The sequence below is a fragment of the Oncorhynchus nerka genome, linkage group LG11 (genome assembly GCF_034236695.1).
Source record: "Oncorhynchus nerka isolate Pitt River linkage group LG11, Oner_Uvic_2.0, whole genome shotgun sequence".
NCBI classification, from domain to species: Eukaryota; Metazoa; Chordata; class Actinopteri; order Salmoniformes; family Salmonidae; genus Oncorhynchus; species Oncorhynchus nerka.
In genome coordinates this window covers 18174897-18246985 of record NC_088406.1, presented here as the reverse complement: position 1 = coordinate 18246985, position 72089 = coordinate 18174897, and the positions used below count along the sequence as shown (strand labels likewise).

The 72089-nt window shown below is 44.1% G+C and overlaps 1 protein-coding gene across 4 annotated transcripts; it reads left to right on the top strand.

Annotated features, from left to right (window-relative positions):
• Positions 1 to 21629: 21629 nt before the first annotated feature.
• On the top strand, positions 21630 to 43275 carry LOC115123178 (ICOS ligand-like). Of its 4 annotated transcripts, XM_029652504.2 has the most exons (8): positions 21630 to 21753; positions 23893 to 23924; positions 24385 to 24428; positions 25251 to 25562; positions 26000 to 26278; positions 37841 to 37978; positions 41110 to 41137; positions 41306 to 42348. In XM_029652504.2, exons 1-8 carry the CDS (start codon positions 21745 to 21747, stop codon positions 41340 to 41342), a joined length of 879 nt encoding a protein of 292 aa, XP_029508364.1. In that variant the 5' UTR covers positions 21630 to 21744; the 3' UTR covers positions 41343 to 42348. The 4 variants fall into 4 exon arrangements, with proteins under 4 accessions (XP_029508364.1, XP_064880344.1, XP_029508365.1 ...); XM_065024272.1 differs by lacking the exons at positions 37841 to 37978; positions 41110 to 41137; positions 41306 to 42348 and adding exons at positions 22395 to 22473; positions 43041 to 43275; XM_029652505.2 differs by lacking the exon at positions 37841 to 37978.
• The last annotated feature ends 28814 nt before the right edge of the window (positions 43276 to 72089 follow it).

The following is a 72089-nucleotide window of genomic DNA, read 5'->3' as shown; positions in this document are numbered from 1 at the left end:
TGTCCTCTTTATTTTTATGTCAGATGGTGTCAGCACTATCCTCAGATGAAATGACAGTTTCTCAAAGGAGCCTTGGCGGGAAATGATGCTGGAGTTAGTATTTTTATTGTAGACCAAAAAAAGAAACATCCTCTCCCTGTCAACTGCGTTTATTTTCAGCAAACTTAACATGTGAAAATATGTGTATGAACATGACAAGATTCAACAACTGAGACATAAACTGAACAAGTTCCTAGGAGCATGTGACTAACAGAAATGGAATAATGTGTCCCTGAACAAAGGGGGGGGGGTTAATATCAAAAGTAACAGTCAGTATCTGGTGTGGCCACCAGCTGCATTAAGTACTGCACTGCATCTCCTCCTCATGGACTGCACCAGATTTGCCAGTTCTTGTTGCGAGATATTACCCCACTCTTCCACCAAGGCACCTGCAATTTCCCGGACATTTCTGGGGGGAATGGCCCTAGCCCTAATCCTCAGATCCAACAGTGCTCAATAGGATTGAGATCCGGGCTCTTCGCTGGCCATGGCAGAACACTGACATTCCTGTCTTGCAGGAAATCAAGCACAGAATGAGCAGAATGGCTTTTGGCATTGTCATGCTGGAAGGTCATGTCAGGATGAGCCTGCAGGAAGGGTACCACATGAGGGAGGAGGATGTCTTCCCTGTAACGCACAGCGTTGAGATTGCTTGCAATGACAACAAGCTCAGTCCGATGATGCTGTGACACACTGCTCCAGACCATGACGGACCCTCCACCTCCAATTGATATCGCTCGGTGTAACGCTCATTCCTTCGACGATGAACGTGAATCCGACCATCACCCCTGGTGAGACAAAACCGCGACTCGTCAGTGAAGAGCACGTTTTGCCAGTCCTGTCTGGTCCAGTGACTGGGTTTGTGCCCATAGGAGACGTTGTTGCCGGTGATGTCTGGTGAGAACCTGCATTACAACAGGTCTACAAGCCCTCAATCCAGCATCTCTCAGCCTATTCCGGAAAGTGTGAGCACTGATGGAGTTTTATCATAAACGAAAAGTACAGCTTGTAAACAAAGTATAGTGTTCAAAAACCACATTGATAGATTCATATTAACAAAAATACTGTTGTTGAGGTCAGTTCCTTATTTTGGGACGTCAGAGGTCAGCATGTGGGAGAAGTGGGAGCTCAGGATGATAGAGCAGTTTCCCACTAGTAATTACCAGTTGGAGCAGCCAGTTCAAGTGGATTTTTCCCAGTCGTATGTGGTAAATTCCCACTTCTCACTTCCTTACAAATTCAGCACATTGTCACATTCATGTCATGTCGGAAACTCAGGACCTCCGAGTTAAATTGAACATAAGTTATTTGCGTATAGTTTTCAATTGGTTGATTCTGATACTTCCCAAGTGGGAAACCCGGGTATCAAGTCGGAGTAAGCAAGTCGGAAATTTGGGGGTTTCTGACACGACACTTATGACACTTATCCAATTTTTCTGTGAGTAGTTTTCTATTATGTTTGGAAGAATGTTGTTTGTACTTTGAATTTTTTGTTGTTGTATCAGTTTGGCCTGTCTCGGTAGGGGGAGGCGGAGCTAAGGCTACAAAAGGCTGTGTAGACCAGACCATGAGAGGAAACCCTGTGGTGTGTGTGTCTGTGTGTGTGTGTGTGTGTGTGTGTGTGTGTGTGTGTGTGTGTGTGTGTGTGTGTGTGTGTGTGTGTGTGTGTGTGTGTGTGTGTGTGTGTGTGTGTGTGTGTGTGTGTGTGTGTGTGTGAGAGAGAGAGAGAGACACGTCAACGATTTTGGAATATACTGACAGTAGTATGCTACTGTATGGAAGCTTAATGGGCCTAAACACAGGTAAAGACAAAGTTCATGCCTAATGTGTCTGTAATTTTTCATTTTGTTTTGTCCTGCCGTAATACCTGGAACTCCACATTTTGGGGGGTGAAATAAACCAATGGTGACTTCGTACCACTGCTTCCATGCTGTTAAGTCTCCTATCTACTGGGTCAACCTGACAGGCAACAATAAAATGATCAAACTTTACATTTGAAATATTACAGCTATTTTTCCTATCAAGTATGCATGCCATTATATATCATGCTTAAGTAGGAGTTGAAATGGTTATTCCATCAAACTTTACTAGATTAGTACATTAGAACAGAACATTCAGGTTAAGGGTCAGTGGCCCAAGCCCACAAACAGGAATGTTCCAAGTTCAGACAGAAGGGGAAATCAGACTGCTATGATTCCTAGGAACTTTACTTTTGGTTTATATTTTCATTTGTTGTGCTACTCGTACTGCCCATTGGTGTTAAGTAGGCAGCTACAGTAGCTGGAAGTTATTAACATATTCTTTCGTTGAATGTATTTTATTTGATCTGGGTGCCTACATCACCATGCTCCCGTACTCAGAGAATGAACAACTTGTCAGATGGTGCATTGATTGCATTGCATTGATGTGTTCCTGACCTGACTTTTCAAAATGCCATTGTAGAAAAAGCCCAAAAAGACAGCAGTGGTGTCGCTCTTCATTTCTTGGTTATTCTGTGGTCCATATCAAGTCCGCTAGAGATTGGTGCCGTGACCCGGATCAACATTATCAGCTGCAGCGGATCACCAGGGGACCCTTACACAGAACTGGATTGACATCACACGTTTAGAATATTTCAAGGCAAGGTGATCTTTGTACAATACATATAAAGCCCGCTACAGATCTCACCCTCATCTTGATCATGAAAGTTCAACCCCCCCCACTTCAGACCATTCTGGACTTTGACCCTCATCCACCACTCCATATCATCAGAACTGAAACCCATATTGTTTGCTTCCAATACAGCTCTTTCTTCTCCAACCTTTTCTCCATTTCCTCCATTTCGTCCACACTACTCGCCGCCATTTCGACTGTCAGCAGACCCTCCACGTGCTTCTTTTCGCTGCACTTTCCAAGCTCTCCATACCGTCAAATCGATATGAAATAGCTAAGTAACTGTAACTTCTTTGAGACAAGTTTAGCAACACACGAACATAGCATGAACAAAATATTCCAACAATACAAGTTTCACATCAAACAAACTTTGGCACCATCTTGTTCGACCTGTACGGAGCCAATGTAGCCCAACTTCTCAAAATCAGTCCAACAATGTGTTTGCTGCAAGCTTGTCTACTTCTCTCATTGATTGGGACAGGTGAGTGTCATCATGACATGTTTTTATTAATTGTTTTATTTTTATTTCACCTTTATTTAACCAGGGAGGCTAGTTGAGAACAAGTTCTCATTTGCAACTGTGACCTGGCCAAGATAAAGCATAGCAGTGTGAACAGACAACACAGAGTTACACATGGAGTAAACAATTAACAAGTCAATAACACAGTAGAAAAAAAATGGGCAGTCTATATACAATGTGTGCAAAAGGCATGAGGAGGTAGGCGAATAATACAATTTTGCAGATTAACACTGGGGTGATAAATGATCAGATGGTCATGTACAGGTAGAGATATTGGTGTGCAAAAGAGCAGAAAAGTAAATAAATAAATAAATAAAACAGTATAAAAACAGTATGGGAATGAGGTAGGTGAAAATGGGTGGGCTATTTACCAATAGACTATGTACAGCTGCAGCGATCGGTTAGCTGCTCGGATAGCTGATGTTTGAAGTTGGTGAGGGAGATAAAAGTCTCCAACTTCAGCGATTTTTGCAGTTCGTTCCAGTCACAGGCAGCAGAGTACTGGAACGAAAGGCGGCCAAATGAGGTGTTGGCTTTAGGGATGATCAGTGAGATACACCTGCTGGAGCGTGTGCTACGGATGGGTGTTGCCATCGTGACCAGTGAACTGAGATAAGGCGGAGCTTTACCTAGCATGGACTTGTAGATGACCTGGAGCCAGTGGGTCTGGCGACGAATATGTAGCGGGGGCCAGCCGACTAGAGCATACAAGTCGCAGTGGTGGGTGGTATAAGGTGCTTTGGTGACAAAACGGATGGCACTATGATAGACTGCATCCAGTTTGCTGAGTAGAGTGTTGGAAGCCATTTTGTAGATGACATCGCCGAAATCGAGGATCGGTAGGATAGTCAGTTTTACTAGGGTAAGCTTGGCGGCGTGAGTGAAGGAGGCTTTGTTGCGGAATAGAAAGCCGACTCTTGATTTGATTTTCGATTGGAGATGTTTGATGTGAGTCTGGAAGGAGAGTTTGCAGTCTAGCCAGACACCTAGGTACTTATAGATGTCCACATATTCAAGGTCGGAACCATCTAGGGTGGTGATGCTAGTCGGGCATGCGGGTGCAGGCAGCGATCGGTTGAAAAGCATGCATTTGGTTTTACTCGCGTTTAAGAGCAGTTGGAGGCCACGGAAGGAGTGCTGTATGGCATTGAAGCTCGTTTGGAGGTTAGATAGCACAGTGTCCAATGACGGGCCGAAAGTATATAGAATGGTGTCGTCTGCGTAGAGGTGGATCAGGGAATCGCCCGCAGCAAGAGCAACATCATTGATATATACAGAGAAAAGAGTCGGCCCGAGAATTGAACCCTGTGGCACCCCATAGAGACTGCCAGAGGACCGGACAGCATGCCCTCCGATTTGACACACTGAACTCTGTCTGCAAAGTAATTGGTGAACCAGGCAAGGCAGTCATCCGAGAAACCGAGGCTATTGAGTCTGCCGATAAGAATATGGTGATTGACAGAGTCGAAAGCCTTGGCGAGGTCGATGAAGACGGCTGCACAGTACTGTCTTTTATCGATGGCGGTTATGATATCGTTTAGTACCTTGAGCGTGGCTGAGGTGCACCCGTGACCGGCTCGGAAACCAGATTGCACAGCGGAGAAGGTACGGTGGGATTCGAGATGGTCAGTGACCTGTTTGTTGACTTGGCTTTCGAAGACCTTAGATAGGCAGGGCAGGATGGATATAGGTCTATAGCAGTTTGGGTCCAGGGTGTCTCCCCCTTTGAAGAGGGGGATGACTGCGGCAGCTTTCCAATCCTTGGGGATCTCAGACGATATGAAAGAGAGGTTGAACAGGCTGGTAATAGGGGTTGCGACAATGGCGGCAGATAGTTTCAGAAATAGAGGGTCCAGATTGTCAAGCCCAGCTGATTTGTACGGGTCTAGGTTTTGCAGCTCTTTCAGAACATCTGCTATCTGGATTTGGGTAAAGGAGAACCTGGAGAGGCTTGGGCGAGGAGCTGCGGGGGGGGCGGAGCGGAGCTGTTGGCCGAGGTTGGAGTAGCCAGGCGGAAGGCATGGCCAGCCGTTGAGAAGTGCTTATTGAAGCTTCCGATAATCGTGGATTTATCGGTGGAGACCGTGTTACCTAGCCTCAGTGCAGTGGGCAGCTGGGAGGAGGTGCTCTTGTTCTCCATGGACTTCACAGTGTCCCAGAACTTTTTGGAGTTGGAGCTACAGGATGCAAACTTCTGCCTGAAGAAGCTGGCCTTAGCTTTCCTGACTGACTGCGTGTATTGGTTCCTGACTTCCCTGAACAATTGCATATCACGGGGGCTATTCGATGCTATTGCAGTCCGCCACAGGATGTTTTTGTGCTGGTCGAGGGCAGTCAGGTCTGGAGTGAACCAAGGGCTGTATCTGTTCTTGGTTCTGCATTTTTTGAACGGAGCATGCTTATCTAAAATGGTGAGGAAGTTACTTTTAAAGAATGACCAGGCATCCTCAACTGACGGGATGAGGTCAATGTCCTTCCAGGATACCCGGGCCAGGTCGATTAGAAAGGCCTGCTCACAGAAGTGTTTTAGGGAGCGTTTGACAGTGATGAGGGGTGGTCGTTTGACTGCGGCTCCGTGGCGGATACAGGCAATGAGGCAGTGATCGCTGAGATCTTGGTTGAAGACAGCGGAGGTGTATTTGGAGGGCCAGTTGGTCAGGATGACGTCTATGAGGGTGCCCCTTGTTTACAGAGTTAGGGTTGTACCTGGTGGGTTCCTTGATGATTTGAGTGAGATTGAGGGCATCTAGCTTACATTGTAGGACTGCCGGGGTGTTAAGCATATCCCAGTTTAGGTCACCTAACAGAACAAACTCTGAAGCTAGATGGGGGCGATCAATTCACAAATGGTGTCCAGGGCACAGCTGGGAGCTGAGGGTGGCCGGTAGCAGGCGGCAACAGTGAGAGACTTATTTCTGGAGAGGGTAATTTTCAAAATTAGTAGTTCGAACTGTTTGGGTATGGACCTGGAAAGTATGACATTACTTTGCAGGCTATCTCTGCAGTAAACTGCAACTCCGCCCCCTTTGGTAGTTCTATCTTGACGGAAGATGTTATAGTTGGGTATGGAAATCTCTGAATTTTTGGTGGCCTTCCTGAGCCAGGATTCAGACACGGCAAGGACATCAGGGTTAGCAGAGTGTGCTAAAGCAGTGAGTAAAACAAACTTAGGGAGGAGGCTTCTGATGTTGACATGCATAAAACCAAGGCTTTTTCGATCACAGAAGTCAACAAATGAGGGTACCTGGGGACATGCAGGGCCTGGGTTTACCTCCACATCACCCGCGGAACAGAGAAGGAGTAGTATGAGGGTGCGGCTAAAGGCTATCAAAACTGGTCACCTAGAGCGTTGGGGGCAGAGGATAAGAGGAGCGGGTTTCTGGGCATGGTAGAATATATTCAGGGCATAATGCGCAGACAGGGGTATGGTGGGGTGCGGGTACAGCAGAGGTAAGCCCAGGCACTGGGTGATGATGAGACAGGTTGTATCTCTGGACATGCTGGTTGTAATGGGTGAGGTCACCGCATGTGTGGGAGGTGGGACAAAGGAGGTAACAGGGGTATGCAGAGTGGGTCTAGGGGCTCCATTGTGAACTAAAACAATTATAACTAACCTGAACAACAGTATACAAGGCATATTGACATCTGAGAGAGACATACAGCGAGGCATACAGTAATCACAGGTGTTGAATTTGGAAAGCTAGCTAAAAACAGTAGGCGAGGCTAATCCGCTAGCACAACAAACAGCAGGTAAAATGGCGTTGACTAGGCAACGGGGCCGACAGGTAAGACAAACAAGCAGAAAGGAGTACCGTGATTAATGGACAGTCCAGCGTGCGTCAGCTATGTAGCCAAGAGATCAGTGTCCAGGGGGCAGTGGTGGATGGGCAGGGGGGCTGGGCTGGCGAGTGTTATCCAGGTTTTTTTTTTTAAACTAACAATGACTAACTAGCTTGTAGCTAGTTAGCTGGTTAGCGTCTGGAGGTTCTTGAGTGTGTCATAAAAATAAAAATAAGAGTAAAAGTAATAGCGATTCCGTATCACATTGGGTGAGGCAGGTTTCCGGAAGGTATAAACAAATTAAAAATCAGAAAGTAAATGGGGTCAGAGAGTGATTGGGACGCGGTGGTTCAGACGGTTAGCAGGCCTGTGCTAACAAGCTAACAGTTCGTAGGCCCGAGCTAGACAAGGTAGCAGTTAGCGGACCGGAGCTTGACAAGCTAGCCGTTAGCAGGCCGAATTAGCAAGCAGGGAGATAGCGAGGGCTAGAGAGTTAACCTTTGGGGGACGTCGCGATGGGGTGAGTCTGTTTATTCCTCTTCATGCGGTGAGCTGGAGATACAGCGATTCAGAAAGCTTGCTGTCGCAGCGGAAAAGCCTGTTGAAACCCCCTCGGACGATTATGTCGGCGGACCAGTCGTGATGGATCGGCGGGGCTCCGTGTCGGCAGTAGAGGGTCAGTAGAGGGTCCATGCCAATTGGCAAATTAGGTATTTTTGGACCTCTTCGGCTAGTCGGGAGATGGGCTTAGCTCGAGGCTAGCTCCAGGCTAACTGGTGCTTGCTCTGGGACAGAGACGTTAGCCAGGAGTAGCCACTCGGATTGCAGCTAGCTATTTACGATGATCCGGTATAAAGGTTCAGAGCTTGCGGTAGGAATCCGGAGATGTGGTAGAGAAAAAGCAGTCTGATATGCTTTGGGTAGATGTCGCGCTGGTGTCCTAGTTAGCGTTGAAGACCGCTAGCAGTGGCTAGCTAGTAGCTAGTTAGCGGCTAGCTTCTGATGAGGGTTCCGATTCTAAAGTATAGAAAAAGCAGATCCGTACCACATTGGGTGATGCGGGTTGCAGGAGAGTATATTCAGCCTGTAGTTGGAAAGTGAGATTAAAATATGTACGAAATATATACCGAAAAAAAAAACGAGGAAAAACTATATTTACACTATACAGGACGGGACAAGACAAAACACACGTCCGACTGCTACGCCATCTTGGATGGATAATACACCTTGGCGAGGAGCCACCTGTCTCAATCAATGAGAGAAGATTTGAAATAGACATGAGCATACATATTGTTGGATTACTTCACAGATCAAAACATGTATTTATTTTAAATAACGCAAACGCACCACCTGCAACAGGACCCAAATCAAGAACAAACACATTATCGCCAAGTTAAGGTTGGTCAAAAAATACTCTGTGCTACACCAAACAGTACCTAACCTGGAACTCCCAGGAAGGGATAAGGTTGGTTGATTTAACCAAAAATCTTTGGTTAAATCACATTATCTGGTGTAACAATCTGTAGATAGCAAATATTATGATTATTATTACCATGAGTATTTATCCTGCTACTAGTAACTTCTACCCATTCTATTACCTATTTAGATTTTTACATTAGGATTATTATTACCATGAGTATTTATCCTGCTACTAGTAACTTCTACCCCTGTTTACATGTACAGTGTCTTCGGAAAGTCTTCAAACCCCTAGACTTTTTACACATTTTGTTACGTAAATGTTTATTTTTTTTCACTAATCAATCTGCACACAATACCCCATAATGACAAAGCAAAAACAATTTTTTTGAAAATTAGTAGTATTTTGTTGAAGCAACTTTGACAGTGACTACAGCCTTGAGTCTTCTTGGATATCGTCCTTTTATTTTCCATTCATAGTGTGTTCTTGTCCTTAAACGCCATTTTAAAATGTGTCTGATATTGCAACAAATTTCCCCCAAGAGGACAATAAAGGCAGTAAAGTAAAGAATGTTCCAGCCCAGATTGACCTCATCAGCCATCTGTTCACTCACCGGACCCCAGACTCATCCCAATCAATCATGTCATTGTCATCAGGAAAGGGTGTGTGTGTGTGTGTATTGACTGTATCATCCGCCTGTGTATATCAAGACTACAGTGGTCTGACTGGTGTGTCTGGCTAACGCTGTGGAGCTGGTGGGGGTGAGCAGAGACAGCTGGGATGACGTATGATCCCTTTCCTGAGACACACATGCTCAGACTCATGGATGTCATTGGTATAACACACACACACACACACACACACACACACACACACACACACACAACCCTGCACTCTATGTCCAGTTAGTTTATTATGGTGGTGTCATTGCATTCTTTCAGATGGCCTCCTATATGTTTCTGACTACGTAATTATGTGTGTCAGGCGGTGCTCTGGGCAGGTACGGTGCGCTGGGCAGGTACGGTGCGCTGGGCAGGTACGGTGCGCAAGAAGCTGATGGGTTTTAAACTTTTTATGGACCCCGTTCCTGTCTGTGAGTGAGAGCCTGAGAGTTGTCGGCGTAGTCATCTGTGAGCAGTGGGTATCTGCCTGTGAGTACCTGAGTGTACCGGTGTGGAGGATATACACCCCTTAACCATGGAATGGAGAAAAGCAGAACCCCCAGGCTATGCACAGCCTGGCTCAGAGAGTGGACAAGATACACCAGCTGTCAGTCATTCTGTGTCATTAACACCATTGTCACAAGTAAATGACTCCCTCTTGCTGAACTCCCTCTTTATGGATCCTTTTGGCTAAGTCACTACACCCCACTTCCTTTTTTCTCATGTGAGAATGTTCTTGATATTCTATCCTGTGGTTACTGATGACGATTTACCATGAGTTAATGACGTGTGTACACTGTCTGTTCTATTCTGTGGTTACTGATGACGCTTTACCATATGAGTTAATGACGTGTGTACACTGTCTGTTCTATCCTGTGGTTACTGATGACCCTTTACCATATGAGTTAATGACCTGTGTACACTGTCTGTTCTATCCTGTGGTTACTGATGACGCTTTACCATATGAGTTAATGAAATCAAATCAACTGTTATTAGTCACATGAGCCTAATACAACATGTGTCGACCTTAAATCCCTATGCTCCTTTGAGACCCCTCTTTCAATGTCACTGATATCTCTTCCAGCCATGGTAGCCAAAATAATGGTGATTTTTATACACTTTACTTAGAAATTAGTTAATATCACTTTCACATAAAATTATTTGCCAAATTGTTTCAACATTCACCTGTTCTCCACAAATGTTGCTATGCAAGAGACACAATCCTGCTAATCTTCACTTCATCATAATTTCAACTTCATTGACCCATAACACCTATTCCACCGGGAAATGTATACTGAACAAATATATAATCGCAACTTGCAACAATTTCGTAGATTTTACTGAGTACAGTTCATATTAGGAAATCATTCAATTGAAATACATTAATGAGACCCTAATCAATGGGTTCCACCTGACTGGGAATACAGATATGCATCTGTTGGTCACAGATACGTTTTTAATTTTTAAGTATGTCCGTATATCAGAAAACCAGTCAGTATCTGGTGTGATCACAATTTGCCTCATGCAGCGTGACGCATCCCTTTTGCATAGAGTTGATCAGGCTGTTGATTGTGGCCTGTGGAATGTTATCCCACTTCTCCTCAATTGTTTATAAAAATGTATTGCACTTTTATTTAACCAGGTAGGCTATTTACAACTGCGACCTGGCCAAGATAAAGCAAAGCAGTGCGACACAAACAACAACACAGAGTTACACATGGAATAAACAAACATACAGTCAATAACAATAGAAAAAAGAAAGTCTATATACAGTGTGTGCAAATAGCATGAGGAGGTAAGGCAATAAATAGGCCACAGTAGCGAAGTAATTACAATTTAGCAAATGAATACTGGAGTGATGTGCAGATGATGATGTGCAAGTAGAAATACTGGTGTTTAAAAGAGCATACAAGTAAATAGAAACAAGATGGGAATGAGGTAGGTAGATTGGATGGGCTATTTACAGATGGGCTATGTACAGCTGCAGCGATCGGTTAGCTGCTCAGGTAGCTGATGTTTAAAGTTAGTGAGGGACATATCAGTGTCCAGCTTCAGCTATTTTTGCAATTCGTTCTAGTCATTGGCAGCAGAGAACTGGAAGGAAATGTGGCCAAAGAGGGGGTTGGCTTTGGGGACGACCAGTGAGATATACCTGCTGGAGCGCATACTACGGGTGGGTGTTGTTATCGTGACCAGTGAGCTGAGATAAGGTGGAGCGTTGCCTAGCAAACACTTATAGAAGACCTGGAGCCAGTTGGTCTGGCGACAAATATGTAGTGAGGGCCAGCCAACGAGGGCATACAGGTTGCAGTGGTGGGTGGTATATGGGGCTTTGGTGACAAAACGGATGGCACTGTGATAGACTGCATCCAGTTTTCAGAGTAGAGTGTTGGAGGCTATTTTGTAGATTACATCGCCAAAGTCGAGGATCGGTAGGATAGTCAGTTTTACGAGGGTATGTTTGGCGGCGTGAGTGAAGGAGTCTTTTTTGCTAAATAGGAAGCCGATTCTAGATTTAATTTTGGATTGGAGATGCTTAATGTGAGTCTGGAAGGAGAGTTTACAGTCTAGCCAGACACCTAGGTATTTGTAGTTGTCCACGTATTCTAAGTCAGAACCATCCAGAGTAGTGATGCTGGACAGGCGGACAGGTGCGGGCAGCGATCGGTTAAAGAGCATGCATTTAGTTTTACTTGCATTTAAGAGCAGTTGGAGGCCACGGGAGGAGAGTTGTTTGGCATTGAAGCTCATCTGGAGGTTAGTTAAAACTTAACATAGTGCCCAAAGAAGGACCAGAAGTATACAGAATGGTGTCGTCTGCATAGACGTGGATCAGAGAACCACCAGCAGCAAGAACGACATCATTGATGTATACAGAGAAGGGACTCGGCCCGAGAATTGAAACCTGTGGCACCCCCATAGAGACTACCACAGGTCTGGACAACAGGCCCTCCGATTTGACACACTGAACTCTATCAGAGAAGTAGTTGGTGAACCAGACAAGGCAGTCATTTGAGGAACCAAGGCGGTCGAGTCTGCCGATAAGAATGTGGTGATTGACAGAGTCGAAAGCCTTGTCCAGGTTGATGAATATGGCTGCACAGTAATGTCTCGTATCGATGACGGTTATGATATCATTTAGGACCTTTAGCGTGGCTGAGGTGCAGCCATGACCAGCTCTGAAACCAGATTGCATAGTGGAGAAGGTACGGTGGGATTAGAAATGGTTGTTATGTGTTTGTTAACTTGGCTTTCGAAGACCTTAAAAAAGGCAGGGTAGGATAGATATAGGTCTGTAGCAGTTTGGGTCTAGAGTGTCTCCCCCTTTGAAGAGGGGGATGATCGCAGCAGCATTCCAATCTTTGGGAATCCCATACTATATGAAAGAGAGGTTGAATAGGCTAGTAATAGGGGTTGCAACAATTTTGGCAGATCTTTTAGAAATAGAGGGTCCAGATTGTCTAGCCCAGCTGATTTGTAGGGGTCCAGATTTTGCAGCTCTTTCAGAACATCAGTTACCTGATTTGGGTGACGGAGAAATGGGGGAGGCTTGGGCGAATTGCTGTGGGGGGTGCAGGGCAGTTGAGGGTAGGGGTAGCCAGGTGGAAAGCATGGCCAACCGTAGAAAAATGCTTCTTTAAATTCTCAATTATAGTGGATTTATCGGTGGTGACAGTGCAGTGGGCAGCTGGGAGGAGGTGTTCTTATTCTCCATGGACTTAACAGTGTCCAATAACTTTTTGGAGTTTGTGCTACAGAATACAAATTTCAGTTTGAAAAAGCTAGCCTTAGCTTTCCTAACTGCCTGTATATATTGGTTCCTAACTTCCCTGAAAAGTTGCACATCATGGGGGCTATTTGATGCTAATGCAGTACGCCACAGGATGTTTTTGTGCTGGTCAAGGGCAGTCTGGTCTGAAGTGAAACAAGAGCTATATCTGTTCCTGGTTCCATTTTTTGGGGATCTGTGCATTGCTTATTTAAGATAGTGAGGAAGGCACTTTTAAAGAATAACCAGGCATCCTCTACTGACAGATTGAGGTCAAAATCCTTCCAGGATACCCAGGACAGGTTGATTAGAAAGGCCTGCTCGCTGAAATGTTTTAGGGACAGTGATGAGGGGTGGTCGTTTGACCGCAGACCCCATTACGGATGCAGGCAATGAGGCAGTGATCATTGAGTTCTTGTTTGAAAGCGCAGAGGTATATTTGGAGGGCAAGTTGGTTAGGATGATATCTTTATTTTATGTATTTCACCTTTATTTAACCAGGTAGGCTAGTTGAGAACAAGTTCTCATTTGCAACTGCGACCTGGCCAAGATAAAGCATAGCAGTGTGAACAGACAACACAGAGTTACACATGGAGTAAACAATTAACAAGTCAATAACACAGTAGAAAAAAAAGAGAGTCTATATACATTATGTGCAAAAGGCATGAGGAGGTAGGCGAATAATTACAATTTTGCAGATTAACACTGGAGTGACAAATGATCAGATGGTCATGTACAGGTAGAGATATTGGTGTGCAAAAGAGCAGAAAAGTAAATAAATATAAACAGTATGGGGATGAGGTAGGTAAAATTGAGTGGGCAATTTACCAATAGACTATGTACAGCTGCAGCGATTGGTTAGCTGCTCAGATAGCAGATGTTTGAAGTTGGTGAGGGAGATAAAAGTCTCCAGCTTCAGCAATTTTTGCAATTCGTTCCAGTCACAGGCAGCAGAGAACTGGAACTAAAGGCGGCCAAATTTACATTTACATTTTACATTTACATTTAAGTCATTTAGCAGACGCTCTTATCAAGAGCGACTTACAAATTGGTGCATTCACCTTATGACATCCAGTGGAGCAGCCACTTTACAATAGTGCATCTAAGGGGGGGTGGGGGGGGTGAGAAGGATTACTTTATCCTATCCTAGGTATTCCTTAAAGAGGTGGGGTTTCAGGTGTCTCCGGAAGGTGGTGATTGACTCCGCTGTCCTGGCGTCGTGAGGGAGTTTGTTCCACCATTGGGGGGCCAGAGCAGCGAACAGTTTTGACTGGGCTGAGCGGGAACTGTACTTCCTCAGTGGTAGGGAGGCGAGCAGGCCAGAGGTGGATGAACGCAGTGCCCTTGTTTGGGTGTAGGGCCTGATCAGAGCCTGGAGGTACTGGGGTGCCGTTCCCCGCACAGCTCCGTAGGCAAGCACCATGGTCTTGTAGCGGATGCGAGCTTCAACTGGAAGCCAGTGGAGAGAGCGGAGGAGCGGGGTGACGTGAGAGAACTTGGGAAGGTTGAACACCAGACGGGCTGCGGCGTTCTGGATGAGTTGTAGGGGTTTAATGGCACAGGCAGGGAGCCCAGCCAACAGCGAGTTGCAGTAATCCAGACGGGAGATGACAAGTGCCTGGATTAGGACCTGCGCCGCTTCCTGTGTGAGGCAGGGTCGTACTCTGCGGATGTTGTAGAGCATGAACCTACAGGAACGGGCCACCGCCTTGATGTTAGTTGAGAACGACAGGGTGTTGTCCAGGATCACGCCAAGGTTCTTAGCGCTCTGGGAGGAGGACACAGTGGAGTTGTCAACCGTGATGGCGAGATCATGGAACGGGCAGTCCTTCCCCGGGAGGAAGAGCAGCTCCGTCTTGCCGAGGTTCAGCTTGAGGTGGTGATCCGTCATCCACACTGATATGTCTGCCAGACATGCAGAGATGTGATTCGCCACCTGGTCATCAGAAGGGGGAAAGGAGAAGATTAATTGTGTGCCGTCTGCATAGCAATGATAGGAGAGACCATGTGAGGTTATGACAGAGCCAAGTGACTTGGTGTATAGCGAGAATAGGAGAGGGCCTAGAACAGAGCCCTGGGGGACACCAGTGGTGAGAGCACGTGGTGAGGAGACGGATTCTCGCCACGCCACCTGGTAGGAGCGACCTGTCAGGTAGGACGCAATCCAAGCGTGGGCCGCGCCGGAGATGCCCAACTCGGAGAGGGTGGAGAGGAGGATCTGATGGTTCACAGTATCGAAGGCAGCCGATAGGTCTAGAAGGATGAGAGCAGAGGAGAGAGAGTTAGCTTTAGCAGTGCGGAGCGCCTCCGTGATACAGAGAAGAGCAGTCTCAGTTGAATGACTAGTCTTGAAACATGACTGATTTGGAACAAGAAGGTCATTCTGAGAGAGATAGCGGGAGAGCTGGCCAAGGACGGCACGTTCAAGGGTTTTGGAGAGAAAAGAAAGAAGGGATACTGGTCTGTAGTTGTTGACATCGGAGGGATCGAGTGTAGGTTTTTTCAGAAGGGGTGCAACTCTCGCTCTCTTGAAGACGGAAGGGACGTAGCCAGCGGTCAGGGATGAGTTGATGAGCGAGGTGAGGTAAGGGAGAAGGTCTCCGGAAATGGTCTGGAGAAGAGAGGAGGGATAGGGTCAAGCGGGCAGGTTGTTGGGCGGCCGGCCGTCACAAGACGCGAGATTTCATCTGGAGAGAGAGGGGAGAAAGAGGTCAGAGCACAGGGTAGGGCAGTGTGAGCAGAACCAGCGGTGTCGTTTGACTTAGCAAACGAGGATCGGTTGTCGTCGACCTTCTTTTCAAAATGGTTGACGAAGTCATCTGCAGAGAGGAGGAGGGGGAGGGGGGGGGGATTCAGGAGGGAGGAGAAGGTGGCAAAGAGCTTCCTAGGGTTAGAGGCAGATGCTTGCAATTTAGAGTGGTAGAAAGTGGCTTTAGCAGCAGCGACAGAAGAGGAAAATGTAGAGAGGAGGGAGTGAAAGGATGCCAGGTCCACAGGGAGGCGAGTTTTCCTCCATTTCCGCTCGGCTGCCCGGAGCCCTGTTCTGTGAGCTCGCAATGAGTCGTCGAGCCACGGAGCGGGAGGGGAGGACCGAGCTGGCCTGGAGGATAGGGGACATAGAGAGTCAAAGGATGCAGAAAGGGAGGAGAGGAGGGTTGAGGAGGCAGAATCAGGAGATAGGTTGGAGAAGGATTGAGCAGAGGGAAGAGATGATAGGATGGAAGAGGAGAGAGTAGCGGGGGAGAAAGAGCGAAGGTTGGGACGGCGCGATACCATCCGAGTAGGGGCAGTGTGGGAAGTGTTGGATGAGAGCGAGAGGGAAAAGGATACAAGGTAGTGGTCGGAGACTTGGAGGGGAGTTGCAATGAGGTTAGTGGAAGAACAGCATCTAGTAAAGATGAGGTCGAGCGTATTGCCTGCCTTGTGAGTAGGGGGGAAGGTGAGAGGGAGAGGTCAAAAGAGGAGAGGAGTGGAAAGAAGGAGGCAGAGAGGAAAGAGTCAAAGGTAGACGTGGGGAGGTTAAAGTCGCCCAGAACTGTGAGAGGTGAGCCGTCCTCAGGAAAGGAGCTTATCAAGGCATCAAAAGCTCATTGATGAACTCTCCGAGGGAACCTGGAGGGCGATAAATGATTAGGATGTTAAGCTTGAAAGGGCTGGTAACTGTGACAGCATGGAATTCAAAGGAGGCGATAGACAGATGGGTAAGGGGAGAAAGAGAGAATGACCACTTGGGAGAGATGAGGATCCCGGTGCCACCCCCCGCTGACCAGAAGCTCTCGGGGGTGTGCGAGAACACGTGGGCGGACGAAGAGAGAGCAGTAGGAGTAGCAGTGTTATCTGTGGTGATCCATGTTTCCGTCAGTGCCAAGAAGTCGAGGGACTGGAGGGGTGCATAGGCTGAGATGAACTCTGCCTTGTTGGCCGCAGATCGGCAGTTCCAGAGGCTACCGGAGACCTGGAACTCCACGTGGGTCGTGCGCGCTGGGACCACCAGATTAGGGTGGCCGCGGCCACGCGGTGTGGGAGCGTTTGTATGGTCTGTGCAGAGAGGAGAGAACAGGGATAGACAGACACATAGTTGACAGGCTACAGAAGAGGCTACGCTAATGCAAAGGAGATTGGAATGACAAGTGGACTACACGTCTCGAATGTTCAGAAAGTTGAGCTTACGTAGCAAGAATCTTATTGACTAAAATGATTAAAAATGACACAGTACTGCTGAAGTAGGCTAGCTAGCAGTGGCTGCGTTGTTGACTTTGTAGGCTAGCTGGCAGTGGCTGCGATGTTGATTCGGGGGCTAGCTGGCTAGCTAGCAGTGTTGATTACGTTACGTTGCATTAAAAGAACGACAATAGCTGGCTAGGTAACCTAGAAAATCGCTCTAGACTACACAGTTATCTTTGATACAGAGACGGCTATGTATCAAATGAGGTGTTGGCTTTAGGGATGATCAGTGAGATACACCTGCTGGAGCGCGTGCTACGGGTGGGTGTTGCCATCGTGACCAGTGAACTGAGATAAGGCGGAGCTTTACCTAGCATGGACTTGTAGATGACCTGGAGCCAGTGGGTCTGGCGACGAATATGTAGCGAGGGCCAGGCGACTAGAGCATACAGGTCGCAGTGGTGGGTGGTATAAGATGCTTTAGTAACAAAACGGATGGCACTGTGATAAACTGCATCCAGTTTGCTGAGTAGAGTATTGGAAGCTATTTTGTAGATGACATCGCCAAAGTCGAGGATCGGTAGGATAGTCAGTTTTACGAGGGTAAGTTTGGCGGCGTGAGTGAAGAAGGCTTTGTTGCGGAATAGAAAGCCGACTCTAGATTTGATTTTAGATAGGAGATGTTTGATATGAGTCTGGAAGGAGAGTTTACAGTCTAGCCAGACACCTAGGTACTTATAGATGTCCACATATTCTAGGTCGGAACCATCCAGGGTGGTGATGCTAGTCGGGTGTGCGGGTGCAGACAGCAAACGGTTGGAAAGCATGCATTTGGTTTTATCTACAACATTGTCACACACTTGTCATTGCAAGCAGAATGCAAACGGTGCATTCACACACACAGCCTTCCAAATCGGTACTGGGTAATGTATTCTGTTTACGGATTTAGGGTTGTACCTGGTAGGTTCATTGATAATTTGATTGAGATTGGGCATCAGGCTTAGATTGTAGAATGGCCGGGGTGTTAAAACTTCTTAGAACTACCCCTTCCGGATCCGGGAGAATTGTCTTCAACTACACTAATTAGCATAACGCAACCGACAAATAATCTTACGAGAAAATATTCATATTCATGAAATCACAAGTGAAATATAGTGAAACACAGTTTAGCCTTTTGTTAATCACCCTGTCATCTCAGATTTTGAAATTATGCTTTACAGCCAAAGCAAAACAAGCATTTGTGTAAGTTTATCGATAGCCTAGCATAGAGCATAGCATTATGTCCAGCTAGCAGCAGGTAATTTGGTCACGAAAATCAGAAAAGCAATCAAATTAAATCGTTTTCCTTTGATGAGCTTCGGATGTTTTCACTCACGAGACACCCAGTTAGACAGCAAATGTTCATTTTGTTCCATAAAGATAATTTTTATAGCCGAAATACCTGCGTTTGTTCCAAATAAGATCCAGAATATCGACAGAAACATGGCAAATGTTTTTTATAATCAATCCTCAAGGTGTTTTTCAAATATCTATTCGATAATATATCAGCCGGGACAATTGGCTTCTTAGTAGGAGCGAGAGGAGCAATGGCCTCCTTTGTCTATTACGCACAAATCACTCTGAGAGCCACCACCTGACCACTGACGCAATGTTGTTGTTCACACTCATTTTTCAAAATAAAAGCCTGACACTATGTCTAGGGACTGTAGACACATTAGGGAAGCCATAGAAAAAGGAATCTGGTTGATATCCCTTTCAATGCTCAATAGGGATGCATAGGAACGCAGAGGTTTCAAAATAAGAGTCACTTCCTGTTTGGATTTTTCTCAGGCTTTCGCCTGCAATATCAGTTCTGTTATACTCACAGACAATATTTTTACAGTTTTGGAAACTTTAGAGTGTTTTCTATCCTAAGAAGGTCAATTATATGCATATTCTATTATCTTGTCCTGAGAAATAGCCTGTTTACTTTGGGAACTTTATTTTTCCAAAAATGAAAATACTGCCCCCTAGTCTCAAGGGTTTTTTAAGCATGTCCCAGTTTCGGTCACCTAGCAGCACGAGCTCTGAAGATAGATGGGCGACAATGAATTCACATATGGTGTCCAGACCACAGCTGAGGACAGAGGGTGGTCTATAGCATAGCGAGAACAGTGAGAGACTTGTTTCTGGAAAGGTGGACTTTTAAAAATAGAAGCTCGAATTGTTTGGGTACAGACCTGGATAGTATGACAGAACTCTATCTCTGCAGTAGATTGCAACTCCACCCCCTTTTGCATTTCTATCTTGTCGGAAAATGTTATAGTTAGGGATGGAAATGATGCTACAAGCTTGGCACACCTGTATTTGGAGAGTACCACAATGTGTAAAAAGTCACTGGGTCTGAATGCCTTCTGAATGCACTGTAACGGTATTTTCAATGAGAGGGCAGCAGTAGAGCCGTTTCTCCTTTTAAAATGCTTTTGAAAGTTGAGGGAATCCCATTAAAAAAAAATGATTGCCGGAATCCCCTCCTTTTATTGTAAACGGCTTGTTTTTCTTTTGAAGTTATTCTTCTGGTCATTTCATACCTCCTCCCACACACCTCGGCCACAGTGTAAGAACTCCTTCACACTTCCTTTAACGTGTGTGTGTGTGTGTGTGTGTGTGTGAGTGTGTGTGTGTGTGTGTGTGTGTGTGTGTATTTGCACTAAGTTTGTACTGAGGTCTCTCACACCTCTGTTTGTGTGGTGCCATGTTCTTTATCCATGTCTGAGATTACCCCTCATGGTGCATACTGTGTCAGCATGGTCTGATCTCTTGGTATCTAAGGTATCTCTTGCCTGAATGGAGTGGAGGAAATGAAAAGGGCGTGGGGGTGAACAGAGGAGAGGAGGAGGTGCCACCATTGACACAATTCTTTAGTAGTTAGGGATTTGATTTGGTTTGGGGGTGTGAGACCTTGGGTATGTGTGCTTACAGCTGAGACCTGGGTGCAGAGACTGCAGTTGGTACCCACCTGGCTGGGGTATTTTCCTAACCTTAACCTCAGTCTCCTAACCTGCAACAGGCCAAAAAATCATCAAGGACAAAACCACCCGAGCGACTGCCTGTTCACCCCGCTATCATCCAGAAGGCGAGGTCAATACAGGTGCATCAAAGCTGGGACAAAGAGACTGTTAAATAGTCATCACTAACACAGAGAGGCTACTGACTACATACACAGACCTGAAATCATTGGCACTTTAATGAATGGAACTCTAGCCACTTTAATAATGTATACATATCTTGCATTACTCATCTCATATGTTTAAATATGCTGTATTATCTATTGTATCTTAGTCTGTGACACTCTGACATTGTTCATCCATATATTTATATATTCTTAATTCCATTAATTTACTTAGATGTGTGTGTATTAGGTATTGTTGTTAAATTGTTAGAAATTACTTGTTAGATATTGCTGCACTGACGGAACTAGAAGCACAAACATTTAGCTATATCCGCAATGACATTTGTTAAACACGTGTATGTGATCAATAAAATGTGATTTTACTTGAAAGTGACTTCGGTATCAAAGTGGCGTGAAAAGAGTGTTTCCCTATATTAGTAGGATATGTTGAGGCCGTGCATGTATTTGTCTTTGACATCAGGACAGGAAACCAGGAAACCCCAGGACATCCCCAGGGGCATACATGTGTCCCAGCAACACCACTGGCTCAAAAAACATTCTCCATTCTGAATCGCTCTTCATCATGGACACCATGGATACGATGTTCCATTTCTCACTAATGTTGTTATGTTCTCGAATAACCATTGCAGTTGGAACTACTGTATTCAGAGAACTGTAGAGTTTATGTGACATATAATTATAAGGAAGTGAGAGTCTCAATTGTCTGTGACATTAACTGACCCCCACCCCCTCAGCACACACAACAATGATGTGTATAAACCTTAGGTGACCGACGGGGTGCTGTATTGAAGCCACCAGGCAGCCATCTTGGTACTCCTACTCAAACGTAAAACAAAAAAATTGTATTGAAAGTAATGGAAAGTAATTTATTAACGTCTACAATCATTTTTGACATTTATCCGTTCCTCATGCACTTTAATGCATACTTTAAAATTATACGTGAGCTAAACATAAAAAGTACATGTTTTTTATTAATAATGTTACTGTCCCCACTACAACAATTTCTCTACTGTGTTATTGACTTGTTCTGGATAAGAGCGTCTGCTAAATGACTTAAATGTAATGTAAATGTTTACTCCATGTGTAACTCTGTGTTGTCTGTTCACACTGCTATGCTTTATCTTGGCCAGGTCGCAGTTGTAAATGAGAACTTGTTCTCAACTAGCCTACCTGGTTAAATAAAGTTGAAAAAAAACACACAAAAAAAACATACTTAAATATTATTTTGTCCTTGAAATATTTAATGTAAATACTGTAGAATTCCATTCATTTATATGGAGGACTATTTCTACTAGGGAGGGCCAATATGGCCGACCGGTGGCTTCAAACCCTCTCAATGGCCAATACAATCTAGGGTTTATATACATCATTGACTCACACACACACACAACTACGAACAAACACTGCTGTAGTAGTAAAGGTTACTAATCTACAAAAGCGAAACGACTTCCCCTGACCACACCCTCCATCATGCTTTGGAATGAAGAACTGCATAAGTGTGCTGAGAACACTTCACACACCAACCTCTCCAACTTCACACTCAATTACGGCTGTTAAGAAAGGCAAAGCATGGACGTGGTAAGAATGCCTTTATTTCACCATTATAGGCTTTATAAGCTGTTACAAATATGTACAGCTCCTCCAGACTGGCTTGTAGTGGATGTACTAGTGTAGCCTTACTTAGAGAATACAATACTGTTTAAGGTGAAGCATTTTAATTCAACAATGCAATAGAATAGATGGTATTCAGTTTTGCTTACTGAGACAGACAACTGTGAGTATAAATCATATCATTAAATTAATGGAAGCTGTTAGTGTTTCGGGGTTATTAACCTAAGCAATATCTGTAGAGATTTGAATTATACTCTTGGGTTGATAGTAGTATCTGGAGAAATATAGATAACAGACTAAGGACCCACAAAAAGTATTGGCAAAAGATCTGATTGGCCAAAAGACCAGTTATTGGTACAATTGGGCTGCCTGTGTAAACACAGCCATATTTTCATATGATATATATTAAATAAACGTTTATCATCATCTCTGTCAAAGTTTAAATAAAACTAATATTGTTGCATGGACAGTGCATTATATATTTTTGTCAATTGCTTATTTGCAAACATTGTCAATCACGTAGATAAGTCAAACATTGTCACACAGTGGGTTTAAACTAGATATGGTCAGATTACTCTGAAGTTCTAATCTCTTGTCTTTTGATAAAGGCTGTATCAGATTGGGCCGTGATCGGGAGTCCTATAGGGCGGCGCACAATTGGTCCAACATTGTCCGGGTTTGGCCAGGGTAGGCCGTCATTGTAAATAATAATTTGTTTATACCTGATTTGCCTAGTTAAATAAAAATAGGACTTTTGATAATAAGTCCATGGATATGAGTTCCTGTTCACTGCGATATGAGTAACACACTGAGCATGAACTTCCTCTCAGCACATTTCTCTTACCACTCCTTTCTGACTCACTCTTACTGCATCATAATAAAATGAGCTGTGTCAGAATGGCTATAGGTGTGAGACTACTGTTGGCAACATGCTCAGTGGACCATGAATGTAAACACGTGCTTATGTTATGCGCCAATCTACCACGGCTAAGGGCTGTTCTTAAGCACAACGCAATGCGGAGTTCCTGGATACAGCCCTTAGCTGTGGTATATTGGCCATCTACCACAACCCCCCTGAGGTGACTTGAACTGGTTACCAGTGTAATTAGAGCAGTAAAAATACATGTATTGTCTTACCGTGATAAACCACGGCTTTCAGCCAATCAGCATTCAGGGCTCGAAACCACCTAGCAATATATTTTGTTTACTGCACTTGTATTTTCCACAGTTGTGCTATTGATGATACAGTAACCTGTATTAATGAAACTCATCCTACAAGCTGATAGCATAACAATGGAGCTCTACACTTCTGGAGATTCCCCTTGGCTTATTAATTAGAGCTACGTAGTTCCCTCAGTCTGTCCCCGCACATAACCCTCCTCTGGCCTGTCATATTCCATCGATGCAATAGTTGTATGTGTTTATTCTCAAGTAGTTAACGCATAATAACATCCTTACTTGCAAGAGAATGTGTTAAAGACACAACTGAGTAATGGAATTGCTTGACTGATTCTCTTCAGATTAACACTAGGCCAGTCAAACCCACAACTCTGAACATCTAACCTTAACCACCTATCCCTGAGATGAATCATTAACCACCTATCCCTGAGATGAATCATTAACCACAAATATCTTGAAGCACTAGAACAGCACCAACCCGTTCTATCATTCTATTTGTATGCATTTAATCCAATCCCATAGCTGAAAAACAGATCACTTTTGGGCTCTGAGTAGCGGCCTACACACACAGTAGCATTATGTGCTTTTTGCCTGTTGTACTTGTAGCCCAAAGAGAACAATGTGTTTCCTGAAATAACTCCCTTGTCTTGAGATTTCCCTTTGGGTTTTCTTGACTGAATATTAGAAAACAAAGTAACCACGGAGACAGAATTTCTCTCAATGCCCATTCATTTTGTTTTTATGATAAATAAAGAACAAACATTTTTCTTCATAACTTTTTTTTTACATCACCATATTAGCTGAGGATTAATAAGCAAACTCTGCGTCATTTATGAATGAGTTCCCCATTATATAAATCTGATCGTATGAAAGCTGATCATTGGTTGTGAGTGCTGCTGTTTGATCTAATGTGTGTGTTTTCAACAGATCTATGGGATGTGTGTGCAATGGCTATTTCGGTAAGATGTGGTCAATTATTATACTGTGTGTTCATTATTAATATGGCGGGATTGTGCCTGAGCTATATCTCTAAACCTTGGTTATTTGCATGGAATTTGATTTACATACACCTGTATTGCTATCCACTATCTAGAGTCACGATTCTTCACACCTTTGTTTACATTGGTGCGTGTGTGTGTGGTGATGGTATCTGATAGACAGCATGCTGCTGTGGGTCTCCAATCAAATGGAAATAATTTCTGTTTTCTGAGTGCTATAGCTTTCCAGGAACAGTATACCTTCCTGAAAGCTGGAGTCTTTTGTGGCCGTAATTAAAGGACAGTAATATTTATGTTAATAGGAAATAAGTACAAGAAATATCCTATTAAATGACTAATATGTAATTATACAATAGGAATACTGACAGTGACCTCACCTAACAGTACTTGGCTGATTGTACTGTTGTATGGTTTCCAACAGGTGTGTCCTCTTCCTGGTATCGCTGCCGTTTCTTCAAAGTAAAGGTAAGTGGCGAGCCAAGTGACATGAACATGACATCATAACAAACAAGCAATTACCTGCCATGACTTTATCTTTTCATACCTTTACTGTTGAAGATGTGTGGCTGAAATTGTGTGTCCCTTATTGATGTCACTTGTTAAATCCACTTCAATCAGTATAGATGAATGGGAGGAGACAGGGTAAAGAAGGATTTTTTAAGCCTTGAGACAATTGAGACACGGATTGTGTATGTGTGGCATTCAGAGGGTGAATGGGGAAGACAACAGATTTAAGTGCCGTTGAACAGAGGTATGGTAGTAGGTGCCAGTTTTTGTCAAGAACTGTAACGCTCCTGAGATTTTCGTGCTCAACAATTTCCAGTGTGTAATAAGAATGGTCCACCACTCAAAGGACATCCAGCCTAACTGACACAACTGTGGGAAGCATTGGAGTCAACATGGGCCAGCATCCCTGTGGAATGCTTTCGACACTTTGTAGAGTTCATGCCCTGACGAATTGAGGCTGTTCTGATGGCAACTCAATATTAGGAAGGTGTCCTTAATGTTTTGTAGACTCAGTGTATGTGTGTATTTGTGTATGTTGTCTCTGTACGATTTGATTTGTAGTAAGATTATCTGAACCATTATGTATTCTATTCAGTAGAAGGGAATCTACCAGACAGATGAGAGAAAAGGGCAAAAGTGTCAGCTAGATTGGGAAGTGAAAACTAAAATACAGAAGTCACCCAAAAAAGACCCTGCCTAATGTCTACCCTCACACCCACACAACCCCACAACCTAACTCTCTGGCATATGCCTCCCGTGACCTCTCTCCCTCTCTCTCAGATGTCACCATGGTGATAGGAGAGGTGGGCGGGGCTGTGACTATCCCCTGTACCTCAGACCTCTGTGAGAACCCTCTGGTCTTCATGTACGTACAGAGACCTGGTTCCAATGGAAATAATCCCCGGTTCATTAATGGCTACCATACGAATAAGCGGTTAGACCCTAAGGAGTACACTAACCGCACACATGTAGACCCCAGACAGCGAACAATGAAGCTGTGGAGTATATTGCCGTCAGATGAGGGGCTGTACGAGTGTCACATTCAATACCAAACCAAGAAGAAGCAGGAGAACATACAGCTCAATGTGACAGGTAACATTACCTCAGTTCAAACTCTCTTTCCATGTTTGTGTTTAATTCATTTTTCTATTTTATTCTCCCACATGTGAAACATGGCTTTCTGGATGAAAGAGAACATTATTTTTTGCTGTCAGATGTGTGCTTGTAATAGCCCAAACAATATATATATTCACAGAAAATAAAATACAAAAAGAAAGCTGTAAATTGTCTATCACTTAGACAGACTGTCTCTCAGCTCTGAGAGAGAGAGAACTTGCTGTTTTGGCTATCGCTTAGACAGGCTGTCTCTCAGCTCTGAGAGAGAGAGAGTGTGTGTTTATTTGCCCTTTGTGTTTTCAGGAAGTAAAACTAAGATAACATAAAATCCCTTCCTATTGGTCCAAAACAGCATTTTCTCTTTTCTTTCCACTCTCCTCCCTCTTTATCTCTATTTCTCTCCCCTTCTACAGCCAACTACAGCATCCCCATTGTAACGGTGGCCTGTGACAACGTCAGTTGCTTGCTGACGTGTTCCTCCGACAATGGTTACCCTCGTAGGGACATTGAGTGGAGCCCAAACCCTCCTCTGAACCAGAGCCACTGGAGAGTAGTGAACAGTAGTGATGTGACAGACCCGGTCTCTATGCTGTTCTCTGTCTTCAGTTCCATATCCGTCAACTGCTCCTCCGGACCCCGGCTGAACCTCAGCTGTGCTGTAGGGGGCGTCCTTTCACAGGAACACACCGTCTGTGAGTACTGAGACAGTGTATCTCTATCACTTTGTCCTTAAAGGAAAACTCCACAACAATCTCAAGTACAGAAGTCATCCCCTTATGATGCATCTTACATCATATAATGTACGATGCAAAATGCATCATATGGGGATGACTTCTGTGAAATGCATCATATGGGGATGACTTCTGTGAAATGCATTATATGGGCATGACTTCTGTGAAATGCATCATAAGGGGATGACTTCTGTGAAATGCATCATATGGGGATGACTTCTGTGAAATGCATCATAAGTGGATGACTTCTGTGAAATGTATCATATGGGGATGACTTCTGTGAAATGCATCATATGGGGATGACTTCTGTGAAATGCATCATATGGGGATAACTTCTGTGAAATGCATCATATGGGGATGACTTCTGTGTTTTGAATGTTACATAACTTGGAAACTTGATTGCTGACAAGCAAAACATTTTAGGACTACAGTATGTTAACCTCTTCAACGCTATGTCATTATTGGATAAAAAGACGTGCCCGTTTTAAGCGCAATATTTTGCATGGAATTGACAGCCTTGGAAAGACAAAACTCTGACGTTTCCAAAACTGCAAAGATATTATCTGTGAGTGCCCCAGAACTAATGCTACAGGCGAAACCAAGATGAAGTTTCATACAGGAAATGCCCCAGATTCTGAAGGCGCTGTGTTCCAATGTCTCCTTATATGGCTGTCAATGCGCCAGGAATGAGCCTGCCCTTTGTGTCGTTTCTCCAAGGTGTCTGCAGCATTGTGACGTGTTTGTAGGCATATCATTGGAAGATTGACCATAAGAGACTACATTTACCTGGTGTCCCGCCCAGTGTCCTGTGTCGAAATTATTGCGTAATCTGTAGGTCCATGCGCGTTCCATTTCTTCACAAGAGAAAGTCAACTGCCACGAAGGATTTTATCGTCGATAGATATGTGAAAAACACCTTGAGGATTGATTCTAAACATCGGATTGCCATGTTTCTGTCGATATTATCGAGTTAATTTGGAAAAAAGTTCGCGTTTTAATGACTTAATTTTCGTTTTTCTTCTTACCCAAACGTGATGAAGAATGATGAAGAAAACGGACCGATTTGTCAACACAAATAATATTTTTTGTAAAAACGGAACATTTGCTATCTAACTGAGAGTCTCCTCATTGAAAACATCTGAAGTTCTTCAAAGGTAAATGATTTTATTTGAATCCTTTTCTGTTTTTTTGTGAAAATGTTGCATGCTGAAAGCCAGGCATAAATCCTATGCTAGGCTATCAATACTGTTACACAAATGCTTGTTTAGCTATGGTTCAAAAGCATATTTTGACAATCTGAGATGACAGTGTTGTTAACAAAAGGCTAAGCTTGAGAGCAAATAGATTAATTTCGATTCATTTGCGATTTTCATGAATAGTTAACGTTGTGTTATGCTAATGAGCTTGCGGATAGATTTACACAATCATGGATACAGGTTTTTTTCGTAGCTAAACGTGATGCAGAAAACGGACCGATTTGTCAACACAAATAATATTTTTTTTAAAAACGGAACATTTGCTATCTAACTGAGAGTCTCCTCATTGAAAACATCTGAAGTTCTTCAAAGGTAAATGATTTTATTTGAATCCTTTTCTGGTTTTTGTGAAAATGTTGCATGCTGAATGCTGACGCTAAATGCTACGCTAAATGCTACGCTAGCAATCAATATTTTTACACAAATGCTTGTTTTGCAATGGTTGAGAAGCATATTTTGAAAATCTGAGATGACAGTGTTGTTAACAAAAGGCTAAGCTTGAGAGCAAATAGATTAATTTCATTTCATTTGCGATTTTCATGAATAGTTAACGTTGCGTTATGGTAATGAGCTTGAGGCTGTAGTCACGATACCGGATCCGGGATGGCTCGACGCAAGAAGTTAATCAATTCGGCCGATGTCACAAAGTGCTGTACAGAAACCCATCCAAAAACCCCAAATAGCAAGCAATGCAGATGTAGAAGCACGGTGGCTTCGAAAAACTCCCTAGAAAAGCCAGAGTAAGAAACCTAAAGAAGAAAGAAACCAGGCTATGTGGGGTGGCCAGTCTTCTTCTGGCTGTGCCGGGTGGAGATTATAACAGAACATGGCCAAGATGTTCAAACGTTCATAGATGACCGTCAGGGTCAGATAATAATAATCACAGTGGTTCTGGATCTCTTTTCGATTTTTAATTCGATTATACCTTCCGGTAACCTGCCTCACCCAATGTGATACGGAATCGCTATTATTTTTAATTTTGGAACACATTCAACAACCACCAGAAGCTAACCAGCTAATTAGCTACAAGCTATTTAGTCATTGTTAGCCACTGCTAGCGGCTTTTACCTTCTGCACAGATACCAGCCCTGTTTTTAGCCTGGATAATATCCGACAGTCTACCAGTATCGGACTGTCTCTCCACAACAACGCCACAACCACTACTTCTACCCAGTACCGAAGCTATCCCTGAGGCCCACCTCCCGGCCTATTCAGCTGTTCACCAGAACCCTACTCATACACGGCTAGAGCCCAATATTCTCTGGAACTTGGCACCGGATCACCGCTGCTACCGATTGGCTATAGTGGCTAAAGCCACTGCCACGAAGCTAGCACCAGTTAGCCGTGAGCCAGGCGCATCTCCCGGCTAGCTAACTAAATTCTGCAATACCTCTTTCGCCATCTGGCTTGAATTCTCTGTCGACACGGCGCCACGCCGCACCACCACGACTGGTCTGCCGACGAATACTCCATCCGCTGTACCTTCAACCGGCCTCCATCGGAGGCCTACTAGCCCCAGGCTACTAACTTTAAATGCTGTGTCGCCCGCGTGTTAGCGTAGTGGCGGCTCCCCTGTTCCATCTACTGCTGCCCTCTGGACACTATGATCACTTGGCTACATAGCTGATGCCTGCTGGACTGTCCATTAATCACGGTACTCCATTGTGTTTATTTATTTTTTATCTGTCGGCCCCAGCCGCGAACTCAGGCTCTGTGTGTAGTTAATCCGACCCTCTCTGCCTAGTCATCGCCATTTTACCTGTTGTTGTTGTGTTAGCTGATTAGCTGTTGTCTCACCTGTTGTTTTAGCTAGCTCTCCCAATCAACACCTGCGATTACTTTATGCCTCGCTGTATGTCTCTCTCAAGTGTCAATATGCCTTGTATACTGTTGTACAGGTTAGTTATCATTGTTTTAGTTTACAATGGAGCCCCTAGTCCCACTCTTCATACCTCTGATACCTCCTTTGTCCCACCTCCCACACATGCGGTGACCTCACCCATTATAACCAGCATGTCCAGAGATACAACCTCTCTTATCATCACTCAGTGTCTGGGCTTACATCCGCTGTACCCACACCCCACCATACCCCTGTCTGCACATTATGCCCTGAATATATTCTACCACACCCAGAAATCTGCTCCTTTTATTCTTTGTCCCCAACGCTCCAGGCGACCAGTTTTGATAGCCTTTAGCCGCACCTTCATCCTACTCCTCCTATGTTCCTTGGGTGATGCGGAGGTAAACCCAGGCCCTGCATGTCCCCAGGCACCCTCATTTGTTGACTTCTGTGATCGAAAAAGCCTTGGATTCATGCATGTCAACATCAGAAGCCTCCTCCCTAAGTTTGTTTTACTCACTGCTTTAGCACACTCTGCCAACCCTGATGTCCTTGCCGTGTCTGAATCCTGGCTTAGGAAGGCCACCAAAATTCTGAGATTTCCATACCCAACTATAACATTTTCCATCAATATAGAACTGCCAAAGGGGGAAGAGTTAGCCTGCAAAGTAATGTCATACTTTCCAGGTCCATACCCAAACAGTTCGAACTTCTAATTTTAAAAATGAATCTCTCCAGAAATAAGTCTCTCACTGTTGCCGCCTGCTACCAGGACACCCCGGCAGTCCTACAATCTAAGCTAGATGCCATCAATCTCACACAAATCAAGGAACCCACCAGGTACAACCCTAAATATGTAAACATGGGCACCCTCATAGACATTATCTTGACCAACTTGCCCTCCAAATACACCTCTGCTGTCTTCAATCAGGATCTCAGCGATCACTGCCTCATTTCCTGTATCCGCTACAGGTCCACGGTCAAACGACCACCCCTCATCACTGTCAAACACTCCCTAAAACACTTCTGCGAGCAGGTCTTTCTAATCGACCTGGCCAGGGTATCCTGGAAGGATATTGACCTCATCCCGTCAGGTGAGGATGTCTGGTCATTCTTTAAAAGTAACTTCCTCACCATCTTAGATAAGCATGCTCCGTTCAAAAAAATGCAGAATTAAGAACAAATATAGCCCTTGGTTCACTTCAGACCTGACTGCCCTCAACCAGCACAAAAACATCCTGTGGCGGACTGCAATAGCATTGAATAGTCCCCGCGATATGCAACTGTTCAGGGAGGTCGGGAACCAATACACGCAGTCATTCAGGAATGCAAAGGTCAGCTTTTTCAAGCAGAAATTTGCATCCTGTAGCTCTAACTCCCAAAAGTTCAAGAGCACAAGAGCACCTCCTCCCAGCTGTTCACTGCACTGAGGCTAGGTAACAAGGTCACGACCGATAAATCCAAGGTCACCTCCTGGCTACTCCAACCTCGGCCAACAGCTCCGTCCCCCCCCCCCCCCGCAGCTACTCGCCCAAGCCTTCCCAGCTTCTCCTTTACCCAAATCCAGATAGCAGATGTTCTGGAAGAGCTGCAAAACCTGGACCCACCTGGACCCACAAATCAGCTGGGCTTGAAAATCTGGACACTATTTCTGAAACTATCCGCCGCCATTGTCGCAACCCCTATTACCAGCCTGTTCAACCTCTCTTTCGTATCGTCTGAGATCTCCAAGGATTGGAAAGCTGCCGCGGTCATCCCCCTCTTCAAAGGGAGTGACACCCTGGACCCAAACTGTTACAGACTTATATCCATCCTGCCCTGCCTATCTAAGGTCTTCGAAAGCCAAGTCAACAAACAGATCACTGACCATCTCGAATCCCACCGTACCTTCTCCGCTGTGCAATCCAGTTTCGAGCCGGTCACGGATGCACCTCAGCCACGCTCAAAGTACTAAACGATATCATAACCGCCATCGATAAAAGACAGTACTGTGCAGCCGTCTTCATCGACCTGGCCAAGGCTTTCGACTCTGTCAATCACCATTTTCTTATCGGAAGACTCAGTAGCCTCGGTTTTTCTAATGACAGCCTTGCCTGGTTCACCAACTACTTTGCAGACAGAGTTCAATGTGTCAAATCGGAGGGCATGTTGTCCGGTCCTCTGGCAGTATCTGTGGGGGTGCCACAGGGTTCAATTCTCGGGCCGACTCTTTTCTCTGTATATATCAATGATGTTGCTCTTGCTGCGGGCGATTCCCTGATCCACCTCTACGCAGACGACCATTCTGTATACCTCTGGCCCTTCCTTGGACACTGTGCTATCTAACCTCCAAACAAGCTTCAATGCCATACAACACTCCTTCCGTGGCCTCCAACTGCTCTTAAACGCTAGCAAAACCAAATGCATGTTTTTCAACCGTTCGCTGCCTGCACCCGCACGCCCGACTAGCATCACCACCCTGGATGGTTCCGACCTAGAATATGTGGACATCTATAAGTACCTAGGTGTGGCTAGACTGTAAACTTTCCTTCCAGACTCATATCAAACATCTCCAATCCAAAATCAAATCTAGAGTTGGCTTTCTATTTCGCAACAAAGCCTCCTTCACTCACGCCGCCAAACTTACCCTAGTAAAACTGACTATCCTACCGATCCTCGACTTCGGCGATGTCATCTACAAAATAGCTTCCAATACTCTACTCAGCAAACTGGATGCAGTTTATCACAGTGTCATCAGTTTTGTTACTAAAGCACCTTATACCACCCACCACTGCGACCGGTATGCTCTAGTCGGCTGGCCCTCGCTACATATTCATTGCCAGACCCACTGGCTCCAGGTCATCTACAAGTCCATGCTAGGTAAAGCTCCGCCTTATCTCAGTTTACTGGTCACGATGGCAACACCCACCCGTAGCACGCACTCCAGCAGGTGTATCTCACTGATCATCCCTAAAGCCAACACCTCATTTGGCCGCCTTTCCTTCCAGTTCTCTGCTGCCTGTGACTGGAACGAATTCCAAAAATCGCTGAAGTTGGAGACTTCCCTCACCAACTTGGAGACTTCCCTCACCAACTTAAAACATCTGCTATCTGAGCAGCTTTCCGATCGCTGCAGCTGTACATAGTCCATCTGTAAATAGCCCACCCAAATGTACCTACCTCATCCCCATACTGTTTTTATTTACTTTTCGGCTCTTTTGCACACCAGTATCTCTACTTGCACATGATCATCTGATCATTTATCACTCCAGTGTTAATCTGCTAAATTGTAATTATCCGCTCCTATGGCCTATTTATTGCCTACCCCATGCCTTTTGCACACAATGTATATAGACTCTTTTTTTCTACTGTGTTATTGACTTGTTTATTGTTTACTCTGTGTAACTCTGTGTTGTTGTCTGTTCACACTGCTATGCTTTATCTTGGCCAGGTCGTGTAACAGTAATCTTCTTGCGTTGTGTACATCAGTCATCGACACGGAACTCCAACATGTAGCACCAGTCATGTAGATTTATTGGCTGGTTTGGTGCTTGTTCACTGGGACAGTTACCAAAATAATACAATTACAATATACAATGTACCTGTTAGGAACGACACAAAATTGCACGTCATGCAATGCACGTCTCACCATCCAACTCTGCACTCACGCACTGTACAAAATATATGAAACCCCCCCACCAGACACAGTAAGTTGCTAGCTAGTACTGGTGGGAATTCTCTACAACAAACTGCACAACAAATATTCTCCAAAAACCGCTGCATCTTATGTGTGATGTTCGAATAACATGTACAAACTATTTGATATAAATTGTACATTTAAATCATCACTTGAGAGTATACAAATCACTTTTGATGTACAGTGCTTTGCAACCAACAACTTACCGCTGGTTTGGTGCTTGTTCACTGGGACGTTTCTAACTGGAACATCCCCCCTCGTAAGCAAGCTACGCAAACCAGCCAATAAGATGCCATGTTGAGTAGGTGAAGGCAAGACAAACTCAAACCAAAAACCCATTGGCTTAACAATAAAGTGGCAAGGGGAATCACCAATATAACCCTGTTACAGTCGCAGTTGTAAATGAGAACTTGTTCTCAACTAGACTACCTGGTTAATTAAAGGTGAAATAAAAAAATAAAGAAATAGCAGATTATTCAGTTAGAGACAGCAGGTGTGGCAGAGAGGGAGTCCAAAACAACAGGTCCGGGACAAGGTAGCACGTCCAGCCCTGACCTGTTCACTGGATTGTGCTACCTTGTTCCTGACCTGCTGTTTTCCAGAACTGCAGGCAGAACAGTTGACACTGGAGCAGCAGCATGACCAGGTGGACTGGGGACAGCCAGGAGTCATCAGACCAGGTAGTCCTGAGTCATGGTCCTATGGCTCAGGTCCAGAGAGAAAAGAGAGAGAGAAAGAGAGTGAGAACGAGAGAGTGGAGAAGAAAGAGAAAGAGAGAAAAAGGGAAAGAGAGAATTAGAGGGAGTATACTTAAATTAACACAGGGCACTGGATAAGACAGGAGAAACACTCCAGATATAACAGACTGACCCTAGCCCGCCGACACAAACTATTACAGCATAAATACTGGAGGCTGAGACAGGAGGCGTCGGGAGACACTGTGGCCCTGTCCGACGATACCCCTGGACAGGGCCAAACAGAAAGGTTATAACCGCACCCACTTTGCCACGTCCCCACACCATGAGGGATATCTTCAACCACCAATGTATTACTCTGAGACAAGGCCGAGTATAGCCCACGAAGACCAACCCGGACAGGAAGATCATGGCAGTGACTCAACCCTCAAGTGACGCACCCCTCCTAGGGACGGCATGGAAGAGCACCAGTAAGCCATTGACTCAGCCCCCGTAAAAGGGTTAGAGGCAGAGAATCGCAGTGGAGCGAGTGGAACCAGGCAGGTAGAAACAGCTTTGGCAGTTCGTCATACACTCAATCATAGAACCTACAGAAGAGATGAGTATTCAATGAAGACTTAAAGGTCGAGACGGAGTCTGCGTGTCTCACATGGATAGGCAGACCATTCCATAAAAATTGAGCTTTATAATAGAAAGTCCTGCCTCCAGCTGTTTGCTAATGTTCTAGGGACAGTAAGGAAGCCTTCTACGTACATAGCGTACGTGTAGGTATGTACGGTAGGACCAAATCGGAAAGATAGGTAGGAGCAAGTCCATGTAATGCTTTGTAGGTTAGCAGTAAAACCTTGGAATAAGCCCTACCTTTAACAGGAAGCCAGTGTAGAGATTCTAGCATTGGAGTAATATGATCACATTTTTTTGTTCTAGTCAAGATTCTAGCAGCTGTGTTTAGCACTAATTGAAGTTTATTTAGTCCTTTATCCAGATAGCCGGAAAGTAGAGCATTGCAGTAGTCTAATCTAGAAGTGACAAAAGCATGGATACGTTTTTCTGCATTATTTTGGACAGAAAGTTTCTGATTTTTGCAATGTTACCAAGATGGAAAAAAAGCTGTCCTTGAAATATTCTTGATATGTGTCACGCCCTGACCTTAGAGAGCCTTTTTATTTCTCTATTTGGTTAGGTCAGGGTGTGATTTGGGTGGGCATTCTAGTTTGTCTATTTCTTTGTTGGCCGGGTATGGTCCCAATCAGAGGCAGCTGTCTATCGTTTTCTCTGATTGGGGATCATACTTAGGCAGCCCTTTTCTCCACCTTCAGTTGTGGGATCTTGTGTGTAGTTGCTTTCTGCACTGCATATAGTGGTACGTTTGGTTTGAATTTAGTTGTTTTTGGTATCATTTAAAATAAAAGTATAATGTACGCCTACCACGCTGCACCTTGGTCTCCTTCTAACAACAGACGTAACAATATGTTCATCAAAAGAGATCAGGTTCCAGAGTAACGCTGAGGTCCTTCACAGTTTTATTTGAGATGCCTGTACAACCAACAAGATTAATTGTCAGATCTAACAGAAGATCTCTTTGTTTCTAGCATCTCTGTTTTCTCCGAGTTTAAAAGTAAAACATTTGCCTTTTATGTGAGTTTGGTACACATCCGGTGGATAGGTAGCCGTTTATTAAGTTCAACATAGGAGGGCCAAGCACAGGAAGCAGCTCTTTCAGTAGTTTAGTTAGAACAGGGTCCAATATGCAGCTTGAAGGTTTAGAGGCCAATACTATTTTCATCAATGGGTCAAGAGATATAGTATTAACAAACTTGAGTGTCTCCCTTGATCCTAGGTCCTGGCAGTGTTGTGCAGACTCAGAACAACTGAGCTTTGGAGAAATATGCAGATTTAAAGAGGAGTTTGTAATTTGCTTTCTAATGATCATGATATTTTTGCCAAAGTTCATGAATTGATCCCTGCTGAAGTGAAAGCCATCCTCTCTTGTGTAATGCTGCTTTTTAGTTAGCTTGGTGACAGTATAAATATTTTCTTTTGGATTGTTCTTATTCTCCTCAGTTAAGTTGGAAAAATAAGATGATCGAGCAGCAGTGAGGGCTCTTCGATACTGTACGGTACTGTCTTTCCAAGCTAGTCGGAAGACTTCCTGTTTGGTGTAGCGCCATTTCCGTTCCAATTTTTTGGAAGCTTGTTTCTGGGCTCGGGTATTTTCTGTATACCAGGGAGCTAGTTTCTTATGAAAAATGTTATTTGATTTAGGGGTGCGACTGCGTCCAAGCTATTACGCAAGGTTAACATGAGTTCCTCAGTTGTAATAAAAGGGTGGTCCAATAGTCCAGGATAACGAGGCAAAACATTAAGATCCCAAATATTTATTCCACGGGACAAAACTAGGTCCAGAGTATTAATGTGGCAGTGAGTAGGTCTGGAGACATGTTGGACAAAACCCACTGAGTTGATGATGGCTCAAAAAGCCTTTCGGAGTGGGTCTGTGAACTGTTCCATGTGAATATTAAAGTCACCAAAAATGTGAATATTATTTGCCATGACTATAAGGTCCCGATAGGAATTCATGGAACTCGGTGAGGAACACTGTCTACGGCCCAGGAGGCCTGTAAACAGTAGCTATAAAAAGGGATTGAGTTGGTTGCATAGATGTTAAGTTTTGCCCAACCTAGATCGAGGCACAGACACGGTCTCAATGGGGATAGCTGAGCTGACTACACGGACTATGCTAGTGGCAGACTCCACTAAGCTGGCAGGGTGGCTAACAGCCTGCTGCCTGGCCTGCACAATATCTCATTGAGGAGCTAGAGGAGTTAGAGCCCTGTCTATGTTCATAAATAAGATGAGGACACCGCTCCAGCTAGGATGGATTCCGTCACTACACAGCAGGCTAAGGTTGGGCTAGTTTGTGGTTGAGTCCCAGAAAGAGGGCCAATTATCTACAAATTCTATATTTTGGGAGGGGCAGAAAACTGATTTCAACCAGCGATTGAGTTGTGAGACTCTGATGTAGAGCTCATCACTCCCCCTAAGTGGGAGGGGGCCAGAGACAATTACTTGATGCCGACACCTCTTTCTAGCTGATTTACACGCTGAAGCTATGTTGCGCTTGGTGACCTCTAACTGTTTCACCCTAACATTGTTGGTGCCGACATGGATAAAAATATCTCTATACTCTCTACTCTCGCCAGTTTTAGCCTAAGCCAGCACCATCTCCAGATTAGCCTTAACGTCGGTAGCCCTGCCCCCTGGTAAACAGTGTATGATCACTGGATGATTCGTTTTAAGTCTAATACTGCGGGTAATGGAGTCGCCAATGACTGGGGTTTTCAATTTGTCAGAGCTAATGGTGGGAGGCTTCGGCGTCTCAGACCCCGTAACGGGTGGAGGAGAAACCAGAGAAAACTCGGACTCTGACTCGTTGCCGGTTGAAAGTCTCTGTCGGCTGAATGAGCGACACCGGTTGAGTATTCCCACAGCATTTCCTTCCAGAAGCCATGAGAAAATTGTTTGGCTGTGCGGACTGTGCGAGGGGATTTAAACTAACGTTACTATCTTATTGGTGGCAAAGACGCTGTTTTATCCTTTCCAACACTGAAATTACCCTTGCCTAACGATTACGTCTGACGCTGGGCATGCAGCATGGCTATCCTTGCCATAAGGCGATCGTTCTCCTGTATATTAGGAGTACAGCGATGACAATTAGAAGGTATAATGTTAATGTTACTACTTAGCTTCGGCTGGTGGAGGTCGTGTAGAAACATGTACGGGGTTAAAAACTTGAATGAAAAATTAGAGCGAGGGAAAATATAAAACGGTAATTAAAAAGTAAAAAACGTAAAGTTGGCAGGTAGCAAAGAAATGTTAGCAACAAACCGCACAGCAGCATGTAAACAAGTCCACAAGTTATGTCAACAATGGACTAATGAAACAAATACCAAAATATCGTTTTGGTATGGATTTCCTTGAAATGTGTAACTTTATAAATTTATGTCAAGCAATTTAAAATGAAAATCAACATATTATTCTCTTCATCTACTCTAGGCTGGCCTCAGTCAGGCTCTCCTGATTTTTATGTGACCTCTGCCGTTGTGGCTGGTGCTGTTGCTCTGCTGTGTTTCCTGCTGGCTGGGCTGTTTGTCTTCAATGAAAGGAAGGCTCAGACAGCCAGAGTTGATCAAGGTAACTCACCTACAATAGTGTAAAAACACAGTATTGGCCCTTGGAAATGGGACAGATAAAATAGAAATACCTACTATACATCATCCCATTGCTTTTTTTATCTGAGAAATGTATTCTGAATGTAAACCAATCAGGGTTTAGGCCTCGGCATAGCACTATTACAGCAACCACATTCGTTTTTAATAATCTTGTCTGTGCTTTAGACACTAAAATGAAATGTGCTGCTTTGTTTGTGGACCTGTCAAAAGATGTTGATACTGTTGTTCATGCCATTTTATTGAATAAGTTGTCCTCAATAGGTCTGAGCTCTGACGCCTGTTCATGGTTGCCCTAGTGACAGAACTCAGGCCAACGTGATTGATGGGGTTAAGTCTGAACTTCTTTAAGGTGTACCACCACAGTGGTTGATTTTGGGACCTGTTCTTTTGAGGATTTACATAAACACCATTGGTCAATCTGTTAACTACATCTATTTAACAAGGCAAGTCAGTTCAGAACAAGTTCTTATTTTCAATGATGGCCTAGGAACAGTGGGTTAAACTGCCTTGTTCAGGAGCAGAATGACAGATGTTCACCTTGTCAGCTCAGGGATTTGATCGTGCAACCTTTCTAGTTACTTGTCCAACACTTTAACCACTAGGCTACGCTGCCGCCGCAGATGTATGTGGATATATGCGGATGATAGTAATATGTATGCTACTTCCCTGACTGGCTGCGTCAAAACAAGAATCAAATTTTAGAGCTATGCAGGAATCCATTGCTGATTTAAAACTTGTGCTTAATACAGGCAAAACACAATAAAGTATGGTTCTCCAACCAAACGGAATCCAGCATATAAATAATTGAGAACTGTATTTATATGATTTTGACCTTTAAAAAACATATAGATAAGATTTAAAGTTTAAATATTTTTCTACAGAAACAGGTTGTGCATTTCTCTAAGCAGTAGGAAGCAGATTATTCAGACAACCATTTTATCTGTTCTTGATAATGCTGATATTATTTATCAAAGTACAGCTGCTACTACTCTTAAATCTTTGGATGCCATCTACCACAGTGCCCTTAATTTTGTTACAGGTGGTAGTTTTGATACTAATCACTGCATCCTATATAAAAAGGTTGGCTGGAATTCGCTAAAGACCCGCAGATCTCTACTTTACTCCGTTTTGATTACAAGGCCTGACATCATAAACTTCCGTATTATCTAAATTTGCTGTTGGAGTATAGATACTTGAGTTGCCTAATCCACTCGCAGGATTAGTTTACTCTTGAGGTTCCTAAGGTCTCCACCGAGATAGATAAATCTGCTTTTAGTTTTAATTAATTGTATTTCGTGAAAAAATTCTAAATACATTTCATCTTGATGTTCTGATACAGTTTGGGCAACTTAAAGTATTGATTGGGGACGTATTTGTGAAGGAATTTAACTGTTTTTCCCATGACTGTGTTATATATATATATATAGTACCAGTCAAAAGTTTGGACACACCTACTCATTCAAGGGCTTTTCTTTATTTTTAAAACTATGAAATAACATATATGGAATCATGTAGTACCCAAAAAAGTGTTAAACAAATCCAAATATATTTTCGATTTTAGATTCTTAAAAGTAGCCACCCTTCTCCTATGACAGCTTTGCACACTCTTGGTATTATCTCAACCCTCTTCACCTGGAATGCTTTTCCCACAGTCTTGAAGGAGTTCCCACATATTTATGCTGAGCACTTGTTGGATGCTTTTCCTTCAATCGGCGGTTCAACTCATCCCAAACCATCTCATTTCGATTGAGGTCAGGTGATTGTGGAGGCCAGGTCATCTGATGCAGCACTCCATCACTCTCCTTCTTGGTCAAATAGCCCTTACACAGCCTGGAGGTGTGTTGGGTCATTGTCCAATTGAAAACAAAATGATAGTCCCATTAAGCGCAGTTGGGTCAACGCATTGCCTCAGAATGCTGTAGTAGCCATGCTGGTTAAGTGTGCCTTGAATTCTAAATAAATCACAGACAGTGTCACCAGCAAAGCACCCCCAAACGATCACACTCCTTCCTTCATGCTTCACAATGTGAACCACACATGTAGAGATCACTCGTTCACCTACTCTGCATAGACACAACAAAGACACAGCAGTTGGAACCAAGAATCGCAAATATGGACTCATCAGACCAAATTACAGATTTCCACCGGTCTAATGTCCATTGCTCGTGTTTCTTGGCCCAAGCAAGTCTCTTCTTATTATTGGTGTTCTTTAGAAGTGGTTTCTTTGCAGCAATTTGACCATGAAGGCCTGATTCACGCAGTCTCCTCTGAACAGTTGATGTTTAGATGTGTCTGTTACTTGAACTCTATGAACCATTTATCTGGGCTGCAATTTCTGAGGCTGGTAACTCAAACAAACGTATCCTCTGCAGCAGAGGTAACTCTGGTTCTTCCTTTCCTGTGGCGGTCCTCATGAGAGCCAGTTTCACCATAGCGGTTGATGGTTTCTGCGACTGCACTTGAAGAAACTTTTAAAATTTCTTGAAATTTTCCAGATTGGCTGACCTTCATGTCTTGAAATAATGATGGACTGTCATTTCTCTTTGCTTATTTGAGCTGTTCTTGCCAAAATATGGTATTGGTATTTTACCAAATATGGCCATCTGTATTACACCCCTACCTTGTCACAACACAACTGATTGGCTCAAACGCATTAAGAAGGAAAGAAATTCCACAAATTAACTTTTAAAAGGTACACCTGTTAATTGAAATACATTTCAGGTGACTACTTCATGAAGCCGGTTGAGAGAATACCAAGAGTGTGCAAAGCTGTTATCAAAGCAAAGAATCTCAAATCTCAAATACATTTTGATTTGTTTAACACGTTTTTGTCACTACTTGATTCCATAAGTGTTATTTCATAGTTTTGATGTCTTCACTATTATTCTACAATGTATTTTTTTTTAAATAAAGAAAAACCCTTGAATGAGTAGGAGTTCTAAAACGTTTGACCAGTAGTGTATATATATAGGTTAGGTATAATGTTTATATTTATGTTGTATATTCAGAGAGTGTATGTAAAATATGTCTTCGCTGTTAAAATAAAGGTAATATCAGAAATACAACATGTATAAATACATCCTTTGTTTCCAGATGGGGAGGAAGCAGCAAGGCCAGCTGAGTGAGTATGTTTCATTGTTTCACTCAAACTCAGAAGACAAAGACCAGATCAAAAACTTGACATTGGTTTACATAACCTCGGCAGCTGACCTGGCCAAACAGTTCAAAATGTTTGTTTTGTTCAAATCTACCTTTTCATTCCTCTCTTCTCTTTCTCCCTGCTTCACAGAAGAGTACAGCTCACCTGTAGGAACCTAGATTCTTAATGGAACTTGGAGTCTGTAACGTTGTACACTTGGAACCCAGAATATGGAAGGTTATTTTATTGATACGATATCTATAAATCTGAAGTGCTGTCTTCTGATGGGACCAGGGGAAGGTCACTGAGGTGACCTACATATTGCCTGGACTTGGCGTCGTTGAAAATGAGGTTAACTTTTCTCTCCACGCTGGAGGACAGGCTGGACATGAGAGGTGTTTTCATGATTTTGAGAAAGACTGGGAGTTGTATAAATATTTAACCAGTATGTTCAAAAGACTGAGTTCCAATGAAGAACTAGACATGCAACGACTGTCCTCAATGTGTGCACTATTGTAAGGCATGGAGTTATCCAGGGAAATGTGTTAAAGTCAATATACATGTGGATTAGGACTAATAACCTGCACTGCACTTAAACAGAGTGTACACGTATCTAATGTGCACTTATCAGGGGTTGACTGTATTCAACTGACTCATGTGCAATTGTAAACTGTGTAACTGTGAAGCTATCTGTGTATTAACCACAGTTTACGCAGTACAGACATGGCCACGACGACATGGGGCTTGGTTCCTCTCTAGGCTTTTCCTAGGTTCCTTCCTTCTGGGGAGTTTTTCATTATCTGCCTCTCTATTCCAGTTTCTATACCTGCATCTACCAGTAAGACTGAGTCCGTCCCACATGTTACTGTCTGTATGAACTGGTTTTAAGGAACTACAAAACATGTGCTGGTTGTTCAGTGAGACAGCAAAAGGTGGATGATGAATAAAACATGTTTTACTGATTATTTCAGTATTGAAAAAAAGGTGAATCTTTGATATGTATGCTACATATTTATGACATGTTAAGTTGTTCTCATGTAAAATACTCTTGAAGGCTACATAATATTTGTATCCTATTTTTGATAAGTTATGAATAAGTTATTTGTGTTAAATTATGTCTTTCGACTTTATACTAGTGCATATTCTATTTTCTCTGCTTCGATATAATTAAAGTGATAAAGCTGTTGACAAAATTTGTTGAATTGTATAAATCATTTCAATTTTCTAAATCAGTTACAGAACTTTTGGATTGCCCAAACTCAGTAACGTAATCTGATTACTTTCAGTTACATTTGGATTACTTTCCCCTTAAGAGGCATTAGAACACAGGTGTCAAACTCATGCCACGGAGGGCAGAGTGTCTGTGGGTTTTTGCTCCTCCCTTGTACAGTACTTGATTGATGAATTAAGGTCACTATTTAGTAAGGAACACCACATCTGGTTGTCTAGGTTTTTATTGAAAGGGGGGAAAAAACTAAAACCTGCCGACACGATGTGTTACATCTGCTCCTGCCACACCCTCTACTGCTCATCCTGTGTCTCATTGACCTGCCTCCACTCCGCCGGTGCTCTCTCCCTCTCTCTGTGTGTGTGTGTGTGTGTGTGTGTGTGTGTGTGTGTGTGTGTGTGTGTGTGTGTGTGTGTGTGTGTGTGTGTGTGTGTGTGTGTGTGTATGATTGTGTGGGCAGAGACAGGTGTCCTGGAGTCAGAGCAGATCCCCACCAGCTGCAACCCATTCCATAATCAAGACCTCTACAAATACTCAGCCCTGCCACTTCCACGCTGTCAGATCGTAATCTCTGCTCAGTCAGTCTATGTTTCTAGCTGTTTGGATCCTGTTGTGCCTGTTTTCCCTTGCCTGATTCTGGTTTCCTCTCCTCTACAGTTCTGACTGATCTGACTCTGGTTCCTGTCCCCAGTCCCACGTCACATCATCCTGCTTCTCTGTCCTGGATTCCCCAATCTATTGCTCCCTTGGATTCCCCATCCGGACCTGCTTACCCTGTTCCAACCCCTCTCAGCCTCCGCACCTGGTTTCCTACAACCCGCCCGAGCTTCACCTGGCCTGCACTCCACCTTCCCCCTGTGTGTTAATAAATACCTTGAATACTTTATCCCAATCTCCTCGTCTGAGTCTGCTCTTGGGTTCCCCTGTTCCACTACGCGTAACACTAGGCCCTCCACGGAATGAGTTCGGCACTCTTCCAATAGAAGGCAAAAAGTTTCCATCAAATGCATTTGGTCTGTCATCATAGGGGTCTCTGACTCGATCAGGTGGAACAAACTTACACTGCACCACTTATCAATGCTGAATTGAATGTCATCGAGAACACAAAGGTATCAATGTATTTTTTAAATAAAAGTAATCTAGTTTTTCAAAAGTATCTAATCTGATTACACAATATTTTTGGTGGTAAAGTATCTGATTACAGTTTGTTTTCTGTAATCAGATTACATGTAACTAATTACATGTAATCAGTTACTCCCAACCCTTGTTATTAACTCCCCAACACCAAATTGCAGTATCAGTGTTCACCAGCAGATATCAGTCTCACCACAGATTTATGCTGAGCCACTCTACTGACTGAAGAAACCATTATTATTGGTAAATCTGCTATCACCAAGGAACCAGTCTTATCCATGCTAAGGACGTTTTACTGTATGTGTAGATCCACTGTGTTGTATACTGCCATTTCTTCCACCTTTGTCTCTACTGCAAATCAGCTTGCCTGATTGCCTCTGAGAGGATTTAAGAGATGGGGAAGATGGGAAAGGAGAAGAGAACAGAAAATGTACTGTCTCCAATCAGCAGATAGAGTTTCCATGTGTATTGGGAGAAGAGAGCAGTCTTTGTCTGGATACTCTGACACCACTTATTTTTTACACAAACCACATCTCTAAAACTCTTTTTTTTTCTCTCTCTCTCCCACCCCGTTCTCTCCTCTCCCCATCTCTACTATACTCCTCCATCTCTCCCTTGAACCATTGTGCCAGTCTGTCCCTACCGTGTTTACATTAAACAGCAGAATTACGCCAATCTGCTTAGACTTCAGGAATGTAACTCCCTCCCTCCGTACCTTCCCTCCTGACCTCCCTCTCTCCTTCCTCTCCCTCCCTCCCGCCAGCCTGCCCTTCCTCTCCCTCCTTCCCTGGTCTAACCAGAACAAAATAAATAGAGACAGTGTGCCTCCACTCATCCTCATGGTAGACACACACCATGTTTATCTGAGTTTAACCATAAACACTAGTAAACAGACATGCAGGAGTAGTTAGAGGAGTCCGAAGGAAGCTGATGTAATGATGGTGTAGCCCTTGAAAAAGCCTTCCATTTTACACACATCTACAGACCACTGAGCTGGCAGGGCTTACTGTCTGTTTTCATTTAGATAGAGGCAACCTCTGCTCCAGTCTGCTGTGGCCGATACCATACAAGAGCCTAATAATATTATTCCACTTCAGAATCATTAGACCTGCCTTTGTGACGCGAATGTCACGCAATTTCCTGTTGAATGCGGAACGAGGGAGGGCTTGGTTTGTTGTAGAAAGTTTGTTCTTTTGAAAAGTTTAATTCATATATTAATTGTTAATTTAGCTTTGTTTGCCATATTAATATATGTAGCCTTAGGAATAAGGTTAATTAAATTAGTAACTTGCTCAAATCAGATAACATTTATATATTAGCCATTTCTGAGACTCACATAAATAATTCATTTGATGATACAGCAGTAGCAATACAAGGATATAACATCTATAAAAGAGACAGGAATGCTTACGGGGGAGGTGTTGAGAGAGCCATATCCTGTAATTCTTAGAGAACATCTTACTATATCAATCAAACTAATGAAGTGTATTTCAAAAGCCCTTTTTTCAAAAGCAGATGTCACAAAGTGCTACACAGAAACCCAGCCTAAAACCCCAAATTAGCAAGCAATGCAGATGTAGAAGCACAGTGGTTAGGAAAAACTCCCTTCAAAGGCAGGAACCAAAGAAGAAACCTAGAAAGGAACCAGGCTCTGAGGGATGGCCAGGTGGAGATTATAAAATGACATTGCCATTAAGGCCAGATTGTTCTTCAAGATGTTCAAATGTTCATAGATGACCAGGAGGGTCAAATAACAATCATAGTGGTTGTAGAGGGTGAAATGGGTCAGTACCTCAGGAGTAAATGTCAGTTGGCTTTTCATAGCCGAGCATTCAGAGGTCGGGACAACAGGTGCGGTAGAGAGAGAGTCGGAAACAGCAGGTCTGGGACAAGGTAGCACGTCCAGTGAACAGGCCATGGATTCATAGCCGCAGGCAGAACAGTTGAAACTGGAGGAGCAGCACGATCCTCGGGCTCAGGTCCTCTGGGAGAGAGAAAATTAGACGAAGCATACTTAAATTCACACAAGACACCAGATAAGACAGGAGAATTACACCAGATATAACAGACTGACCCTAGCCCCCCGTCACACAGACAATTGCAGCATAGATACTGAAGGATGAGACAGGGGTGGGTCAGGGGACACTGTGGCCCCATCCGACGATACCTCCGGACAGGGCCAACCAGGCAGGATAAGATCTCCTCCACTGCACAAGCCAGAGGGGGCGCAAAACTGTACAGGTAGATCCCATCTGTGACTAAACCCACTCAAGTGACGCACCCCTCATAGGGATGGCATGAAGGAGCATTAGTAAGCCAGTGACTCAGCCCCCGTAATTTTTAATTGATTTATTTTTATTTCACTGTCACCAAGTTGAGAACAAGCTCTCATTTACAATTGCGACCTGGCCAAGATAAAGCGAAGCAGTTCGGTACATACAACAACACAGAGTTACACATGGAGTAAAACAAACATACAGTCAACAATACAGTAGAAAAATAAGTATATATACAATGTGAGCAAATGAGGTGAGATAAGGGAGGTAAAGGCAAGAAAAGGCCATGGTGGCAAAGTAAATACAATATAACAAGTAAAATACTGGAATGGTAGATTTGCAGTGGAAGAATGTGCAAAGTAGAGATAGAAATAATGGGGTGCAAAGGAGCAAAATAAATAAATAAATACAGTAGGGGGAGAGGGACAGTGGGGAGAACAAGTATTTGATACACTGCCGATTTTGCAGGTTTTCCTACTTACAAAGCATGTAGAGGTCTGTAATTTTTATCATATGTACACTTCAACTGTGAGAGAGACGGAATCTAAAACAAAAATCCAGAAAATCACATTGTATGATTCTTAAGTAATTCATTTGCATTTTATTATATTTATTATATATCAGCCTCCGGATATATGGTTTCCAGTTTACATAGTGAAGTTCCTTGAGGGCCGTCTTGGAGTTCGCTTGAGGAGGAATGTACACATCTGTGACTATACAGTGGTTCCTCCTTCAAAAGTTGTGTCATACTGCGGCACACCCTAAGTGCTGCTGCAGCATTCTATGGCACGTCATTTCATTCTCAGCCATTTCTTCTGTTACTGCAAGTTATTGCTAGTTTGACCACCAGAGGGCATCTTTGAGAAGCATATGATAGTATTCCGTATTGGCATTACCAGAGAATTTAAAGCGTTTTTGGTAATAACATAGTATATGGGATTGATTTGAAGAAATGTGGCTTAATTAATTTGAATAATTTTACAGTATTTCCATTCAGAGTAAATTCAGACCGCTTCGCTTTCGGAGAGCACACTGGACGTTTGGGCTGAGGAGTAGGGTTGACGTGAGCATTCTGGCCTTACAACGGCAGTCAAGCACCCAAGCTAACGTTGGCTAGCTACTTCCAGACACAAATGATACCACTATGAACATTTACTCGCCCTAGCAGAGCTGGTAAGGCCTTTTTCGTATTAACCAGAGCGTTGGTGACTGTAATTGTGCTGCTGGAAACAATTTAATGACACTTTTTCCCAATGTTTACTGACACTGGCCATATTCAATGGGTGTTGAGCGCTCGTAAAGTAATTATTCTGCGCTCTGGTACACTCAGATGAGAGTGCTCTGAAATCCATGTAGATAGTAGGCTAGACACACATTTTTTAACAACGTTCTTTTCTGATAAAAACTAGTTCATTGCACCCGTTATGTAGCCCAGTTTCATAATATGACCATATTTCCTAGCTACTTGCCGTCATTCTGAAGTAATCGCAATTTTTTTTTCATAATTTTAGTGCATTTTTCACCCTGCCAGCTCCTATTATTTCTGTTAAGCACCGTTGCACCAACTCGCCTTCCCAGCTTATTGTTCTACGTCACAGTGCTTCGCTATTGTTAGCAATGAAACCTGCTCACGTTGTAAACAACAAAATGTAAACAGCAAAAATAATATTGGAACTCTGCGGTCTTCCCATTGTTTACAATGGGGGAGATATATGCATATATGTCTATTTTGCCAAATATCTCGCAATGTGTATATTTAGCTTTTTTCCAAGTCGGGAGTAACAGGTGTGAAAAGGCTAGCTAGTTATCGGGGTGCACGCTAATAGTGTTTCAATAGGTGACATCATTTGCTCTAACACCTTGAAGTAGATGTTCCCCTTGCTCTGCAAGGGCTGTGGCTTTTGTGGAGCGATGGGTAATTATTCTTCAAGGGTGGCAGTTGTCTATGTGTGCAGAGGGTTCCTGTTTCGAGCCAGGTAGGGGTGAGGAGCGGGACGGAAGCAAAACTGTTACAATGGCACCATTTTAATCAGGAAAATCTCCTCTGTAATTATGTAAGTCTGGGCAGCGAGCTCGTTTGTCATCGATCGCTAGACCAGAAATAGTCAGAAGTTTTATTTTTTCCCTACTTTTTCATTATGCAGACATAAGCACAGTTGACACCATCGAGGTGCAGATGTTTACTTTCTACACAAGTCATTTTTTTCAGTTTTGTCCGACGAGCAGATTGTAGTGGTAAAATAAGAAGCAATATATTTTAATGGAATTCTAAGCATCACTCCAGTCAAAACAGGCTCTGCGAATGATCAATTCCATTCATTTGCTATGGGCTCGCGCTAGTGTTCCAGTTTAGCTGTTTTTCAGCCTTGGGTGAATTTTGACTCGTTCTATTGTCCAGCCTATAGAAAGCCAGAGCGAATTTCCGAAAGCACCCGAATGTCCATTGAGAAAGCACAATAACTATACCATTTAGCTAAGCTAAGAATGACAAGAATAATCAAGTCAATAAGCGTTGGGTAGTTAGATAGCCTATAGTTAATATACTGAAAAGTTTGATGTATAACTACTAACGTTAGGTAGCTAGCTAACATACCGGTACATACTGCTGCAAGGTGCAACAAATTGCTGTTCCCATCTCATTCCTTTCCCTCTTCCACACGTCATCATTCTGCTCCTGAGTGGCTCGCTTGTGGGTGTGCTGGCAGCATCTTCGGTTATGCGTCAAGAATTCTGCACACAGTAGCATATAGGTATGAAGGTGTGGTTATTCACAGGCATATTGTTATATGCTATGGAGGTACATTCGTGTCTTTTTGTCGAGAGCAAAACATTTTATTTTCAATCAAAAAGAATTGTTCTGAAAGCTATCTGTTGCTGCCAAGTCATAATTTCCCTGGGGGTTAGCCTTGCAATAACCAAGTGGTATGAGACATAGCCCTCTATATTTAAAGGTTTCAAGTACACGTCGATAGGTGTCTGCGTCACATACAGTATCTTCTAATGACATTATCTTCTATTGTTTGTCCTCATGTGTCTGTTTTTCAGCATAAAGTACTCTGTAGCCACTTAGTGTGGAGGTGAGACTACACACACACAATAACAGTCTCTCTTCTTCTCTTCATCCCTATCCCCCTTGTCCCTAAATCCTGTAGGTTATATCAGCTGTTTTGGTGAACCCCTCCTGCATCTGAACTGAAATCCGAGCAAGGGTTGCCTTCCAGAGAGACATCAGAGATTGTAACCTTCATTGTTTCACGGAAACGTGGCTCACTCAAGACAGTACGGTACAGCCACCTGGTTTCTTCATGCATCGCGCCGACAGAAACAAACATCTATCTGCTAAGAAGAAGAAGGGGGGGTATGCGTTATGATTAACGAGACGTGGTGTGAAGAATGCAACATACAGGAACTCAAGTCCTTTTGCTCACCTGACCTAGAATTCCTTACAATCAAATGTCGACCGCATTATCTACCAAGAGAATTATCTTTGATTATAATCACAGCCGTATATATCCCCCCCAAGCAGACACATCGATGGCCCTGAATGAACTTCATTGGACTCTATGTAAACTGGAATCCACATATCCTGAGGCTGCATTCATTGTAGCTAGGGATTTTAACAAGGCTAATCTGAAACAAGACTCCCTAAGTTTGATCAGTATATCAAATGCGCTACCTGTCTGGAAAAATTCCGGGACCATTGTTACTCTAACTTACGCGACACATATAACGCCCTGACCCGCCCTCCTTTCAGAAAATCTGACCACGACTCCATTTTGTTGCTCCCAGCCTATAGACAAAAACTAAAACAGGAAATTCCCGTGCTCAGGTCTGTTCAACGCTGGTCCGACCAATCTGATTCCACGCTTCAAGATTGCTTCGATCACGTGGATTGGGATATGTTCCGCATAGCGTCGGACAATAACATTGATGAATACGTTGATTTGGTGAGCGAGTTTATTAGCAAGTGCATCTGTGATGTTGTTCCCACAGCAACTACCTTCCCCAACCATAAACTGTGGTTCATGGAAGCATTCGTGCAAAACTGAAAGCGCGAACCACTTCTTTTAATCAGGGCAAGGCGACCGGAAACATGACCTAAAACAAACAGTGTAGCTATTCCCTCCGCAAGGCAATCAAACAAGCTAAGTGTCAGTATAGAGACAAAGTAGAGACTCAGACACAAGAGGTATGTGGCAGGGTCTACAGTCAATCACAAGTACAAAAAGAAAACCAGCCACGTCGTGGAATACGATGTCCTGCTCCCAGCCAAACTAAACAACTTCTTTGCTCGCTTTGAGGACAATACAGTGCCAACGACACGGCCCGCTACCAAAACCTGTGGGTTATCCTTCACCGCAGCCAACGTGAGTAAAGCATTTAAACGTGTTAACCCTCGCAAGGCTGCCGGCACAGACGGCATCCCTAGCCTCGCCCTCAGAGCATGCGCAGACCAGCTGGCTGGTATGTTTACGGATATATCCAATCTATCCTTATCCCAGTCTGCTGTTCCCACATACTTCAAGAGGGCCACCATTGTCCCTGTTTCCAAGAAAGCTAAGGTAACTGAGCTAAACGACTATCGCCCCATGGCACTCACCTCCATCATCATAAAGTGCTTTGAGACACTAGTCAAGGATCATATCACCTCCACCCTACCTGACACCCTAGACCCACTCCAATTTTCTTACCGCCACAATTGGTCCACAGACGATGCAATCGCAATCACACTGCACACTGCCCTAACCCATCTGGACAAGAGGAATACCGATGTAAGAATGCTGTTCAACAACTAAAGCTCAGCATTTAACATCATAATACCCTCCAAACTCATCATTAAGCTCGAGACCCTGGGTCTCAACCCCGCCCTGTGCAACTGGGTCCTGAACTTCCTGACGTGCCGCCCCCAGGTGGTGAGGGCAGGAAACAACATCTCCACCCCGCTGATCCTCAACACTGGGCCCCCACAAGCGTGCGTTCTCAGCCCTCTCCTGTGCTCCCTGTTCACCCATGACTGCGTGGCCATGCACGCCTCCAACTCAATCATCAAGTTTGCAGACAACACTACAGTGGTAGGCTTGATCACCAACAATGACGAGACGGCCTAAAGGGAGGAGGTGAGGGCCCTCGGAATGTGGTGTCAGGAAAATAACCTCACACTCAACGTCAACAAAACAAAGGAGATGATCGTGGACTTCAGTAAACAGCAGAGGGAGCACCCCCCTATCCACATCGACGGGACAGTAGTGGAGAAGGTGGAAAGTTTTAAGTTCCTCGGCGTACACATCACAGACAAACTGAAATGGTCCACCCACACAGACAAGGCGGTGAAGAAGGTACAACAGAGGCTCTTCAACCTTAGGAGGCTGAAGAAATTCGGCTTGTCACCAAAATCACTCACAAACTTTTACAGATGCACAATCGAGAGGATCCTGTCGGGCTGTATCACCGCCTGGTACGGCAACTGCTCCGCCCACAACCGTAAGGCTTTCCAGAGGGTAGTGAGATCTGCACAACGCCTCACCGGGGGAAAACTACCTGCTCTCCAGGGCACCTACACCATCCGATATCACAGGAAGGCCAAAAAGATCATCAAGGACAACAACCACCTGAGCCACTGCCTGTTCACCCCGCTTTTCATCCAGAAGGTGAGGTCAGTACAGGTGCAACAAAGCTGGGACCGAGAGACTGAAAAACAGCTTCTATCTCATGGCCATCAGAAGGTTAGTCAGCCATCAATAACATTGAGTGGCTGCTGCCAACATACTGACTCAATCCCTAGCCACTTTAATAATTAAAAATTGGATGTAATAAATGTATCACTAGTCACTTTAAACTATGTCACTTTATGTAATGCTTACATACCCTACACCACTCATTTGTATATACTGTATTCTATACCATCTACTGCATCTTTCCTATGCCGTTCGGCCATCGCTCATCCATGTATATTTTTATGTACATATTATTATTCATTCCTTTACACTTGTGTGTAGAAGGTAGTTGTTGTGAAATTGTTAGATTACTTGTTAGATATTAGAAGCACAAGCATTTCGCTACACTCACATTTAACATCTGCTAACCGTGTGTATGTGACAAATAACATTTGATTTGATTTGTTAAAGTGTATAATTGTAATGCATACATGCGGACACAGCATCATTCAAATATTGGAGTTTGATATGACTGAAAAATAATGTCTCAGAGATTCATACCTGAACCGCACCTTTTTTTTTGCCAAGGAAGAGTACATGATCAGTGAATATATTCAAAGTACAGGCTACGATGTGGGAATCTCATGCGTGGTAATAACTACAGTACATGTGTATGTAGGACTTGAAACCTTGGCACAATACAGTTATTATATTCTACTCTAGCCATAGGCTTCATTAATGCCATTCAGACTTGAAGGTGATACAACAACTATGATAGCTGAGGTTTATAGATTGGTATGAATATTAGTTCAGAACCTAACGTTTTAGGGTCCATAGACACATCGGCTACATATGGTAGATACCTGCACATCCATAGGCATACAGTTATTTTTATCCTACACTACACAGTGAGCAAGTAAAGAGTTAGCTAGCTATGTTACTTCAGCTGCATTGCAAGGCAAGCTTACACAATTGTACATTACATTTTCAGTAAATACTTTAGCTAGCTAGATTCTTTACACAAATTACACATTCATTCTCCTAACACTAACTAGCTGGCTAATGTTAGCTGGTCAGATCACTTGCGAAATAGCGATTTTCATGAATTAACTTTATGACCAAAAAATATGCACAAACATTTGTCTCTACATTAACTAACATATATTCCTATCAATTGTAAATTTTTGCTTGACTCATTATGACATTATAACAACTTACATCAACTTACACTCGATATGATTGGTCATATAAAAACCTTGGGGCCCAAATGCATAATGAGTGCCCTAACACCCCCTTGTGGTGGTCTGGAGTAATGAAACCGTGACACCGGGTACCTCTAAATCCCGCGGTGCAAGCTCGCAACTTTTAGAAGTTCCACTGTAACTGACGAGAATTCTCTTGGTAGGTAAAATGGCCGGCATTTGATTGGAAGTCATTCTAGGTCGGGTGAGCAGAATGACTTGAGTTCTTGTATGTTGTTATGATTACACCATGACTTGTTAATCATAAAGCATACACCCCCGCTCTTCCTCTTCCCAGACAGATGTTTATCTCTGTCGGCGTGATGCATGGAGAAGCCCGGTTGCTGTACCGATTCCGACAACATTTCCCGAGAGAGCCATGTTTCTGTGAAACAGAGAATGTTACAATCTCTGATGTCTCTCTGGAAGGCAAACCTTGCTCAAATTTGGTCTACCTTGTCGTCAAGAGACTGGACATTGGCAAGTAGTATACTCAGGAGTGGTGAGCGATGTGCAAGTCAATGGAGCCTTCTGCGGCGTCGTTGTTTTGGGCCGCCTACTGGGATCAGATCCATTGTCCTGGGTGGCGGTCCGAACAGAGGATCCGCCTCAGGAAAGTCCCCTACGACCACTGGTCGTAATGTTGGTAAATTGACATTGCTCTAAAATTCAATAGTTCTTCCCGGCTGTATGTAATAACACTTAAAGTTTCCTGGGGTAACAATGTAAGAAATAATACATACATTTAAAAAATACTGCATAGTTTCTGAAGAACGGGAAGTGAGGCGACCATATCTGTCGGCCTCATTTCATACAGCCTGTCTCTTTCAATAAGGGAGGAGGTCTTTATTCTAGTGAGATTTCTAAAGCGAACACCGCCATCTTTAGATCTACTAAACCTAGATCGAGGCACAGACATGGTCTCAATGGGGATAGCTGAAATGACTATGCAGACATCTGAGTAGAGGTGAGGTGGGGGGTAGGGAGATGAAGATAGAATCTGAATACTCAAATGGGAATACGCTGAGGGGCTTCAATTTCCGATCAAAGACTCTCAGACAAACCCTTTGGGACCGGCCCACAATCACTTGTGGAGATTCTATGTCTGCTGTGTGTGATGTTGGAAACCTGAGGAGTTATTGAAAAGAGTCACATCTCCTTGTTTATTAATAACACTGCTAAGACCTGACCTTTACATTTACTGTCATAACAAGTATAAATGTACGGTACACACAGATACACACACCGATGTGTTGTGCGTTGCCAGGGGAACACACACCCGAATGGTAAGACATCCCTTTGACCTAATGATAGCAGGCAGTCTAATCATTCTGAGATGCCAGCCATATATCAATACATGAATACATCAAACAGAGCTCCCATACGACCATGGACACAAGCACACCACGGACTCTTTTAGTTACTACTGGGACGATAGGGCCATGGACACCAGCACACAACAGACTCATGTAGTTACTACTGGGACGATAGGGCCATGGACACCAGCACACCACGGACTCTTTTAGTTACTACTGGGACGATAGGGCCATGGACACAAGCACACCACGGACTCTTTTAGTTACTACTGGGACGATAGGGCCATGGACACCAGCACACAACAGACTCATGTAGTTACTACTGGGACGATAGGGCCATGGACACCAGCACACCACGGACTCTTTTAGTTACTACTGGGACGATAGGGCCATGGACATCAGCACACAACAGACTAATCTAGTTACTACTGGGACGATAGGGCCATGGACATCAGCACACAACAGACTCATCTAGTTACTACTGGGACGATAGGGCCATGGACACCAGCACACAACAGACTCATCTAGTTACTACTGGGACGACAGGGCCATGGATATCAGCACACAACAGACTCATCTAGTTACTACTGGGACGATAGGGCCATGGACATCAGCACACAACAGACTCATCTAGTTACTACTGGGACGATAGGGCCATGGACACCAGCACACCAAGGACTCTTTTAGTTACTACTGGGATGATAGGGCCATGGATATCAGCACACAACAGACTCATCTAGTTACTACTGGAACCAAAGGGCCATAGACACCAGCACACCACAGACTCATCTAGTTACTACTGGGACGATAGGGCCATGGACATCAGCACACAACAGACTCATCTAGTTACTACTGGGACGATAGGGCCATGGGACACCAGACTCATCTAGTTACTACTGGGACGATAGGGCCATGGACACCAGCACACCAAGGACTCTTTTAGTTACTACTGGGATGATAGGGCCATGGACATCAGCACACAACATACTCATCTAGTTACTACTGGGACGATAGGGCCATGGACATCAGCACACAACAGACTCATCTAGTTACTACTGGGACGATAGGGCCATGGACACCAGCACACAACAGACTCATCTAGTTACTACTGGGACGATAGGGCCATGGACATCAGCACACAACAGACTCATCTAGTTACTACTGGGATGATAGGGCCATGGACACCAGCACACAACAGACTCATCTAGTTACTACTGGAACCAAAGGGCCATGGACATCAGCACACAACAGACTCATCTAGTTACTACTGGGACTACAGGGACATGGACGCTAGTCTGGACAAACTCATCTAGTTACCACTGGGACAATAGGGACATGGACACCAGTCTGGACACACTCATCTAGTTACCACTGGGACAATAGGGACATGGACACCAGTCTGGACACACTCATCTAGTTACCACTGGGACAATAGGGACATGGACACCAGTCTGGACACACTCATCTAGTTACCACTGGAACGATAGGGACATGGACACCAGTCTGGACACACTCATCTAGTTACCACTGGGACGATAGGGACATGGACACCAGTCTGGACACACTCATCTAGTTACCACTGAGACTATGTCAGATATGTCTGGAAGTCATCAGTTAAAGACTATCCCTTACTCTACATGTGGTAGAGAGATGGGGAATGCGGGGGGCTGAGCAGCGTTTAGGAGTCGTGTTCCTTATCCCCCACATCTCCTCAGAACAGACACCTGACACCCACAGGCCCCAACTCCATCCCCAGGCTAAATGTACCTCTCTGCTGCTGATCAGGAGGGATGGTGAGCCTTGCTGTGACTCACATTCATTCCCCCTCCTTAGCTGGTGTGTACGTGCTCCCATTTCAGAGCTCATCCCAGTTCCACAGTACAGTAGGTGGTATTGCTGATGTTGTTATGGTGATCTCCTTGGTTACAACTCGTGACAGACCTCCAGCTGGGATACACCAGAACACCGACAGACCAGAATACACCAGAACAATAAGACAGACCAGAACACACCAGAACAATAAGTCAGACTAGAATACACCAGAACAATAAGACAGACCAGAACACATCAGAACAATAAGACAGACCAGAATACACCAGAACAATGAGACAGACCAGAATACACCAGAACACCGACAGACCAGAATACACCAGAACAATAAGACAGACCAGAACACACCAGAACAATAAGACAGACCAGAATACATCAGAACACCGACAGACCAGAACACACCAGAACAATAAGACAAACCAGAACACACCAGAACAATAAGACAGACCAGATCACACCAGAACACCGACAGACCAGAACAGACCAGAACAATAAGACAGACAAGAATACACCAGAACACAGACAGACCAGAATACACCAGAACACCGACAGACCAGAATACACCAGAACAATGAGACAGACCAGAATACACCAGAACAATGAGACAGACCAGAATACACCAGAACACCGACAGACCAGAATACACCAGAACACCGACAGACCAGAATACACCGGAACACCGACAGACCAGAATACACCAGAACAATAAGACAGTCCAGATTACACCAGAACACCGACAGACCAGAACACACCAGAACAATGAGACAGACCAGAACACACCAGAACACCGACAGACCAGAATACACCAGAACACCGACAGACCAGAATACACCGGAACACCGACAGACCAGAATAAACCAGAACAATAAGACAGTCCAGATTACACCAGAACACCGACAGACCAGAACACACCAGAACAATGAGACAGACCAGAACACACCAGAACACCGACAGACCAGATTACACCAGAACACCGACAGACCAGAATACACCGGAACAATAAGACAGACCAGAACACACCAGAACACCGACAGACCAGAATACACCAGAACACCGACAGACCAGAATACACCAGAACACCGACAGACCAGAATACACCAGAACAATAAGACAGACCAGAATACACCAGAACAATGAGACAGACCAGAACACACCAGAACACCGACAGACCAGATTACACCAGAACACCAGAACAATAAGACAGACCAGAACACACCAGAACAATGAGACAGACCAGAAACACCAGAACAGACCAGAATACACCAGAACACCGACAGACCAGAAGAACACCGACCAGAACAGACCAGACAGACCAGAATACACCAGAACAATGAGACAGACAGAACACACCAGAACACCGACAGACCAGATTACACCAGAACACCGACAGACCAGAATACACCGGAACACCGACAGACCAGAATACACCAGAACAATAAGACATTCCAGACTACACCAGAACACCGCCAGACCAGAATACACCAGAACACCGACAGACCAGAATACACCAGAACAATAAGACAGACCAGAACACACCAGAACAATAAGACAGACCAGAATACACCAGAACACCGACAGACCAGAACACACCAGAACAATAAGACAAACCAGAACACAACAGAACAATAAGACAGACCAGAATAAACCAGAACAATAAGACAGACCAGAATACACCAGAACAATAAGACAGACCAGAACACACCAGAACAATAAGACAGACCAGATCACACCAGAACACCGACAGACCAGAACAGACCAGAACAATAAGACAGACAAGAATACACCAGAACAATGAGACAGACCAGAATACACCAGAACAATGAGACAGACGAGAATACACCAGAACACCGACAGACCAGAATACACCAGAACAATAAGACAGACCAGGATACACCAGAACACCGACAGACCAGAATACACCAGAACAATAAGACAGACCAGAACACACCAGAACACCGACAGACCAGAATACACCAGAACACCGACAGACCAGAATACACCAGAACACCGACAGACCAGAATACACCAGAACAATAAAACAGTCCAGATTACACCAGAACACCGACAGACCAGAACACACCAGAACAATGAGACAGACCAGAACACACAAGAACACCGACAGACCAGAATACACCAGAACACCGACAGACCAGAATACACCGGAACACCGACAGACCAGAATACACCAGAACAATGAGACAGACCAGAACACACCAGAACACCGACAGACCAGATTACACCAGAACACCGACAGACCAGATTACACCAGAACACCGACAGACCAGAATACACCGGAACACCGACAGACGAGAATACACCAGAACAATAAGACAGACCAGAATACACCAGAACAATAAGACATTCCAGACTACACCAGAACAATAAGACATTCCAGACTACACCAGAACACCGCCAGACCAGAATACACCAGAACACCGACAGACCAGAATACACCAGAACAATAAGACATTCCAGACTACACCAGAACACCGACAGACCAGAATACACCAGAACAATAAGACATTCCAGACTACACCAGAACAATAAGACATTCCAGACTACACCAGAACACCGCCAGACCAGAATACACCAGAACACCGACAGACCAGAATACACCAGAACAATAAGACAGACCAGAATACACCAGAACAATAAGACAGACCAGAATACACCAGAACAATAAGACATTCCAGACTACACCAGAACAATAAGACATTCCAGACTACACCAGAACACCGCCAGACCAGAATACACCAGAACACTGACAGACCAGAATACACCAGAACAATAAGACAGTCCAGACTACACCAGAACACCGACAGACCAGAATACACCGGAACACCGACAGACCAGAATACACCGGAAACACCTACAGACAAGAATACACCAGAACACTGACAGACCAGAATACACCAGAACAATAAGACAGACCAGAACACACCAGAACACCGACAGACCATACACACCAGAACCCCCGACAGACCAGAATACACCGGAACACTGACAGACCAGAATACACCAGAACAATAAGACAGACCAGAACACACCAGAACAATGAGACAGACCAGAACATACCAGAACACCGACAGACCAGAACACACCAGAACCCCCGACAGACCAGAATACACCGGAACAATGAGACAGACCAGAACACACCAGAACCCCCGACAGACCAGAATACTCCAGAACACCGACAGACCAGAACACACCAGAACAATGAGACAGACCAGAATACACCAGAACACCGACAGACCAGAATACACCAGAACACCGACTGACCAGTACACACCAGAACACCGACAGACCAGAATACACCAGAACACCGACAGACCAGAACACACCAGAACACCGACAGACCAGAATACACCAGAACAATAAGACAGACCAGAATACACCAGAACACCGACAGACAGTGTTGTGGAGTCTCTCTTTATGTAGTGTTGTGGAGTCTGTCTTTATGTAGTGTTGTCTTTATGTAGTGTTGTGGTGTCTTTATGTAGTGTTGTGGTGTCTCTATTTATATAGTGTTGTGGAGTCTCTCTTTATGTAGTGTTGTGGTGTCTCTCTTTATGTAGTGTTGTGGAGTCTCTCTTTATGTAGTGATGTGGAGTCTCTCTTTATGTAGTGTTGTCTTTATGTAGTGTTGTGGTGTCTCTCTTAATGTAGTGTTTTGGAGTCTCTCTTTATGTAGTGTTGTCTCTCTTGATGTAGTGTTGTGGTGTCTCTCTATATATAGTGTTGTGGAGTCTCTCTTTATATTGTGTTGTGGAGTCTCTATTTATATAGTGTTGTGGAGTCTCTCTTTATGTAGTGTTGTGGAGTCTCTCTTTATGTAGTGTTGTGGAGTCTCTCTTTATGTAGTGTTGTGGTGTCTCTCTTTATGTAGTGTTGTGGTGTCTCTCTTAATGTAGTGTTTTGGAGTCTCTCTTTATGTAGTGTTGTCTCTCTTGATGTAGTGTTGTGGTGTCTCTCTATATATAGTGTTGTGGAGTCTCTCTTGATGTAGTGTTGTGGTGTCTCTCTATATATAGTGTTGTGGAGTCTCTCTTTATATTGTGTTGTGGAGTCTCTATTTATATAGTGTTGTGGAGTCTCTCTTTATGTAGTGTTGTGGAGTCTCTCTTTATGTAGTGTTGTGGAGTCTCTATTTATATAGTGTTGTGGAGTCTCTATTTATATAGTGTTGTGGAGTCTCTCTTTATGTAGTGTTGTGGTGTCTCTCTATATGTAGTGTTGTGGAGTCTCTATTTATATAGTGTTGTGGAGTCTCTATTTATATAGTGTTGTGGTGTCTCTCTTTATGTAGTGTTGTGGTGTCTCTCTATATGTAGTGTTGTGGAGTCTCTATTTATATAGTGTTGTGGAGTCTCTATTTATATAGTGTTGTGGAGTCTCTATTTATGTAGTGATGTGGAGTCTCTCTTTATGTAGTGTTGTCTTTATGTAGTGTTGTGGTGTCTCTCTATATGTAGTGTTGTGGAGTCTCTCTTTATGTAGTGATGTGGAGTCTCTATTTATATAGTGTTGTGGAGTCTCTCTTTATGTAGTGTTGTCTTTATGTAGTGTTGTGGTGTCTTTATGTAGTGTTGTGGTGTCTCTCTTTATGTAGTGTTGTGGAGTCTCTATTTATATAGTGTTGTGGAGTCTCTCTTTATGTAGTGTTGTGGAGTCTCTCTTTATGTAGTGTTGTGGAGTCTCTATTTATATAGTGTTGTGGAGTCTCTATTTATATAGTGTTGTGGAGTCTCTCTTTATGTAGTGTTGTGGAGTCTCTCTTTATGTAGTGTTGTCTCTATTGTCGTGATTTGTGTTGTTTTTTTTATCCCAATCCCTGTCCCCGCAGGAGACCTTTTACCTCTTGGTAGGCCGTCATTGTAAATAATAATAGGTTCTTAATTGACTAGCCTAATTAAATAAACCTAACCTAACCTACTCCTGCACCCTGCCCTTCTCTCCCTTCAACCTTCCCTTCTCCTGCCCTTCTCTCTCTCCAACCTACCCTACTCCTGCCCCTTACCCATCTCTCCTCTCCCCTCTATCGACCCTACTCTCGCCCCTTGCCCTTCTCTCCCTCCAACCTACCCTACTCCTGCCCCCTACCCATCTCTCCTCTCCCCCCTATCCACCCTACTCCTTCCCCCTGCCCTTATCCCCCTTATCACCTCACCCTCATGTGTCAATTACAGCTTTACCTCCGTTTCCCAGCATGATTTAGCTTCAGTGACAATGTTGGCATGCGAGAGCGCGAGAGAGAGAGAGCGCGAGAGAGAGAGATAGAGAGAGAGAGAGAGAGAAAGAGAGATTGAGAGAGTGAGAAACAGAGAAAGAGAGAGAGAGAGATAAAGAGAGAAAAAAGAGAGAGAGAGAGAGAGAGAGAGAGAGATGGTCTCCTGTTCATCCTGTTTATATAAGCACAGTATATCTCACCGTGAAATTCACTCATCCTTATGAGCCTCATAAAACCTTCTATACACAGAGCCCTGCTCACTCACGCACACGCGCACACACACACACACACACACACGCAAGTACAGGACACACAACTCAGTCCCATTCAAAATGTTCCTAACCCCTAACCCTAAACCTAACCCTAACCCATAATCTTACCGTAACCCTAACCCAAAAACCTAACCTTAACCCTAAACCTAATTCTAACCATAACACTAATTCTAATCTTAACCCTAAACCCCCTACATATAGCACTTGACCTTGGAAACTGTCCAATTTTTGTTTGTTTACTGCTCTTTACTATTCACACACACACACACACACACACACACACACATTCCCTTGTTGACTTCAGAATAAACTCTCTGTTTTGTGTTATATAAACACACTTTTACGACACTGACATGAAAAAAAATATCTTCTAATGTTAGGAACTTTCATAGTAGCGAGCCTCCTACACACACACCCGATGAGTCATATAGAGGTAGCTTACGTCTACAGTCTAGTGTCTCTCACTCACAGGACCTGAGCACTCTGAGAGCAGCTCTCAACTCAAACAGATGAGTTATAGTCTGTTCTGATCAACACACATGTTGTGGTGGTGTAGACCCCTGCGCTCGCTGTCACTTTGAGTAGAGCTGTCTGTCTGTCTGTCTGCCTGCCTGCCTGCCTGCCTGCCTGCCTGCCTGTCTGTCTGCCTGCCTATCTATCTGTCTGTCTGTCTGTCTGTCTGTCTGTCTGTCTGTCTGTCTGTCTGTCTGTCTGTCTGTCTGTCTGTCTGTCTGTCTGTCTGTCTGTCTGTCTGTGTTAGCAGGCTGAACAGAGAAGACACCAGGGATCCCGCCTGTAAAGGAAGCCAGTGGTGGCATTGGGCCAATGGCAGCGTGGTTTTTTGGGACGTGTGGAGCCCAGAAGGGAGGCTGGGTGATTGACAGCAGGACTGGAGAGAGTTTAGATCAGGAAACAGATAAGAACAGGAGGAATGGCACAGGCATGTCAGAGAGCCTCATTCTCTCTCTCTCTCTCTCTGTGTGTGTGTGTGTGTGTGTGTGTGTGTGTGTGTGTGTGTGTGTGTGTGTGTGTGTGTGTGTGTGTGTGTGTGTGTGTGTGTGTGTGCGTGCATACAATCTGTGATTTAGTAATAGGAGTGTGTGAGAGAGAGAGGACGAGATACAGGGAGAGAGAGAGAGCGAGAGAGAGAGGGAGTGGGAGATCAAGAGAGAGATGAGATGATTCTATGCCATCAAAAGAAACATAAATTTCAACATACCAATTAGGATTTGGCTAAAAATACTTGAATCAGTCATAGAGCCCATTGCCCTTTATGGTTGTGAGGTCTGGGTTCCGCTCACCAACCAAGACTTCACAAAATGGGACAAACACCAAATTCAGATTCTGCATGCAGAAATCTGCAAAAATATCCTCCGTGTACAACGTAAAACACCAAATAATGCATGCAGAGCAGAATTAGGCCGATACCCACTAATTATCAAAATCCAGAAAAGAGCCGTTAAATTCTACAACCACCTAAAAGGAAGCGATTCACAAACCTTCCATAACAAAGCCATTGTCTACAGAGAGATGAACCTGGAGAAGAGTCCCCTAAGCAAGCTGGTCCTGGGGCTCTGTTCACAAACACAAACACACCCTACAGAGCCCCAGGACAACAGCACAATTAGACCCAACCAAATCATGAGAAAACAAAAAGATAATTACTTAACACATTGGAAAGAATTAACAAAAAAACAGAGCAAACTAGAATGCTATTTGGCCCTACACAGAGAGTACACAGCGGCAGAATACCTGACCACTGTGACTGACCCAAAATTAAGGAAAGCTTTGACTATGTACAGACTCAGTGAGCATAGCCTTGCTATTGAGAAAGGCCGCCGTAGGCAGACATGGCTCTCAAGAGAAGACAGGCTATGTGCTCACTGCCCACAAAATGAGGTGGAAACTGAGCTGCACTTCCTAACCTCCTGCCCAATGTATGACCATATTAGAGAGACATATTTCCCCCAGATTACACAGATCCACAAAGAATTCGAAAACAAATCCAATTTTGAAAAACTCCCATATCTTTTGGGTGAAATTCCACAGTGTGCCATCACAGCAGCAATATTTGTGACCTGTTGCCACGAGAAAAGGGCAACCAGTGAAGAACAAACACCATTGTAAATACAACCCATATTTATGCTTATTCATTTTATCTTGTGTCCTTTAACTATTTGTACATTGTATAAATATAATAATATTTGTAATGTCTTTACTGTTTTGAAACTTCTGTATGTGTAATGTTTACTGTTAATTTTTGTTGTTTTTCACTTCATATATTCACTTTGTATGTTGTCTACCTCACTTGCTTTGGCAATGTTAACACATGTTTCCCATGCCAATAAAGCCCTTGAATTGAATTGAATTGAGAGAGAGAGAGAGGGAGACAGGGAGAGAGAAAGAGAGAGGGAGAGAGAAAGGGACAGGGAGAGGGAGAGACAGGGAGAGAGAGAGAGAGAGAGAGAGAGAGAGAGAGAGAGAGAGAGAGGCAGCAGTGCCCACCTTAGCCCAGACCCTAAAGGACATCGCCCTCAAACGCATCCCCAAGATTTCACACAGGATCAACAAATCAACATACTCCCGACCAGCAAGACACCCTCCCCGAACTGAGGGACCCCAACCTCCCCCCTCCAAACCCCCAACCTATCAACACTACCCCAAAGTCAACCATGCCCACACCCCATTTAGGCCCCCTCAGATCAGACCTATGCCCCTCCTGCCCACCCCATGCCCCCCACTCCCGCAAAGAGGGCCTCAACATGGAAGTCACACATACACCCAGGCATAGAGCGGGCAAACAGGCCCAACCCACACTCTTACACTTGCCCAAGCCAATGGCATGTACCAGATGCTCAGCAGACTCTGCTCACACTTACAGGTCTGAAGCCAAACCACACAACCAACAACATTGGACACTTTATGTCTCAGGATGGTAAGTTGGTGGTTGAAGATATCCCTCTAGTGGTGTGGGGGCTGTGCTTTGGCAAAGTGGGTGGGGTTATATCCTTCCTGTTTGGCCCTGTCCGGGGGTGTCCTCGGATGGGGCCACAGTGTCTCCTGACCCCTGCTGTCTCAGCCTCCAGTATTTATGCTGCAGTAGTGTATGTGTCGGGGGGCTAGGGTCAGTTTGTTATATCTGGAGTACTTCTCCTGTCCTATTCGGTGACCTGTGTGAATCTAAGTGTGCATTCTCTAATTCTCTCCTTCTCTCTTTCTTTCTCTCTCTCGGAGGACCTGAGCCCTAGGACCATGCCCCAGGACTACCTGACATGATGACTCCTTGCTGTCCCCAGTCCACATGCTGCTGCTCCAGTTTCAACTGTTCTGCCTTATTATTATTCGACCATGCTGGTCATTTATGAACATTTGAACATCTTGGCCATGTTCTGTTATAATCTCCACCCGGCACAGCCAGAAGAGGACTGGCCACCCCACATAGCCTGGTTCCTCTCTAGGTTTCTTCCTAGGTTTTGGCCTTTCTAGGGAGTTTTTCCTAGCCACCGTGCTTTTACACCTGCATTGCTTGCTGTTTGGGGTTTTAGGCTGGGTTTCTGTACAGCACTTTGAGATATCAGCTGATGTACGAAGGGCTATATAAATAAATTTGATTTGATTTGATTTGATTTGTTGATTTATGGAACACAAAGCCTTCACCATCTCATCCTGGAATATCCAAGGCCTGAGATCATCTGCTTTTGGCCTAAAGAGCAGGAACCTTGACTTCACCAAAGAAAATACAGACATTGTCATCCTACAAGAAACATGATATAGAGGAGACGGACCCATTGGTTGCCATCTAGGTTACAGAAAGCTGGTCGTCCCATCCAGGGATGGGCTGGGAGTAAAAAGCGTCCATGGACATTGATCCAGACCGGCTCACCAGAACCGGCCCCCATATACTCCACCACAACCTTCCTGCTAGAGCACGCATGTACACACACGACCAGCCCCTAACACAGCCACCTAGCTGCATCATAATCATTGATCACTATTGCAGTACTACTTTAAAAAGGCTGCAGAACACACACACACACAGACACTGCACAATGTCATAAACCTCCTACAGAACACACACACAGACACTGCACAATGTCATAAACCTCCTACAGAACACACACACAGACACTGCACAATGTCATAAACCTCCTACAGAACACACACACAGACACTGCACAATGTCATAAACCTCCTACAGAACACACACACAGACACGGCACAATGTCATAAACCTCCTACAGAACACACACACAGACACTGCACAATGTCATAAACCTCCTACAGAACACACACACAGACACTGCACAATGTCATAAACCTCCTACAGAACACACACACAGACACTGCACAATGTTATACAACTCCTACAGAACACACACACAGACACGGCACAATGTTATACAACTCCTACAGAACACACACACAGACACTGCACAATGTCATAAACCTCCTACAGAACACACACACAGACACGGCACAATGTTATACAACTCCTACAGAACACACACACAGACACTGCACAATGTCATAAACCTCCTACAGAACACACACACAGACACTGCACAATGTTATACAACTCCTACAGAACACACACACAGACACGGCACAATGTTATACAACTCCTACAGAACACACACTGAATTTGTCATGTTTGGACTACCTCACATCACGAGTGAAAAATATATTCTAAAATACTCACTGAGCCATAGAACTGTCTAACTTCTGCTCAGGGTCAGCTGGCTAGTTTAATGTCATGGTTGCTGAGTCCTTCTCAGCAACCATTAGGATGTCCTTCTCAGTAACCATGAGGATGTCCTTCTCAGTAACCATTAGGATGTCCTTCTCAGGAACCATGAGGATGTCCTTCTCAGCAACCATTAGGATGTCCTTCTCAGTAACCATGAGGATGTCCTTCTCAGTAGCCATTAGGATGTCCTTCTCAGGAACCATGAGGATGTCCTTCTCAGTAACCATTAGGATGTCCTTCTCAGTAACCATTAGGATGTCATTCTCAGTAACCATTAGGATGTACTTCTCAGTAACCATGAGGATGTCCTTCTCAGTAACCATTAGGATGTCCTTCTCAGTAACCATGAGGATGTCCTTCTCAGTAACCATTAGGGTGTCCTTCTCAGTAACCATGAGGATGTCCTTCTCAGTTACTATGTCAGTATCCAGGGCCATTAGGCTGTCCTTCTCAGTAACCATTAGGATGTCCTTCTCAGTAACCATTAGGGTGTCCTTCTCAGTAACCATGAGGATGTCCTTCTCAGTTACTATGTCAGTATCCAGGGCCATTAGGGTGTCCTTCTCAGTAACCATTAGGATGTCCTTCTCAGTAACCATTAGGGTGTCCTTCTCAGTAACCATGAGGATGTCCTTCTCAGTTACTATTTCAGTATCCAGGGCCATTAGGGTGTCCTTCTCAGTAACCATTAGGGTGTCCTTCTCAGTAACCATGAGGATGTCCTTCTCAGTACCCATTAGGATGTCCTTCTCAGTAACCATGAGGATGTCCTTCTCAGTACCCATTAGGATGTCCTTCTCAGTACCCATTAGGATGTCCTTCTCAGTAACCATGAGGATGTCCTTCTCAGTAACCATGAGGATGTCCTTCTCAGTAACCATGAGGATGTCCTTCTCAGTAACCATGAGGATGTCTTTCTCAGTAACCATGTCAGTATCCAGGGCCATTAGGATGTCCTTCTCAGTAACCACTAGGATGTCCTTCTCAGTAACCATTAGGATGTCATTCTCAGTAACCATTAGGATGTCCTTCTCAGTAACCATTAGGATGTCCTTCTCAGTAACCATTAGGATGTCCTTCTCAGTAACCATGAGGATGTCCTTCTCAGAAACCATGAGGATGGCCTTCTCAGAAACCATTAGGATGTCCTTCTCAGTAACCATGAGGATGTCCTTCTCAGTAACCATTAGGATGTCCTTCTCAATAACCATTAGGATGTCCTTCTCAGTAACCATTAGGATGTCCTTCTCAGTAACCATGAGGATGCCCTTCTCAGAAACCATGAGGCTGTCATTCTCAGTAACCATGAGGATGTCCTTCTCAGAAACCATGAGGATGTCATTCTCAGTAACCATGAGGATGTCCTCAGTAACCATGAGGATGTCATTCTCAGTAACCATGAGGATGTCCTTCTCAGAAACCATGAGGATGTCATTCTCAGTAACCATGAGGATGTCCTTCTCAGTAACCATGAGGATGTCATTCTCAGTAACCATTAGGGTGTCCTTCTCAGTAACCATGAGGATATGCTTCTCAGTTACTATGTCAGTATCCAGGGCCATTAGGGTGTCCTTCTCAGTAACCATTAGGATGTCCTTCTCAGTAACCATTAGGGTGTCCTTCTCAGTAACCATGAGGATGTCATTCTCAGTAACCATGAGGATGTCCTTCTCAGAAACCATGAGGATGTCATTCTCAGTAACCATGAGGATGTCCTTCTCAGTAACCATGAGGATGTCATTCTCAGTAACCATTAGGGTGTCCTTCTCAGTAACCATGAGGATATCCTTCTCAGTTACTATGTCAGTATCCAGGGCCATTAGGGTGTCCTTCTCAGTAACCATTAGGATGTCCTTCTCAGTAACCATTAGGGTGTCCTTCTCAGTAACCATGAGGATGTCCTTCTCAGTTACTATTTCAGTATCCAGGGCCATTAGGGTGTCCTTCTCAGTAACCATTAGGGTGTCCTTCTCAGTAACCATGAGGATGTCTTTCTCAGTACCCATTAGGATGTCCTTCTCAGTAACCATGAGGATGTCCTTCTCAGTACCCATTAGGATGTCCTTCTCAGTACCCATTAGGATGTCTTTCTCAGTAACCATGAGGATGTCCTTCTCAGTAACCATGAGGATGTCCTTCTCAGTAACCATGAGGATGTCCTTCTCAGTAACCATGAGGATGTCATTCTCAGTAACCATTAGGGTGTCCTTCTCAGTAACCATGAGGATATCCTTCTCAGTTACTATGTCAGTATCCAGGGCCATTAGGGTGTCCTTCTCAGTAACCATTAGGATGTCCTTCTCAGTAACCATTAGGGTGTCCTTCTCAGTAACCATGAGGATGTCCTTCTCAGTTACTATTTCAGTATCCAGGGCCATTAGGGTGTCCTTCTCAGTAACCATTAGGGTGTCCTTCTCAGTAACCATGAGGATGTCCTTCTCAGTACCCATTAGGATGTCCTTCTCAGTAACCATGAGGATGTCCTTCTCAGTACCCATTAGGATGTCCTTCTCAGTACCCATTAGGATGTCTTTCTCAGTAACCATGAGGATGTCCTTCTCAGTAACCATGAGGATGTCCTTCTCAGTAACCATGAGGATGTCCTTCTCAGTAACCATGAGGATGTCCTTCTCAGTAACCATTAGGATGTTCTTCTTAGTAACCATGTCAGTATCCAGGGCCATTAGGATGTCCTTCTCAGTAACCATGAGGATGTCTTTCTCAGTAACCATGTCAGTATCCAGGGCCATTAGGATGTCCTTCTCAGTAACCACTAGGATGTCCTTCTCAGTAACCATTAGGATGTCCTTCTCAATAACCATTAGGATGTCATTCTCAGTAACCATTAGGATGTCCTTCTCAGTAACCATTAGGATGTCCTTCTCAATAACCATTAGGATGTCCTTCTCAGTAACCATTAGGATGTCCTTCTCAGTAACCATTAGGATGTCATTCTCAGTAACCATTAGGATGTCCTTCTCAGTAACCATTAGGATGTCCTTCTCAATAACCATTAGGATGTCCTTCTCAGTAACCATTAGGATGTCCTTCTCAGTAACCATGAGGATGCCCTTCTCAGAAACCATGAGGATGTCATTCTCAGTAACCATGAGGATGTCCTTCTCAGAAACCATGAGGATGTCATTCTCAGTAACCATGAGGATGTCCTCAGTAACCATGAGGATGTCATTCTCAGTAACCATGAGGATGTCCTTCTCAGAAACCATGAGGATGTCATTCTCAGTAACCATGAGGATGTCCTTCTCAGTAACCATGAGGATGTCATTCTCAGTAACCATTAGGGTGTCCTTCTCAGTAACCATGAGGATATCCTTCTCAGTTACTATGTCAGTATCCAGGGCCATTAGGGTGTCCTTCTCAGTAACCATTAGGATGTTCTTCTCAGTAACCATTAGGGTGTCCTTCTCAGTAACCATGAGGATGTCCTTCTCAGTTACTATTTCAGTATCCAGGGCCATTAGGGTGTCCTTCTCAGTAACCATTAGGGTGTCCTTCTCAGTAACCATGAGGATGTCTTTCTCAGTACCCATTAGGATGTCCTTCTCAGTAACCATTAGGGTGTCCTTCTCAGTAACCATGAGGATGTCCTTCTCAGTTACTATTTCAGTATCCAGGGCCATTAGGGTGTCCTTCTCAGTAACCATTAGGGTGTCCTTCTCAGTAACCATGAGGATATCCTTCTCAGTTACTATGTCAGTATCCAGGGCCATTAGGGTGTCCTTCTCAGTAACCATTAGGATGTCCTTCTCAGTAACCATTAGGGTGTCCTTCTCAGTAACCATGAGGATGTCCTTCTCAGTTACTATTTCAGTATCCAGGGCCATTAGGGTGTCCTTCTCAGTAACCATTAGGGTGTCCTTCTCAGTAACCATGAGGATGTCCTTCTCAGTACCCATTAGGATGTCCTTCTCAGTACCCATTAGGATGTCTTTCTCAGTAACCATGAGGATGTCCTTCTCAGTAACCATGAGGATGTCCTTCTCAGTAACCATGAGGATGTCCTTCTCAGTAACCATGAGGATGTCCTTCTCAGTAACCATTAGGATGTTCTTCTTAGTAACCATGTCAGTATCCAGGGCCATTAGGATGTCCTTCTCAGTAACCATGAGGATGTCTTTCTCAGTAACCATGTCAGTATCCAGGGCCATTAGGATGTCCTTCTCAGTAACCACTAGGATGTCCTTCTCAGTAACCATTAGGATGTCCTTCTCAATAACCATTAGGATGTCATTCTCAGTAACCATTAGGATGTCCTTCTCAGTAACCATTAGGATGTCCTTCTCAATAACCATTAGGATGTCCTTCTCAGTAACCATTAGGATGTCCTTCTCAGTAACCATTAGGATGTCATTCTCAGTAACCATTAGGATGTCCTTCTCAGTAACCATTAGGATGTCCTTCTCAATAACCATTAGGATGTCCTTCTCAGTAACCATTAGGATGTCCTTCTCAGTAACCATGAGGATGCCCTTCTCAGAAACCATGAGGATGTCATTCTCAGTAACCATGAGGATGTCCTTCTCAGAAACCATGAGGATGTCATTCTCAGTAACCATGAGGATGTCCTCAGTAACCATGAGGATGTCATTCTCAGTAACCATGAGGATGTCCTTCTCAGAAACCATGAGGATGTCATTCTCAGTAACCATGAGGATGTCCTTCTCAGTAACCATGAGGATGTCATTCTCAGTAACCATTAGGGTGTCCTTCTCAGTAACCATGAGGATATCCTTCTCAGTTACTATGTCAGTATCCAGGGCCATTAGGGTGTCCTTCTCAGTAACCATTAGGATGTCCTTCTCAATAACCATGAGGATGTCTTTCTCAGTACCCATTAGGATGTCCTTCTCAGTAACCATTAGGGTGTCCTTCTCAGTAACCATGAGGATGTCCTTCTCAGTTACTATTTCAGTATCCAGGGCCATTAGGGTGTCCTTCTCAGTAACCATTAGGGTGTCCTTCTCAGTAACCATGAGGATATCCTTCTCAGTTACTATGTCAGTATCCAGGGCCATTAGGGTGTCCTTCTCAGTAACCATTAGGATGTCCTTCTCAGTAACCATTAGGGTGTCCTTCTCAGTAACCATGAGGATGTCCTTCTCAGTTACTATTTCAGTATCCAGGGCCATTAGGGTGTCCTTCTCAGTAACCATTAGGGTGTCCTTCTCAGTAACCATGAGGATGTCCTTCTCAGTACCCATTAGGATGTCCTTCTCAGTACCCATTAGGATGTCTTTCTCAGTAACCATGAGGATGTCCTTCTCAGTAACCATGAGGATGTCCTTCTCAGTAACCATGAGGATGTCCTTCTCAGTAACCATGAGGATGTCCTTCTCAGTAACCATTAGGATGTTCTTCTTTCTCAGTAAGGGCCATTAGGATGTCCTTCTCAGTAACCATGAGGATGTCTTTCTCAGTAACCATGTCAGTATCCAGGGCCATTAGGATGTCCTTCTCAGTAACCACTAGGATGTCCTTCTCAGTAACCATTAGGATGTCCTTCTCAATAACCATTAGGATGTCATTCTCAGTAACCATTAGGATGTCCTTCTCAGTAACCATTAGGATGTCCTTCTCAATAACCATTAGGATGTCCTTCTCAGTAACCATTAGGATGTCCTTCTCAGTAACCATGAGGATGCCCTTCTCAGAAACCATGAGGATGTCATTCTCAGTAACCATGAGGATGTCCTTCTCTGTACCCATTGGGATGTCCTTCTCAGTACCCATTGGGATGTCCTTCTCAGTACCCATTAGGATGTCCTTCTCAGTAACCATGAGGATGTCCTTCTCAGTAACCATGAGGATGTCCTTCTCAGTAACCATGAGGATGTCCTTCTCAGTAACCATTAGGATGTTCTTCTCAGTAACCATGTCAGTATCCAGGGCCATTAGGATGTCCTTCTCAGTAACCACTAGGATGTCCTTCTCAGTAACCATTAGGATGTCCTTCTCAATAACCATTAGGATGTCATTCTCAGTAACCAT

Bases quoted from the DNA above. Each gene is read 5' to 3' on its own strand.
- LOC115123178 (XM_029652503.2), top strand. The intron at 25,563-25,999 runs GTAACATTACCT...CCCCTTCTACAG, and splicing joins CATACAGCTCAATGTGACAG to CCAACTACAGCATCCCCATT. The intron at 26,279-43,040 runs GTGAGTACTGAG...TCTCCTCTACAG, and splicing joins TTCACAGGAACACACCGTCT to TTCTGACTGATCTGACTCTG.